At 37.7% G+C, this 70,617-nt stretch overlaps 7 protein-coding genes and 1 long non-coding RNA gene across 25 annotated transcripts; 3 read left to right on the top strand and 5 right to left on the bottom strand.

Annotated features, from left to right (window-relative positions):
- Positions 1-6,633: 6,633 nt before the first annotated feature.
- LOC116189380 (transmembrane 9 superfamily member 2-like) lies at positions 6,634-10,419 on the bottom strand. The gene is made up of 7 exons (XM_031519038.1): positions 10,070-10,419; positions 9,258-9,298; positions 8,587-9,169; positions 8,343-8,480; positions 8,072-8,228; positions 7,496-7,980; positions 6,634-7,104 (listed from the first exon to the last, which is right to left on the bottom strand). Exons 1-7 carry the CDS (start codon positions 10,219-10,221, stop codon positions 6,885-6,887), a joined length of 1,776 nt encoding a protein of 591 aa, XP_031374898.1. The 5' UTR covers positions 10,222-10,419; the 3' UTR covers positions 6,634-6,884.
- A 536-nt stretch (positions 10,420-10,955) lies between these two features.
- LOC116189379 lies at positions 10,956-17,406 on the bottom strand. 2 transcript variants are annotated; one of them, XM_031519037.1, is made up of 9 exons: positions 17,173-17,406; positions 17,019-17,087; positions 15,421-16,536; positions 14,165-15,098; positions 13,176-13,455; positions 12,501-12,608; positions 12,132-12,410; positions 11,798-11,941; positions 10,956-11,711 (listed from the first exon to the last, which is right to left on the bottom strand). In XM_031519037.1, exons 3-9 carry the CDS (start codon positions 16,481-16,483, stop codon positions 11,523-11,525), a joined length of 2,997 nt encoding a protein of 998 aa, XP_031374897.1. In that variant the 5' UTR covers positions 16,484-16,536; positions 17,019-17,087; positions 17,173-17,406; the 3' UTR covers positions 10,956-11,522. The 2 variants fall into 2 exon arrangements, with proteins under 2 accessions (XP_031374897.1, XP_031374895.1); XM_031519035.1 differs by lacking the exon at positions 17,019-17,087 and having other exon boundaries at positions 17,173-17,405.
- Positions 17,407-25,080: 7,674 nt separating this feature from the next.
- Positions 25,081-28,493, bottom strand: LOC116187037 (transcription factor MYB54). The gene is made up of 3 exons (XM_031515616.1): positions 28,034-28,493; positions 26,725-27,204; positions 25,081-25,491 (listed from the first exon to the last, which is right to left on the bottom strand). The coding sequence occupies exons 1-3, from the start codon at positions 28,146-28,148 to the stop codon at positions 25,244-25,246; spliced, it is 843 nt and encodes a 280-aa protein (XP_031371476.1). The 5' UTR covers positions 28,149-28,493; the 3' UTR covers positions 25,081-25,243.
- A 1,991-nt stretch (positions 28,494-30,484) lies between these two features.
- Positions 30,485-38,226, bottom strand: LOC116187408 (pentatricopeptide repeat-containing protein At1g73400, mitochondrial). Of its 16 annotated transcripts, none has more exons than XM_031516082.1 (9): positions 37,993-38,224; positions 36,137-37,901; positions 35,605-35,671; positions 34,616-34,926; positions 34,079-34,171; positions 33,133-33,242; positions 32,275-32,445; positions 31,058-31,406; positions 30,485-30,967 (listed from the first exon to the last, which is right to left on the bottom strand). In XM_031516082.1, the coding sequence occupies exons 1-2, from the start codon at positions 38,148-38,150 to the stop codon at positions 36,239-36,241; spliced, it is 1,821 nt and encodes a 606-aa protein (XP_031371942.1). In that variant the 5' UTR covers positions 38,151-38,224; the 3' UTR covers positions 30,485-30,967; positions 31,058-31,406; positions 32,275-32,445; positions 33,133-33,242; positions 34,079-34,171; positions 34,616-34,926; positions 35,605-35,671; positions 36,137-36,238. The 16 variants fall into 16 exon arrangements, with proteins under 16 accessions (XP_031371942.1, XP_031371947.1, XP_031371949.1 ...); XM_031516087.1 differs by having other exon boundaries at positions 33,133-33,235; XM_031516089.1 differs by having other exon boundaries at positions 33,133-33,183.
- An 838-nt stretch (positions 38,227-39,064) lies between these two features.
- LOC116187515 lies at positions 39,065-40,690 on the top strand. The gene has a single exon (XM_031516259.1). It carries the CDS (start codon positions 39,174-39,176, stop codon positions 39,711-39,713), a length of 540 nt encoding a protein of 179 aa, XP_031372119.1. The 5' UTR covers positions 39,065-39,173; the 3' UTR covers positions 39,714-40,690.
- Positions 40,691-41,514: 824 nt separating this feature from the next.
- Positions 41,515-47,511, top strand: LOC116215902. Its single transcript, XR_004158586.1, has 2 exons — positions 41,515-41,712; positions 44,147-47,511. It is a non-coding gene; the product is annotated as an uncharacterized LOC116215902 (long non-coding RNA).
- A 4,136-nt stretch (positions 47,512-51,647) lies between these two features.
- Positions 51,648-55,250, top strand: LOC116188601 (protein REVEILLE 7-like). Of its 2 annotated transcripts, none has more exons than XM_031518054.1 (7): positions 51,648-52,018; positions 52,275-52,309; positions 53,008-53,097; positions 53,214-53,325; positions 53,443-53,519; positions 53,690-54,067; positions 54,182-55,250. In XM_031518054.1, the coding sequence occupies exons 2-7, from the start codon at positions 52,298-52,300 to the stop codon at positions 54,779-54,781; spliced, it is 1,269 nt and encodes a 422-aa protein (XP_031373914.1). In that variant the 5' UTR covers positions 51,648-52,018; positions 52,275-52,297; the 3' UTR covers positions 54,782-55,250. The 2 variants fall into 2 exon arrangements, with proteins under 2 accessions (XP_031373914.1, XP_031373915.1); XM_031518055.1 differs by having other exon boundaries at positions 51,650-52,018; positions 53,443-53,504.
- An 813-nt stretch (positions 55,251-56,063) lies between these two features.
- LOC116188602 (NAC domain-containing protein 86) lies at positions 56,064-60,456 on the bottom strand. The gene is made up of 3 exons (XM_031518057.1): positions 60,158-60,456; positions 59,316-59,593; positions 56,064-56,695 (listed from the first exon to the last, which is right to left on the bottom strand). Exons 1-3 carry the CDS (start codon positions 60,312-60,314, stop codon positions 56,402-56,404), a joined length of 729 nt encoding a protein of 242 aa, XP_031373917.1. The 5' UTR covers positions 60,315-60,456; the 3' UTR covers positions 56,064-56,401.
- Between the last annotated feature and the right edge of the window lie 10,161 nt (positions 60,457-70,617).

Genomic DNA, 70,617 nt, shown 5'->3' with positions numbered 1-70,617 from the left:
TATTCTCCTAAATCTAACTTGTTATATATAAGTTTAGTGGGTTAATTCTTAAAATAATTTTCGGGCTAAAATAATATTTTGAACTCTTCTTTATATTTTTCGTAATTTTTAACTTGTTACAAATGTTAAGGAGGTTAATTTAAAAATATTTCTGGGGCTTAGATAAATTTGACATATGTATAGCATATAGTTATATGCACTTCCAATGATATTTCTCATTAAAAAAGTGGAAAAAAGTGTGCACTACAAGAAAACAGTCTTTCTCGACACACTAATCCACTGTTTTTATTTCCACATGGAATTACCCTTTTAGCTTTATGTGAGATCATGTTTTCGATATAATCATGTGTATTAATTCACTTTTTATTTTAATTTTGTGAATATAAACTAAGATCACTCGCGATGTTATATATTAGTTTACTGCCAACTTCGTTCATTTTCGATTGTAATGCTCATATGCGAGCATGAAAAAACATTTTTCTCTCTAAAATAATAATGAATTTACACAATATATTATCACTGTACAATGTCGCATTGATATATACTCTTTAAAATACTTCTAATGCGTACCAACCAAGTATTTTGCCCACAAAAAAAAAGCAGAAAATGACTATTATTTTTTTCTTTTGCATATAGAAAATATATATGTGAAAATTTTTTGGCCTAATATATGTGAATTATTGCTCGTATATATAATTAGGTGCTAATTATTCTTGCATATATATTAATTGTCTTGTCTAAATGGGCCCTACATCATTGTTGATGATGAATTCTTCTTCGTGGAGTGTATGTATATATATGATATGATTGTTTTTTCTTTTGATTGATTGACGAAGCAACTAGAGGGGCATCTCATGTTCCCAAGTCATACACGGACAATATCCCCTTCCTGTCGTCTCAATTTCCTCATTTTTGTTTTTTTCTAAGTGTTTTTATTTTTTTTCTTTAATTTCACCCCATTTATATATATACATATATGGGCATGTATTTATATATTGTGATAACGCAACAATTTTCATGTGGACAAAATGAGCTTCTTAGTGTCATTTTGTTGTATATATACACAATTATGAAAGTTGTTATGATCATTTTGGTTCATATTCAAATTTGTCTTCCAGTTGATCAAGTTGCACTCTTTTCTCCGGTTCGCTATTCGGATCATATGTCCCTACAGTATATTGGTTTTCGAGTACACCTTGTTCGAGATAATTATCACGTCGTTGTATATATTGCAATACCTAATTAATTCGGGCATATGTGTCACTACTACCGTAAAATATACACGAACAACTTATCGATTATGATGAATAAAGAGATCGAACCGAGATCATTGCTAGTCAGACTCAACCAAAAGCAAGATCTCGAGACAACGTTAGACATATCACAAACATCAAATCCTTCGTGGTTGGGTACAATAGTACATATATATGCGTACATAAGCAAGAGACATAAACAAATTGGATGAGCAAAAGTTTCCAAAATGATCATTAATCCCTAATAATGGACGTAAAGCCAAGGGAATAAGATCAGACGACAAAGAGTTCCGGCAATGAAAATAATATGCGTAATATTCGTGTCATGGAACTTAATTTAATTTAATTTAATTTCAGAAATAATAATAAAATTGATAAAAGCCTGTCACTTCCTTCGAAAGTAACTATGAAGAAGAAGAAGAAAGAATAAGAGGGGCCCGTCCTACATAATTTTAAAAATCTACTGTTCATCTTCTCTGCAATAAACAGATGACAGTCGAAGGGAGAAGAGACCGTTTTCTCGATGGACGAAAATTCAGATTTGGAAGACTGTAATTTCTTCTGCAGTCGAGTAGTGTTATTTCTTCGGATCCCTTCTATATAACCAGTGCGAGAATCTATATCCATATATAATTATAAAACTTAGGCCAACGCACAAGAAGGCGCCATACAAGAAGCCTATGTTTTGTAGAGAGACTTTTAGTTGACTATCAATGAAAATGCAACAAACGGTGGAATGTTATGGTGTCAGGGTCAATTGCACCGGTAGTCTAAAAAGTTTTATGAATATTTCAAGTTAACATTTTGCTGATGTGGCGAGTTCTATATGTCACTTTTGTTACGTGGAACCAATTATAGTGCACCACGTCATTTAAGATGAAATAAAATTTGAAAAAGTCCAATAAAAATACAAAAAAATAATAAATAAATACAAAAAAGTAAAAATTTAGAAAAAAATATTTTAAAAATAAAAAAATAGAAATTTTTAAAAACGTTTAAAAATAATTCTAAAAATAATTTTTTTATTTAAAATTTAAAATAATTTTAATATTAATTTAAAATTTTATTATTATTATTATTTTTTTTTATGTATTTTTATTGGATTTTTTCAAATTTTATTTTCTGTTAATGGCGTCGGGGGCAATTGACGGAATGTACTTTATTGAAACGGTTTCGAAACTTTTTGTACCAACAAGTTACCAAAAAAATATTTTGGACAAACTTAAAACATTCATGAAACCTTTTGGACCACCGGTACAATTTACTTTACGGTGTCACATCATTAAAGAATTCCAAAAGTCTAACTCTTTAACGTACTACTAATTTATATAAAGTTTTTGAATTTTTTTGTAATTAATTTGTTTGTAATTATTTATATCAATTTTGAAATATGAAAAAAAAACATTTTGAAAATGTATAAGAGATCGTTATATCCATCTTTACATTCTTCCTATTCGATTTTCTACTGTAAAGGTGAGCAAGAAAAAGAGGTGGAGATTTCACGCAAAATATTAGTTGAATTAGTATTTGGTATGATTTCTATTGTTTCACGTGACGGATCATACTTAATATTATCGATATTATATTAATAGGGAGGTCACGCCTTAACATTAAGATGTTCGGATTTTTTTTTATCTTTACTAACATTTCAGACAAAAATTTGATCTTTTAATAATATCATATTTCATTATAAAACTATATTATTGGTAGCCCACACGTTGCGGGGACCAAACATCTAGTTCTTTCATAATTTGATACAAAAGAATCCTTTTGATGTTAATACTTCAATTCAAATGAAGAAATGTGTTCATAATTCTTTTTCCGGTGAGATCGAGGGCATCCTTTTATTCACTAAGACTAATTTAGCTCATATGTTGGGTTAACCCTGATCAGAAGGTAAAAGAATCAATCATCTGCACTGAGAGATTTGCATGAATTATAAAATGGGCATGGATTTTTTGGTCTAAACCCAATCTCTTTGAGCTTATTTTCCTTAATCAATGTTTCGAGTTCTAGTCTTGTAAATGAAGAAAATTCATACCAATATAACTTTACCCATTAGCCGGCCAATCCAACTTGAACTGGATTAATCGTCGATGCCCTTTGAGCTTTGGGACATTAGATTGCATAATAATAATAATAATAATAATAATTATTATTATTATTATTATTATTATTATTATTATTTATTAATAATTAGTCATCAATGTTCGGAACCACTTAAAATCAATTCATATTGATAATTGTCTATACACTTTCTATCACGACTGTTGTAACTCTCTCCTAATATGTAAATCTAGTTCTCCATTTTATGAACTCCAACATGTACATTGTCCTTTTTATGTATGAATATATGCATGCACATTTTTACATGCTAATACAATCTAAAACCTTTGAATAGGAGGTTAAATTGTAAAAATAAATAAATGAAAATATAGATTGATAAATCCATAAATAAATCAATGAAAAGAAGAATAATTAAATGGAGGTGAAAGTATGGATGCAAAATTATCTGGTCGGACAAGGAGCGTGGGTTGCTTCCTCTCCTCTCCCCTTTTTATTTCGTCTTTCTGGATATCTTTTCGTCACTTTTCTCTTTATCTTTTTCTTCCTGATCACTACCTTTTTATTTCTTCTTCCTTTTTTATTTATACAAATTAATGAATTAAAAAAAAGAAATAATGTAAAAAGAAAACTCATATATATATGTATATATTATATAAAATAAATATATCATTGCATGTGACTCCATGACCTCAACAATGGAGGTAGCTGGTGGATCATCTCAACTTTTGAAGACAAATATACCGAACCAAACTAAAGTGCATGTATGACATATGCATGGACGTGAATAGATTTTCTAAAAGCTCCCCCACCACCAATTGAGAATATTAAAGAAAGAATAACTTAAAACCCTTTCTCGACCTTATTTAACTATAAGACTATGTAATACCGTTAACACTTACAAGAGTCGAATTCACAGTCTTCTATGGTAATAGATAATTCATGTACAACAACTGAAAAAATTCTCGTATCCTATCTAGTTAGGGTACTTCTTTCTATCACATGCTTATTATATCTACGGCCTGAATTTAGCGAATGAACCCTAAAGGTGTTGTTTGAGGGACTAAGAAGGTGACTTAAGAACCATTACTTCGGGATGATTAATGCTCTCATTGTGCTTTGAATCTTGTTCATAAGTCATGATCGGTCGGGATGAAAAGATGTATTGGCATGATTTGTTTTGGCTCGATTGGAAGCATTCGAGGCCGAGAGCTAGAAAAAAGAAGATGAAAGTGAACAAAAAGAAATCTTTTGGGGAGGTGAGACAGTAAAAAAGAAAAAGGGGGACAATAATTAAAATAAAAAGCATCTATAAAAGTGGTGGGGAAAGGAAAGGAAGAAGAAGGCTTCCGAGAATCGACATTTCGTGAGAGCGTGGGCTTCTTATGCTGTTTTCTGTCATTGTTTATTTATATTCTTTTTTCCGATATGATCACGCTTTTCTCCCAACTTATTCATGAAATAAGATTAATCTTTGCATGTGATTAGTCAGTTCGTCCCGATCACAAAGTGTCCTCATTAAGTTTTAGGCTCTTACGTGCACTACAAGTAAAGTCCGTTCACTGACAGTACGTCGCATGTTGTAATTGGTGTTTATTTATTTATTTGAGTTAAAAAAAAAAGTCGAATTATCATGAAATGGGAGGAGGAGGAGGAGGAGGAGGAAAGTTAGCCCACAAGCCCTAATCATCAACTGAGATATTGGGTCCCCTCCTGCATTGGCATCTTTTGATATCCATTGCCTCCCTTCAGTAAAGTAGGTTAATTACAGTCCCGTCCCCGTCGTTTGATCTAATTATTTCGTTTCGGGTAAAGAGTACATATTGATTGTCCGCTCATTCAGCTAAGTGATTTATGTGTACAGATAAGAAATAAGGTTCAGTTCAATGACTCTTGCTCTCGACTCTAAACCAAGAGATATTGGATTCAATTCTATGACAGAATGCACACGTACGATTACAACCTTACTGAGAAATGGTTGAAACTAATAATGTTTGGAGATACCGGTCTCCCGCAACCCTAGTGGTACATTGTCGATGACACACGATTGCAAGAATATTTTAATCAAAGGTTAGAGTTTCGCGTCTTACTACGGGGGAGCGGGAAATGCTCAGAGATTTCGAAAATCGCGAGAAAGAAACATACCCTCCTGGTTCCTATATATATATATCTCTGTATATGACAGTGTCGATTATATGTTCTGTGAAATGTGATTGATAATCGGTCGATGACTCGAAGCGTGTGTAGTTCGTGGGAGAACCGAACGAGGGAGGGGGGGCAGCTAGCTAGGAAACAAGGCATGTGAGTGGAGAGAGGTAGCTTTAAGATCCAAAAAGACAAGTTTGGCGCAGTGGAAAGTCAAAGGCATCAGATCTAAATGATCCAAAAGATGAAAAGCTTCTCCACCTTTTGCAAAATCTTTAATAATGCCCAATTGTGAGCAAATTTTAATCATCACCACCCGTTGTAGCCTTCATTTCCGGCAGTAAACATATTTTTTTTTCCTTATTTTTGAACAAAAAAAATCGATAAATTTGCTTTGTTAGAGGGTTGCTTTAGTAATTGGACCCTACATTTTTCATTCGGGTAAACGTGATAATTATTTAATATGTGACTAATCAACTACTTATATAATATGTTGGAGAGGGGGCTTCATAATGTGAAAATTGATTGTGGAAGATTCCAGTAATGCCCATAATTGGGATGGTTTAACTTTTGTAGCTATTGAGACATGGGATGTGGGGTAAAGTGTTTTTTCTATCTAGTGGAAGACAATGCCCGTGGACCCGAGAACCTAATGCCCGGGCCGACGCAGCCATGGAGCTCTCACGAAGTGTATCAACACAACCAAATTGCCAAAAAACCAAACCTATTAGCTCATAATTCTCTCTGTTTTTAATAGATCTTCCCTGTACATATATAATCGATACAAAATGCGAGTCGTCACGCCGTATGATAATAGTCGTCATGGTTCGGCCATGAATCCTGCGCGTCCAAAAGCGGCCCATTAGAGAGCCTCTAGGCTGTATGTGCTCTGGGCCTCTCCCATCATGGTATAATTTTGTTCAAGCCCGGCCCATAATTCGGCCCAGAACGGATAATAATGGACCGGTCGTGGTCTTTTGAAGAGGTAACTAGAGACACCACGAAGTTGAACTTCGGCTTCTCTCTGATCGTTTAATCCGTCAAATGAATCGAAGTCGAAACAACAAAGAAACAATTCACGTCTATAATGGAAGTAACCTCCCATGGCAATATCGAAGTCAAGATCCGCGGATACCTGTATCGGAGTTTCTTGTAAAAGAACGACGAGATATTGAAGTGAGGAAAAAAAATTGTATTAAAGAGATACTGAATGAATAGTTATACAGTCTATCTGCTCTTTGAACAGTCGGGCAACATTCTAACTCGAAAAGCGGCACGTAAAAGTGAAGCCATTGCTTCGGCATTTCTGTTACAGGAGAAGGCACTATGAGGGTACTGTGAAAGCTTCTCTGCACATCATAGATGAATGGAGGGGAAAAAGATGGAACAAATGTATAACTTCCCGTTCTGCTGAATAACTCCTTACTCGCACTTGATGGATCGATATATGTGGCGGACAAATAGAAGGGCAGCACGGAAACCAACTGTTCCTAGCATGAGGAAGAATCCGTAGCAGATGCACGCCATGTAGCCGAAGAAAAACGAGGTCTGCATGAACCCAGACATGTCGGATCGCGCATAGTAGTAGTAGAGGCAATAGGCATAGATAAATAAGCCAGTCGATCCGCCGCAGAGGAAAGACCTGCCAAAAATAAGAGAAATAAAAGGTCATCAACAGCGAATAGATATGCAAAACGGGAATAGTAGCATATTTTTTCAATGGTCCAGGAGAAGTATATATTTGCCGTACTCTATTCTATTTAATTCATTCTATCCGAGTCTCAGGGTGAATCTTTTTTACCAACCAGAACGAGTATATGGCTACAGTATATATGACCAGCAAAAAGACATCTACCTCAGCCACTTCCTACAAGGAGGGGACTAGGTGGAAAAGAAGTTCGATGCTATGACCCAGTTATATAATGATAAGCCATAATAACAAGGGGAATAAATGGGGCCATGGACGAGAATTTCACTTGTGATTAAATCCTAAGATCAGCACAAAAAACCAGCATGATGATATATATACATACCTCCACCACCATTCATGATCCTCAGCAGCAAGCTGGAAGTAAGTCAGAGCCACGGTGATGAAAGCAGTGACTATCAAGAGAATGATGAACACAATGAACAGAATGCTGTATATGGTATAGATCCTGTGACCCCAGACACTGGCAAATATGTAGTAGAGTTCAATGTATATCGCACTGAATGGTAGGAAGCCTGCCATTGCCATTTGAGGAATCGTCCCCCTGTACCATGGCAAAGGTGGAATTTCTCTTGGATATTTAGTGGTGCGGCAAGGTGCTTGGAACTCGGCCTTGCTATTCTTCCCAGCAATCCCTCCCAACACAAGCAAAGGAGATGTGACAAGGGTCCATATCAGAACTATCACTACGATCGTGCCAAAAGGAAGGGCAGCTGTTGCAGTATAAGCAATGGCCACGGTGTTCAAGAAGCAGAATGTCAGAAATAGAGGCCCACAGAAGAGGCATCCCGTCAACAGTAGGTTCCTAACCTGTCAGACCAGAATGTTAAAACTCTAGTCAGTAACTTGAAAAACAGGTAATCCAAAGATAAAATGCCTGATAGATGTCGGTGTGACATACCCAATTTGTTCCTTCTAATTGACAGTAAAAGGAGGTACCAGTATAGCCAGCAATTCCTGATGTGAGTGCATAGATTACAACCAGCGCAGTAAAAAGAGCCCCTCGGTTATAGGGGTAAAACACGCCAACCAATGCCAGTATAAAGATGAATATAGTACTGCAATATATAAGCACCCAGTCACAAAAATGTAAACCACAAAAAATCTGAAGCTTGCGACTTCCTAAAATAGAAGCGATGCTTCAAGAACAACTGGAGAATGTCAGCACTCACAGAGTAAAGAGCTGGGTGCCAGAACCCAGAGCAGCAGCAAACAGAGACTTGTGCTTGGGGTACCTAAATACGTCACCATGGATGTATTTCCATCCGGTCTCCTCTTGATCTTCAGCTGATTCCTCATCATGAGCATACCTTATGACAGAAGACGAGACAGTTAGTCAAGCGAAAGCTAGTTATCAAATTTTATCCTCTTAAGAAATAACAGATCAAATCAAAATAGTAGAGAAGTGGTTCTTACTTGACAAAGTCATTCTTGAGAACACGCATGAGGATTGTGGCGAGAAATCCAGTTAAGAGAAGAACTGTGACACATGAATTTATGATTGAAAACCAATGGATCTCCAAATGATGAGGTAAAGAAGATGACTGGGAGTATTTATCCATCCTCTTCTCAAAAGGAGTAGTTGTTTCCTTCCACTTAACTGTATACAGAAACTCGACATCTACTTCCTTATCCTCCGTAAGATCTACAAGGGCATTTGGATCAGTTCGGGCATTGATCTCGATCACGCGGTCCTTGTTGTAAAAGACATCAAAATGGATATGCTTGTACAGGAAATACTTGTAGTCACTCGGATCCTTGCCATCCTTGTCAACCTTCCCTATGAAACCCCAGATGGGTAAGTCATCATAGTACATCTGAAAGTAATAGTCCTTGATAACTGCAGATCTGAATCGTGCAACTTCTTCCTTGGTCAGCCTTTTCTTGCAAACAGACTCCGACTCCTTGTCCTTTAGAAAGTCCAGTTTGTAGGGAGCACTAACTAAACGATCCCCATTCAGTACTTCACCAAGAGCCTCCTTCTTTTCCTTCATATGACCTGTACGTAGGAATTAGTCAGAAGTTAAATCAAAGTTCATCTTGGAGAAGCCAAAATATTTTCAGATTGACAGAGTGCAGATGCGGACCTGGCATGCAGTATGGAAGATCGAAATAGCGGTATGTTTCACTGCATACAGAAGAGTTAAGCATAATTAGATTACTTCAAATAGCAGGGAGAAAACCAACGAAGCAAGCTCTGCACGAGCATAACAATAGTTACAAACATAACTTTCATCAAGAATTTACATTCTAGTAAGATTAAAATCATATGACACTGTCAGTTTGAAAACTTTGCATTTGGCATCAAACTTCAAAGCCAAGCAACAAATGCAACAATAAATGACCTCCGGCTCATGTACACCATTGAAAGCTCCATGCAGTCACTTTCGCAGAAAGGATGACATTGTTAGCCAGTCAGCAACGAACTAATTTAGGTCGACTAAATTACTGATGTCACTGTCCATTAACCAAACTTGAACCAGAACAAAACAATCCCATGCACTGCAGAACAAGTAATGCATCAGCCTGAAAGCTTCTACATTCATCGCCATGCAACTAGATCTACCTTAAATCGATCCAGACAGAAATGATCCACTCAAAAAACATGAATTTATGCAAAAACCAACACCCTTCTGCTCGAGTTGTCATTAAAAATAGATAGAGGCAAAATTGGGCTCACTAGTTCAGTCCTTTCGACTAATTAATCGCATGAAATTTGCTACCAGAAGCAAAACTATACGTTCCATTTCAGCCTTATCGTGTTGGACTCTCAGTATCCTAGCCAGTGGACTCAGATCCAACTCCAATCCCACCAAATCCACCATCCGTTCTAGCATTTACCACAAACCTACCACCAAAATCCAGATGAAATTAGATTTCAGAGCACTGAGCAGCTCACCTCGGGTTGTGAAACGGCCCGACCTTGTTGGCATAGAGAGGGACTGAATCTCCCTCCTTGTACCGATGATCCGACCCATCGGATCTCGCCGAGCCGGCCAGGCAGAGGGCCGCCACGGCGAACAGCACCGCCACCGCCACGGGCTTCCCCATCGGTCTCCACCACCACAGCACAACACCAGTCAAGATAGATAGAAAGAGAAGGGGGGTTGAGATCTGGAGCTCCCCTCCGGTCTTCGATTGGAGCTTTAATGGAGGAAGACGACGACAGAGAGAGAGAGAGGGACACGTTACGGAGGAGGGAGTGAGAGGGACGGAGCGCCCATCCGAGATGTCTGATGCTTCAACTCACAGAGAGAAGGAGAAGCGAATGCCAGGGGACAAGACAGTGGAAGAACCGCTGACAGGTGGCGGATCCTGGTTGGTCTGTCATTTGTGTCGGGTGACAGATGTCGGATCTCAAGTCAATGCCTGGGGGGATGGTCACGACCTTCCGTTCCGGATCTGGTATTCCCTCTTCAAATGAGTCGATGACCGCCACGTCCACGTCTTTTCAACTTCTTTCAAAAATTGTCCCTGATTTATCAATATTTCCATTTTGAACCCTGAATTTTGGTATTAGTCCATTTAGCACCCTGAAGTTTATTTACACCCTGTCATTTTACATCTGCTCAGTTCGTAATCTAGATGAACCTACAGACGGATACCGGATCGGCGTGGAGCAGAATGAAAGCTTACGAGAAAATCTGGAATGTATGGTGAAAATAATTCACCGCGAAAGTACTCAGTTTTAACATACATCCTCTGAATCTCTCCGTCCAAAATATTCAACATGAAAAGGGAATGAGAACAAGAGAACAGCAAAGCTTGTGCTCGGGAGAAACACGAAAACCAGAACTGACCGATGCTTCCAACTGCATTGTCCCCATCCAAAGTCCCCTTCATCAACTTAGACAAAAGAAAATTGCCGACCCGGATATTCGGGCTGCAAAACCTCGAGAAAACTGGCAAGAATCTTACATGGATTTCGAGGAACAATATTTCAGGGAAACAGCTACTTAACTTAACCCACAAGCTATTACCAGACAATCCTAAAGAAAGAATCATAGCAACATCATGTACAACAAAAATTTAGATTCCACTTCCTGCCCACATTCAGGAAAACGAAGATGAAAAACAAACCGAAGCTCCCTCAAATGATGCATTACATGCAAAAAAGAAAACACGAAAACAGCTCCCGAGAGTGAGTTACAACAATTGTCAGTAGAAGAACACATACCCCAACTACAAATCAAGCATGGATCGGGCAAAGTGATGATGAGGCAACTCCTTCAGACCCAGAAGAACAGGGAACCTGATGGGTTCTTCTGGGCTCTCAATGGTACACCGAAAAAAAAGTGCAACAGAGAGTCGGAATATTACATTGCTCTGTTTCCAGGGATTCTTGCAGTGCCTCAAGAAGAAATAGGCTCGTAAGGAAAAGAGAGCCAGGGGTGCTTCAGTGCCTCTGATGCAGTGGGGCGCTTCTCAGGGGTAACCTCGAGGAGGTGAGAGACGAAGTCCACAAAGCCTTGGTCTCCCATTGGTAATCGGTGCCTTAGGGAGCTCCTCTTCGGGATCAAATACTCCAGTCTGTTGCTTTCCTGAAGAAATGAAAGGGAAACATACTCGCTCGATTCATGAAAAGCTCAAGCTCTCTTTTGGGGGATAGAAGAGAGAGATTTCTCACCAGATTCCGTTCATAAAGCATGTGATTCTTGGTGAAATATTTGTGTGTATCTCGTCCTCTAGCAAGCATGCTTTGATCAATTGGACCAATGACTCCAATCACCCTGGCAAGTAATGTTGCCAGTGAATCATTCTGGAAGAGGACCTACAGCGAGCAAGAATGACCAAATCATTCTCTCAAATCCTTATCTGCGTACATGTAGATGTCTGTATCTACATGTATATTAGTCATATTTCAACATCTGAAATTCTTCCACTTTTCAGCTTCTCAAATTTGAATTCAGATTATGATGACATTTGACTGCAATGTATAGATGGGAATTAGAGAAACCTACATTGCCAGTACAAAGTTCTGCAAGTATGCACCCAAGGGACCATATATCAATCTTCTGATTATATGGAAGCCCGAGAATTACTTCAGGGGCCCGATAAGACCGAGACTGAACATATGAGCAGAGATGGTCCGTCTCAAAACAGCTGCTCCCCAAGTCAATGACTTTGATCTCACACCTACTGTAGCTCTTTACCAATATATTCTCAGGCTTTAGATCACAGTGTATGAGACCAAGCCCATGCAAGAACTGAAGTGCCTCCAAACACTGAATAGTTATCGACTGAAAAGAAAAAAGAAATTTGAAAAGGCGCTTCATTTTATACCAACTAAATACAATGCAATGGCAGCAAGAGAGGGGCACCCAACAGACCTGCAATCTCGGCATTGTGAAATAAACTTCTCCACCAGATTCCCGGTTGAATTTGTGAAACTCGTATAAGTTTGCTTTGAGAAGTTCACACACTATCAACAAATGCTCCTGCAGAATCATAGAAGTATACTTACTGATTAGATAAATAAAAGGCAAAGTATCAGAAAGCTAGGGGGGGGGGGGAAGATAATGGATAAAGCTAAGATAGATATTGTAAAAAGAATTATTGACTATCTCAAAAGAATTCTGACTATTATTCATAATCTGCAGAACGCCATCAGTATCTGTGGAACTCTCTCTCTCTCTCTCTTTCTTTTCTTGCAGAACACGAAAAAGTAAGCTGAAAAGTGCTGGATCGTACTTGACAAGATTTGTTTTTGGACAATGGTACAAAAACCGGTCTTGTATACTGAAGTTGTAGTAAAAAGAAATTCCAACGGATTTTTCATGCAAGAAAACAAACAAGTGGAACCACCCTCCAAAACTTAATAGAGCTGACATGTTGCCCCTGATCAAATGAACACATTAAATACTAAATTGCAAAAAGCTAGGAAAATTTTGAGAAGTGTTCCCCTTCAATGGCTCAAATTAAAACATGCACAAACCTACCACCTACTCCTGAAAAGATTTGCATCATCAAATATATCTGCAAGAAATTACAGTAAATCCACTTACTCGGTAGTAGAAGTAATCGTATAGCCGCAAAATGTGGAATTGATCAGCTGGGTCATGCTTGTTAATATACTTGAGCAGCTTTATCTCATCGAGGCTCTGATCAAAGAAGTCCTTATTGTTTTTTATGATCTTCACACAAACATCCATCCCAGTTTGGAGATCATGGGCTTGCACGGCTTTACTAAATGCAGCAGACCCAAGATACTCGGTCACATGGTACCTTCCAGCAATCACTGAATTTAACATAACGTGGAAGTTCTTGTCCTCTTCAAAGCCAGTCCTGATAGAGAAAGCAAAAGAGCCTCAGGAGTTAGAAGCATGCTAAGCAATGAAAAACACAAAAAGAAACACGACGAAATTTGATTTCATGCCAACTAACAATCTGCTCGTAGAATTGGCCGAGATTGACAGAAGTATTGCCAGTAGTTCTCCACACTAACTTAATGCCATCTAATTATGGAGAATCTGAACAATATCTGCAGTTATTCTGTATGTGTCCTTGAGACATTAAGACAATCAGGAAAAACATAGGGTTTGCATCTTCCAAAATGTTTTATGATCCAGTTTGTATCCTAATGTACTATGCAACAAGGTATTTTCAAGAAGAATAAGCGTAAATTTTTCTCCAAAAACTTGGTCAAAGCAAACAGAATAATCAAACATTTTCCCAAAATCTAGCTTAAATAATCAACAGAAAGTCCACCGCATTAGAAGGGTGACTAAATTATAAACTCATCATCCCACCTGTAAGCATGTAATCCACTTATAAAGATGGCCTTAGTTCGTATTAGTTCTTTCATCATGATCCCAACAGATACTTTCATTACAACTGAATAGTTTCATTGGAGATGCAAGACCAATAATTTCTCAGAGATGTATGGATTATGATTTACTAACAAACAAGAGAGTGGATATCAAAATGGGATGATATATAAAAATATGAGAGAAAAGGCCTCGATGCAAAAGGAGTTTTTCAGTTAAATACGTGCCTATTCTTTCTATGGACAATCTTGAGCTCAAAAGTCTCGAATTCTTCCTCCTGAGCTTTTATCTGTCTCACTTGCTCTTGCACTGCTGCTGTCTCTTCATCCTCAACTGAATCAGCTAGGACTTCTTCTCTTCCATCATCATCACCAACTTCCTCTGCTTCCTTTTCAATAAGTTCTCTCCTGGGGCACCCGAAACTTGCGAGTGAAGAAGGAGAAGAATTTACCGATCTTTCAGCAACAGCACAGTCCTCAACCCCCAAACCTTTACTGCTCGAAGAATCACTGCTTCTACGCCTCCACTTCACGAGTTCATCACCATTATCATTACCTCTCAAGGTGTTTGGATGCTGATTTTCACTGACAATCTCAGGAACATCAGCTGTGATTCCTACTCCTATTGATCGAACTGAGCCTCTTTGATCATCTTCAATACAAAAGTCTTCTATCCTTGGCCTTCCCGGGAGGTTATTTTGGACCTTCCCATCGACTAGCATAATAAGTTCATTTGGCTCTGTAACAAGGCCATGCCACACAGGTTCACTGCATATCAAACTCAACTCTTCTTCACCAATCAGTTGCCCATTATACCGCTCACTGGACAAGGATGACCGGGATTTATCTCCATCTTCATCATTATCGTTAGTTGGATCCCTCTCCTGCGGACCTGGACCACTACCAAGCCCAATTCCTTTCTCATTGTCACTCGGGTAATCAACTTCATGGGCCAAAAACCAGGCTTCATCTTCAATAGGCTGTCTGGTGTACCCAACATCATCATCATCATCATACTCATCAGAGTCCCAGTACTCGTTGGGGTAACCAATGGACTCGCTCAATTCGTCCCCAATAGTTGCAAAACCAGAAATCAAATCGGAGTTGTCCTCTGCAATGCCTTGACTCACCGAGAGCCAATTGCCTCCACCACGTTTTCCACCTGTTAAGTCCATCAGTGTTAAATGATATACCAAGTAAATGATGGGGACTCTCGAAGCTTTGAAAAAAAAAATTCTTTTAGTATTTTCTTCTTAAAAAATAGTTTTAAAAAAAATTGACTTTGGTTGCACTTGACAAAGTTATTTGCAATTCCAGTATATCTTGTAAAGTGTATCTGACATATTTTTCCTTAATTCCCTTGATTTCTTAGGAAAAACAAAAGAAAAAGATAGAAATATTGAATTAAATTTAAGCACATTCACAAATACTGAAGAGTCACCAGAGCAGAAAGAGATCAAAGCATGTTCATAACATAGGCCAACCTGCAGAATTGATATCTTGTCCGACTGGGACATTGAGATACGACCCAATTAGGAAGTTATTTTCAAGACAGGTAAGATCGCTTGCCATTCCATCTCGGTCATATTTTTCCTCCCAATTAACAGTCATCAACTTATCCTCTGACTTGAGTTTCACTGGTGGTAACCTGGGTAAATCTTCCTTTCGAGCCTCGTTCAATGGCGGGAAAGCTAAGGTTCGATTGTTCTCAAAGTCTACTCTCTGCTTAAACTTCTCGAGGTATAGAGCTCTGCCAACTTCATCAACCTGCTCCTTAATCGCCGTCCTTACATCGCTGTTCTCTAATCTTATCTTCCCATCTTTTCTACCGGAACCGTCGTCAGCACTGCTGTGACTGGTCGAGACTTCAGCTACAGAGAATGGTAATATAGTCTTGAAAGAGCGATCTTTAGCATCTTTACGTTGATTTACCTGCATCTTGTCACCGTTTATTTCAGCATTGACTTGATCCATTCTTCTCTCCCCCACCACCATAATTTCTTCACCAGATTTACGATTGACTTTACGATCATCAGGAACGTCAGATGAACAATATAGACGGTGTTCATAAATGGTAACTTCTGGGAAGTTATCACTACAACTAGCCTTGTCAGCGGGGGCACCATTGCTGCAGTTAGTCCGCCATGAAACCCGATCAAGCACTGTCTCTTGCGAGCCTTTTGAGAAGGTGAAGCTTTCTTCATTTGTATCATTAGCTTTCTTCATCTCCCTAACAGGCGCATTCTTCTTCCATCTGTTTTCAGAACCATTTGTTTCAGGCCTGCACTCTATTTCTCTTATTACAAGTTCCGTGGAAGTTTCTGGGCTACTTTGGTGATCCAAAACCTCATTTCTTGCACTATTTTTACCTACTTTTTCTCTACGGATCACAATACCAGGGTCCTTCTCTTCAAGTGTATGCACCTCAAGGAAGCCATTTAAATCGGGACGATTACTGAGCTCGGTGCAAAGAGCAGCCTCCGCTTTGGCTAACTTGTTTTTTCTTAGAAATTCTAAAATCTCATCAAGTGAGCTCCCATCAGCCATTTTTATGCAGTTTGGTCCCGAAAGCAGGCGCTAGAAAACAAAATCGTCCACACCTGAAGAGCACATCGATCAAAAAGAGAGAAAATTCTATTCAATGAAAGCAAGACATTGAATAGAGCCAAACACAAGAATCCCCATGTTCTTGTGCTATTAATACCGAAACAGCAAAACACGACTACTTTGAATTGAAAGCCAGAGAAATGTAGTAGTCTACTCTCAAAAGGGTGCTCTTTCATGCTCCAAAGAGTTCCGAAAAACTAAGTTCCAGAACTCAGAATTGACGAGACTATCACCCATCTCCCACAAGGTAGACATGGATTCAACATTTCAGCACTTTAATTAACAGATTATGAAACGAGAAATGCCTCTTCAACCTGTCAGCAAAATCCTTGCCAAATTCAATCTCAGGATATTCCCAGAATGAACCATAGCTAGCATTGTCAAGCCAACAATATCAAGGAGTTAAACACCAACCCAAATGTTCGTATCCAAAACAATGATTATACTCCATTAATGTAGAGATCCTTCAACGAACCCTAATTTCCGAACACCCAGAGAGGAGAAGACAGAACCCCAGAATCGGCTGTGATTCGAGCATTGCTGACTACAGAGGATTGACCAACGATCAATCAATCAATGGACAAAGAAGGGATGGAATTGAAAACAGGAACGCAAACAGAGAAGCTTACAGATCGAAGTGGGAGGAAGACTGCGACAATGGAAGAGGAAGAGCAGAGGAGAGAGAGACGACAGTCCGGTGGTGAGGCCCATTGCCAATTTGCGAAGCAAAAATGGAAATCTCACGAGGCTGACAACAACATCGACTAATACAAAAATATTACGTTGTCGATTCTCAGACAATAATAAGAAATTCTGAGTTCTGTTTCTCTATCTTTCCTTTTTTTTCTTTTCCCTCCTTATTATCAGCTTTTCTAGGTTTTCTTCAAGAAAAGGAAAAAAAAAAATAGAAGGCATAAAAAATAGAAGAAGAAATTGTCTCTTTCCTTGGGCTTCATTTAGAAGTGGGATGTCCGTCGGATAAATACTTATTTAATTAATTTTTAAGAAGAAATTGTGTTTAATCAATTATTTTAAAATCATGATATGATTAATTTTTACGGTTTGAAACGTGATTTTTTCAAGTAGATTAATATATGTCTATAAAAATTATTTCTTCCTATTATCTATTCAAATATTAATTTTAATTTCAGTAGTTTCAATTGGTTATCTCTCAAAATTGTATTTGCTTTGAAATCGGTACATAATTTTCAGTAATTATACTTCAATAGTTTTACATCAACTACAACACTCTCAAACCAAACCAAGCCTTAATATAATGTCTTATATTTTCATTCAAAAATAAAGCGGGATTTTCAAATTTACAATTTACGTTTGAATAGTCTATTACTTGTATAAATGGAAAAAAAATTAAGCTGGAATTATTCTAATATATCTTTAAAATAATTACCCAACAAATAAAAATGGGGAATTAATAAAAATTTTCAATTGTCGTCATGATTATTAATAAATAAAGAGGAATTCAATCTTTTATTCACAGCAAAAAGAAAACTCCTAGACGAGTAACGGGAGAACTACTGTGCTTTCCTTGCAAGAAAAACATAGGCCCTAACACCAACAATTTCCTTGGACCATCCAACTAAAGCTTCTTTTTTATTAAAAAAAATCAAAATCAAAATACAATGACGTATACATCCTTGTCTAAAATAAGGAAATTCCACTAAAGTTGATAGATTTAAATGATTCGGTGCGTGTTTTACTTAAATAAGGTTTCGAATTCGAGTTTTTGAAAAAAAATATCCATGATTCGAAAAGTTTTTCCCTTAACAGACCGTCTCTGTTCAAATTTGAATTAATTAGAATCGATTGGATTTTTGGATACAAGATGGTGAAATCCGAATTGCATTTTCCATATACTATATTTTTTTTCTTCTCTTGTTATTATTAATTGAAGTTGCACGGGCTAAACTCTTGCGCAGGTATCTTTAGAATCTATTTCGTGGCTTCATACGAAGTGTTTAATTGAGTATGTTTTGATATACTCATCCAATATCATGGTCTTTATTATGTTGTGATCCCCCATAAGACAGATGCATTCTCCTCTAGTTACATTAAGGCAAGATCATGTAGGAGGATTAGAATATGTATCTGAGGACCATGAGGGCGTCGGCTGGCCAACGTTGTTTGATTCTTTTGTTCTTTTGTCAAATAAAATAGTACTGACAAAGTCCATAATTTATGTTCACAGTGCCACATTATTAGTTCATAGTGTCTTGATGCTTAATGTTATCATTATACACTATTTTGAAAAAGGTAAGCAAAATTTGATTGTTGCAATGACAAGCAAAATCAGTGCCACGCTTTGTTATAATAATTAATTAAGATTATGGCCGTAAATTAGGAATTTCTCGTAATTTAAACATTGAGCGCTGACAATTACAACCCGATAGCTTCAATTATGCTTACTTTACCGTTTTATTTATTTATTTATTTTTTACAGATGATTGGCTTAATCGAGTGAGTTTTGTCATTGAGTTTTCATATTGAGAAAATTAACATTCAACTATTCGGGCTCTATAGGTACCTTTCTAAAGACATACTTGCATGTTTGTATATGGACGACACTTTGTTTTTTCCCTTCGGTTATAAGGAAGCTCAAAAGTCTAGTGAATAGAAGCAAGTGAAGAGAATTCGGAGTGTGAGCAAATTTCATTTGAGAGAGTGCGATTGCGACTGCATAAGTGAATTTTTTATTGATTTTTAAGCAAAATTAACTTTTGATGAATTATTTTGAAATCACAGTTTGACCGATTTTAGCAATTGAAAACATGATTCTTACCAATAGGCTAATAAGGCCTTGTTTGGTTTGATAGTGTTATTTTAGAATCACAATTCTAATTTAACTCTACCCACTACAAAACAAAATAACTCATACAAAGTCAAAGAGTGGGCCCCATTTATAACACTTTTTTTTCCACAACAGAACAACATAACTCATACAAAGTCAAAGGGTGAGCTCCATTTATACCACTCTTTTTCAAAATTAAAATCTGATTTTAAAATTCTACTATGAAACCAAACGCAACATAAGTGCTTGTGGGATTATATTCTATTTCAACTATTAATTTTTATTTCAATAGTTTATAAATTGTTTACTTTCAAATACTTTTAATTTATTTTGAAATCAACACTTATTTTTTAACAATTATATTTCAACAATTTCATATCAATAATAACACTCCCAAACCAAGTCTTAATCAACACTGTCCATCCATGGCAGGGATTGATCCTTACAGTCCATTCCATTCATCCCTAGTAAAATTGCACAAATGCAAACACTATTATTATTATTATTTTATTTTTTTCTCTAAAGGATATTTCATTAAGGAAAACAAAAGCGATTAGCGACCCATGTTACATATCATCATCTCTATAAACAAGTGAAATTGGGATAGAGGAGATGGGGACCGGACCACTAACGTTACCAGATGCAGCCCACTGGGCGATGTTGTGGGCGATAAAGTTTTCAGCCTGGGAAATATACAATGCGATCCAAGAATCAAAAAAGAGAAGATCATACAACATATTAATAATGATAGAAGAAGCAGGAGGGCAGTGCTATGGGCCGTAGAGGCTTAAACTATGGACGATGTCCTTGGAGTCTCCTAAAAGAAGCAGGCGACGAAGCTGGAGCGATTGAGCACATCGAATAGCGAAGTAAGCAGCCTCTACTTCCCCTTTTGCAGGATCATTGCAGCTTGTAGAGGATGTCCAAACAAAAAAGGAGTCCTTGTATCCGAGCAGACTGTTAAGAGCCAAGAGGAGTTATTCCCGATTGCCATATCAAAAGTAAATACCAGTTGTGAGTCTGAAAGAGAGTAAAGGATCGGTGCAGCCATGCTATGCTGTATTCCTTCGATCTATTGCGAATGGCTTGAGCAGCTTAGGATGGATCAAGCTGTTCGAGAGATAACCTGGTTGAGTTACTAAGTTGCCACAGGTAATCCAAAGACCCCATGGCTTGAGTGAGAAACCAATGTTTGTCTTCCCTAGGTACATTCAAAGAGCAGTAAAAAGCATGATCCAAGAAAACAATGGATATGTTGTCAAGATCTGCAGTTCTGATGAGGATATCCAGGAGAGCCCAAACAATGGAAGAGAAGGGACAGTGCAAGAAGAGGTGGTCAACGGAGTCCTCAGGAGCATGATAAAAGCAACATAAGGTGTCCTTGATGTGGAATCTGCAGGAAAGGACCTCCTTCGTGGAGAGGCAGTTCAATATTATCTTCCACAGGAGGTGTTTGTTTCTATCATGAATCTTAAGTCTCCATGAAGCCTTCTAACTACTGAAGTGTAGCTGTCGGGAGTGAAAACGAGGGCCTTGATTGACAAGGTTAGTAGAAAGAGTGGAGAACTGACCATTTGGAGATAAGGACTAGATTAGCGTATCAACGGAAAGACAAGGGTTAGGAGTGACAGAGGCAATTGCTCAAGAAGATCTGGGGTGGAAGACATCGGAGAGGAGGGGGAGGTTCCAGACCTTTGTGCCTGGTTAGAAAGGTCATGGACCCATAATGGAGGGTTGGACAAGGGGGAAGATGCATGGCATGGATGAAAGTATTGAGAATTTGGGATTCAGGGGTATTCCCAAATGTTGATGGAGAGTCCATTGTTGACCCTATACAAGGCTTCTTTTCTGATGATATCCTGGGTTTGACAAACACCTTTCCAAAAGGGGGATGAAGTAGAAGGAGGAGCGCACAATAAAAAAAAAAGTTTGTGTTTTAAGTATTTGGCCTTTAACAAATTGATATAAAGGCTTGTTTTGGAGGGTGGTGAGGTTCCAAGAATGTTTGGTAATGAGAGCTTTATTATGATCAAACATGCCAACACACCCTTATCTTTCGAGGCACAAAAGGTATCCAAGATTTAAGATAGATTTTAGGCTTGTCCTCATAAGAAAAACCCCACCAAAAATTAGAGAACATGGAATAGAGTCTAGAGCATGTAGTTTTTGGAACTAAGAAATTGTGTATGTGGGTACAGCTGAGGCTACAAATTTGATGAGCATCCCTTGGGCAGCTTGGGAGAGCGTTTTAGCTTTCCACTCATCGATCTTTTTGGCAACTCAATCAATCGGCTGGAAAGTGGAGGTTTTAGCTTTTTGGATGTGTAGGGGAAGATCCAAATATTTGGAGTTAGAACAACCTCGAAAACATGTGACAAAAATTATTCCTAAGATCAGTGAGAGTGTTACGACTAAAGAACATGGCAAACTTGCGAAAATTATTCCTAAGATCAGTGAGCGTGTTACGACTAAAGAACATGGCAAACTTGCGAAAATTATCCGCTGACACGACTAGTTATGATAAGTTTGAAGAATGCTCAAATCTTTTTTGGAGATTTTGGTCAATAGCCTTAGCAAAAACAAAGAGATCATCCGCGAAGAGCAGATGGGTGAAGGCTGGGCAATCTCTAACTATCAAAATCTCCTGGATGTGACCGAGAGATTCTTCCTTTTGAAAGAAACGTGAGAGAGCTTCGGTGGCAAGAAGAAAGAGGAATGGGGAGAGAGGATCTCCCTGTCGAATGCCCCATGAATGTCTAATAAAGCCATGGAATTTTTCATTGATCAAAATTGAATGAGAACAGTTGAAATGCATCGGGAAATCCATTAGATCCGCGTATCATTGAAGCCGAGGTTTTTCATGTTTTCAAAGAGAATTGGCCATTCCAAATGATGAAAAGCTTTTTCCACGCCTAAATGCAAACCCGGTGGTATACGAAAAAGAAAAACACGGTTGTATTGAAATTACGTACTCGTGACAAATTCCATGGACTCATAATCTGTGGGCCCGATCTCTGGGAAGCCGAGGCCCGTGGAAGTGGACCCGTGGGCCCATCCATCAGGAGGGGCCCAAATCATTGTGATTCAATAATTTTCTTTATGCCCTTTTGGTTAGAGTCAATTATCAATCAAGAGAAAAGTGGTTATTTTACCTCTTGTCGACCATATTAGAGTAAATATATTTTTTAGTGCAAATTGAAATCTCGCATCCCTGCCAGTCAAATAACACGTATTTCTGTCAATCGGCAAACTTCACATGAAATGCAGGGATTCAATAATATCGCATAAAAATTATTTTACGAACTGATGTCCGAGTGATGAGAAGTTTGAATCAATAGATTAAGAAAATTATATGATCCAACGAAAAAAAGATACATGTATTTACAACTTTGGAATTAAAAAAGTTTTTGATCGATTGACGATAAATTAAATGCCAGAAAAAGTGTACGACTATTTCAGTTGCTTTTTGCGAAATTTATATTAAATAACTGAATTGTTGGAACCTGTAGATTGAACTTACCTGGCGGTGGTTAGAAGTCCTGTCAGGGACTTGGATTGGATTTAACAGTCATATATTACGTCACTTGTAGAAATTAACGATATCACGGGCTATTAGTTACATTGATTGATGTTATTTGGCTCAATTTGTCAAAGAATATATTTGATAATAATACGTAAAGAGAAATAAGCAACGTGCGTTTTAATCAATAGGAAGATCTCAATCAATTAGGGTTTGATTAATTAGGGTTTGATCAATTAGGGTTTGATTATGCAGGCTTATTGCACGTTATATATTTGCAAATAATATGAGAGAGGAAGCAATATCACGGCCACTCCACTCGTGTGTAGATATAAAGTTCGACGAAGTTATGTCTTTACAAAACGATTGTGAATTCAAGTGCAACATTATTGTATATGTATGTGCATATCTGTGTAAAAGTTATTAAAGGAGCCTCCCTAATACCGTGTGATGAGAAGTCTCCGTTCGTTTTACGATCATCTACCACATCAATGTTTGAGGCAATTTTGGGAGCCTCTAACGAACCAACCTTTTGTATCACGTATTAATCATATTATATATAAAATATAAATTAGTAAATGCATAACCTTTATCAATAATTAATCCATTAATCGATAATACAATATCTTATATCATAATCTTATACTTCTTATCATCTTATCTTATACTATTATTTAAAATTAATCCATTAATCCATTAATCCGTAATACAATATCTTATATCATAATCTTATACTTATCATCTTATACTATTATTTGAAATTAATCCATTAATCTATAATACAATATCTTATATCATAATCTTATACTTATCATCTTATACTATTATTTGAAATTAATCCATTAATCTATAATACAATATCTTATATCATAATCTTAAACTTCTTATCATCTTACCTTATACTATTATTTAAGTGAAAATCCAATTTTAAACTACTATCTTCTTTTTTACGATATGGTTGAAAGTCGAAAATATTCATTATTCTTATTTTAAATTTAATACGATTTAAAATAAAAGAGAGACGTTAAAGAACACCATTGTTCACTAAAGATTATTCTTCCCACTATCAACCTCTATTTTGCTCTCTTCTCTCAACCTTTTAATCTCATGTTTTATATCATATTATTTTTGTTTATTTTCAAATTATATCTTCAATTCTTACTTTTTATTTTTCTAACTCTTTAACTTTTTCTTCCTCTTCTAAATTATTATTTCAACCATGAGCGTATTAGAAAAAATTATTAATAGTTGAAGCACAGTATACGTGGATTAGGCCATGTTATACACGTTTAAGTTTCTTTTATAAAGCATACATATGATCGAACTTGATTACAACTTTTTTTTTATATACAAAAAAAGTAAGGGCCCGAGCCCTATTGCCATGAAAAGAATAGTTTGAGTGGGACAAGTGAATTGTATTCACTATGCAAGTCTATATGATACCAGAGGAGAGGAGATCCCTAACAATTGGGGATTTTTATACAAGGAGAGGATTAGTTGATAGGGTTAGATTATATATATATATATATATTAGAATTTTATATGTTTTAATCCAGAAGTCTCATTCGTATAGTAATGTCCCTAACTTGCAGCCGAACTTGTCACTGAGTACTAGAGCTCTCATATACCATTAACCGATTTACAACGATATTGTACACGGAATATTTTGATAAGTATCTCTTAATGCACACTTGAAAATTATTTCTGGAATTTGCATACTGGCTCTCTCGCTCTCTCCATCTTTTCTCTTCCTAATAATATAAATGTGAGAGACCTGATATTCCAGACAAATTGGGTCAATCCATACCGGATCCAAGCCTTCGGCTTTCACCACATATTTCTGTTTTCAGATTCGTGTCAGGTCAAACATCGAGTTAATCGGTCCACAAGACTCAAGCCACTGTCAATAGTCCATCAGTTGCTCTGCACAATAAGCAAAACTGATAAACCATTTCTGCTACAAAAGCTGCCCAGTGTGTGTATTGGCGGCAGTCACAATGTGTGGATTGTATTGGTTTAATATATATATATATATTATATTTCACAAGTAGTCATTCCATTGCGTTTTATCCGAGATCGAGAGCAACCAATGGATCGATCTGGAGCATGCCAGAAATCAATTCTTCATCATACGAGGTACTCGGTTTATGCTTTGCAATCTTACAATGTCGCAATATGTATATGGTACGAGCAAATTAAGCAAGCTGCACGCATGTGTAATTGTCCTCTCTCTTTAAATAACTTGTTAATCTCGGTATTGTTCGCAGTGGACTTGACCACATGATTTACCGGAATTACATAGTTAAGGTATGTATAGAACTACCTTAAATATATAGAGAGCTGCTACATGCGGTTATACATATATATCCATGAATCATGAGCTTCCCACTGATAAGAAATCGATGAATGGGACATTGGAAGAATTTCCCCGATGGTGTTGATCGTCATCATCCCTATCGTTATTTTTAGCTGCTTGATCAACCTCTTCCTCCTCCTCTAGGGCCTCGTGAGGTTGACGATAGTCAAGCCTTCTGGTTGGGTCTGTTACCTCACTTCGGGTCGTCGCACCAGAGTCGGAGTTTACATTGAGAAAATCGTAAAACTCAGTCGGCCGATTCTTATCTGCAGATAGTTCAGAAAAAGAAGATCAAATTCATGTTTATTGCAATTAATTAATCCGGTAATTTGCATGAGCCATGCATGAAGAACAACACCTTTAATAATAAATTAATAGCAAGTTAGTAAAACAATAAGAATGATTAAAACTCTCTGCGTCATGTCAAAGAACTCCCCCGAAGATCATATAATATGTGATCAGAATGTAAAAATAATTAAAAGAATTAATTCCTTGATTGAATAAACTAATTATTTGGCGGCGTTCCCTCAATTAGTTAATTTGTTACGTCCACTGTATATTGAAAATTGATTTCACAATGCTTGCAAGTTTCAACCAAATCAGTCAAGTTAGCTAGCTTAGGTGAAAATGATAATAAACATCGAAAATGTACACAAAAGGAGAAGTGAATAATTTATTAGTCATTTTTTTATGTGAGATGACGAGATGTTTTTCTTCTATTGGCTTGAAAAACATTTTGGCTAATCGAGCTTTTAAAAAACTGCCATAGCAAGAAGAAAATAGAAACACGAAAAAAAAAATTTGAATCATAAAAGTTTTCATCACAAATTTATAAATGAAGCTGAAAACTTGATCAAGTCTCTTTTCCTTTTTGAGTGAATATCGAGGTCTCTTTTTTCGATTATCCAAAGTACTTCTTATTACATGATGAGCAAGTCTATTAACCCTAGAATGGAAATCTATTAAAAAAAAAAAAACCTTAGAATGGAAGAACATGTTACGAAATTATGTTTCTAAATTCTAATAACCAAAACTAAAGAGTCAGATTATGTGGATATTGTTCAGAAATTATGTTCAGAAATTTTTTTCAAGCTTGGTTTTCTGAAAATATATTTCGCAGAAAAAAATCGAAAATAAAGTTCTTTTTTAGAACCGGCTCGATCGTCTCCAACACTGCCACATAACACTGCTGATTTCATCTTTGGCTGTTGATCGATGCCGCCTCCATCTATGATCCCACTTACCAATTGATATATTACCAGATTCTGATCACTATTGTCAATTTTAAAACTTCTTCGGAAACAAATTTCTGAAAATCCCTACTAACTAATTAGAAAAAAGCTCTCGTAAGACATTTTAAGAGGAAAAAATTTGAAACAGATCCAAACAATGTCAGTATGTATATCTCTATGGAAGAAGCAAGATATAAATGAAAAAGATACATCTACCCAAAAAAAAAGAGAGAAAATGATACACCATTTCAAGACGATGACAATTACCTTCATGCGTCGACGTTGGCATGAAATTGTTGCTTGGGCAGTTATCAAAGTAGAACTCTTTGGGAAAAATTGGTAGGCTGTTATGCGTGACAAAGGGAACGAATGAAGAAGTGAGGCGGTTTCTGGCCATGCAGCTCATCACCATCTGATCTAGATCCTGCTGCTGATGATAACTATTATAATTACTGGGCACCGCTGAGTTAGACGAGGAGGAGGACTTCCTTTCATTCGTGATTAGTGTGTGGGCGGCTCTCTTCGCATAGAGTCTCGACCTTTCCCTGCTCCTTCGCGCCATTATCACGTGCCAATGGTTCTTCACTGCATTATCAGTTCGACCAGGGAAGAGCCTGGCAATCACGGACCATCGGTTCCCATGGATCCGATGAGAAGCCAAGAGCCGCTCTTCTTCCTCCTCCGTGAAAGGGCTTCTGTTGATCCTCGGGTCTAGTTGATTAAACCACCTTAACCTACAGCTCTTCCCTGGTGAGATAACAACATTATATTAACAATTGATAATTAGCAACAACTAATTATCATTCTAAAAATTCTGATGTCTAAGTTCCAACTGTATTTTAGCTTCGAAGGGCAAATTTTTATGACCTCATCGTCATTGACATATATATTTTTCAGCTACAGCTCTTCCCTGGTGAGATAACAACATTATATTAACAATTGATAATTAGCAACAACTAATTATCATTCTAAACATTCTGACGTCTAAGTTCAAACTGTATTTTAGCTTCGAAGGGCGAATTTTTATGACCTCATCGTCATTGACATATATTTTTTTCAGAACTTGTTTATGATGGCTGTCGGAAGTTTTTTCATATTTTGGATAATAAAATGTCAAGCTTTAGTCTCGCCAATAACCTGGGAACATATTGTAGCCTTACCGAAATTATTGATGAGGAATTACTTAACGAACAATTATCAAGGAATCTCTTGGGAAAAAAATTAAACAGGTATTGTTTAACTTGAAAAGATAAATATATATAAATTAGGTGTCTGAGCAGAAGTTTGTTAAAGTTTTTAAGTCAAATTATCACAAAAAAAATAAATTAGCTGATACAATTTACATATATGTTGTATAATTATTCAATTCTACTTTTATCCCAGAACTTAACTGCATATTAATCCTATCTAAAATTGAGATATATGCAATCAGGTTATTATATGTGTGTGTGTGTGTGTGTGTGTGTGTGTGTATTAAGCCAACACCCCAGGCAGTCTTATAAAATCAGAAAAATTATATAATTTACATACAAAGACACATAAATATATGGAATAACTGCATGTAAGCTAGACATACCTGATCTTCCTTGGAGCTTCTCGGCTATAGCGTTCCAGTTATGAGGTCCATACTGTTCCACCAGCTCCCGGAGCTTCTCGTCTTCCGACGGCCTCCAGTGGCCCCTTGTGCACATCTGCGCTGAGACTGGCTATGGCCTCCCTCTTGCTGTTTGTTTGACAGGTCCTGCAGGAGCCAGAAAAGGCCCGGAACAGAAAAGGGGCAATCCACCCGCAGCTAGCTCCTGCTCGATCAACGCATAATCAAAACCTTTTCGGTATAAGCACCCTTGAACTGCATGTCTAGCATCTGGGGCAGCGACGAAAGATGAGACCCGAGTTAAGCTATGAGATGAAATGAAGAGAAATATGTGTATATATGGGTGAGGAAACCCTAGATTATATGGCTAGGTGAGTTCTTGGAGAGAGAAATGGGTGAATGCAATAAATAAAGAAGACAAGAGAATTGAAGCGACAGATATATAGATGACAATATATAACAGATGAATTGAATATATATGAGGATATATATATATATATTTATATAAAGGAAATGATAAAAAAAAAAGGTTAACTATTTATTTATTATTATTATATTGTTGTGTGATATTGTTGCTAAAATAGATAGATGGTGGAGAAGTGTTTTCCGTTAGGGAGTGGGAGGGTTTGGACAGACCTTTACCAGAGATTGATGCAACGTATTGGCTAACAAACCCCTTTGTAACCCCCTTAGCTATAGCTTATATATGACAAAACCAGATATAATATATATATATATATATATATACACGCACATACACAAACATATTTATACTAACATATGTATGTATATAAGAAATCAATAGATTGATGAGGGTGAGGTTGCTTGTTGGGGTGAATTTTGTTCCCCTCTCAACATCCCTTCCGCAGTTTTCTAACCTACAACCCTCTACCTCTTTATAACGATCCCCTATCTAAATATTAATCAATCAAATCTCGATATCTCTCTCATCGTAATGAATCACTTTTTTCTCCCTATCTCTAATTTCTTAATTATATATATATATATATATATATATTTTCCCTTCATCTTTCAGATCAAATTCAATCAATTCCATATATGTATATAAACATTTTGAACAATTTTTAATTCCACATATGTGTCTATGAACGGTTCGTATTAAACCAACATCATCTCAGTTGAAATGACTTCAATTATACTATATATATATATATATATATATATATATATAAGGGCGAGTCCCCGTAAGTTCGAGCTTCATTTGCCGAAGGAGATATCGACTTATGTTTTGGTTTTGATCGAACGTTTGACCTAAGGAAGAGGAAAATGAATATTAGGGGGCAAATGGGGGTTTATAATTTTAGTTAATATGCTGATTGCTTATTTATATAAATAAATGCGGACGAAAATGGGCTTTTGGTTGGTTACTGTTTGGGAGATGAATTTAGTTTTTTTTTTTTCCGATAATGAGGAGGAATTTAGGTTTCTGATCAAAGTTTCAGACCTAACAAAACAGTTCGTCCGGGAAACCTCAGACCTTTTCGCACGTGGAGGGAAAGACTCTCATAGACTCTTCTTCTTTTGGGAGGAACGCCCCGCACATTCATTCATTCATTCTTCTGTCATCATTTCATCATTAAAGAACAAAGGGGGCACATATGCAGCACGCAATTTCCGTCTTTTGGTTTTATTTTCTCTCTTCTTCTTCTTTTTTTTTTCACTGTAGTCAAACTTCTGGTCTTCTTCTCCAACTAATTACTCACGTGTGAACAAAATCAAGAATTAATGTCAGTCCAAAGAAAGGCCAAGCTATATTCTTCTTCAAAAATAACGGAAAAATAAAAAAACGGACGCTATGTCAATCATCAATCAGCTGTTAGCTAGGACTTTGAAATGCTAGCTGGTTACACACGAAAAAGGGAAACGAGCCGGATTAACCGAGACTACATATGGGTTGTTCAAATTAATTGATGGATCAAGCACAACTAACTCAAGCTTTTATATGTGGACGTTTGCTAACGCGCGGTGACACAAGATTTCTCGCACAAGCAGATTGGGTTCTAAGCACAGGTATCATATCATGCTCGTCCCATGTGTTGGTCCAAGTCTACATATATGCACGTTGTTGGACAATTGACATCTGGTTCCCTCCCCTTTGCTTTACATTCCAACACCCCGCGTTGAACCAATGTTATGATCACAAATGGAAGACGACTCCTTCAAACGTACATAGACACAGTTTGACGATTACACATTAAACATATCAACATTCATAACCAGAAACGGTATATGCACCACGAGATTAACCTGCTATTACGATCCGAAACCGAGATCGTGTAAGATGAGCATATCGAAATCCGATTATTAGTAATAAATAATAATAGTATTTGGATGCGAGGGAGGGAGGGAGGGGGGGAGAATTTGACCGTTGGTGGCCTACCACTGTCTAAGTTGGGGGTGAGGGGAGAGGGGGAGAGAGAGAGAGAGAATTGCTTATTTAGAAAGTTTACAGTTACCAAATTGGAGAATAACATAAGCCCGTCGTGTCGTCTCCATATTTCCTGTCTTTCACCAACAAATGTCTGCAGCAGGGAAAATTGGTTACTGTCAGCTAACTTAACTCAACCGTTTTCCTTTTCCCCTTCCCCTTCCCTTCATCTTTTAACAAATTGGCCCCCCAACCGTTTCTTAACTGTAAACAAACCACACGCCCACTTTTCTCTCTCTCCCCCCTCAAAGACCACATCAAAACATTCCCCATTCCTTGGAATGGCATCGCATCGCGGGCCCATAACCTCTCTCTCTCCCTGATGATCCTCGATCTCCTTCCACCTTTCCATGAAAAAAATGAAAATTCTCGAGCCCTCTGTGCGAGGTTGGCCCTGCACTGGTGGATTTCAGAGTTCAGACGTTGGTAACCCGGCTGAAATTATAATTTGAGTCATCAGAGATACGCTGCATAGAGAATCGGCAGAGTTAATATTGTTGATCATATAATATGACAGATGTATCGGCTGAATAAAGTATGTTGATAAGGAGTTTTACCCGACAGTATACTGCTGTTTTGTGCGCGATACAAAACTCTTCCTGTCCATCGACTGTTCACCAGTTTCACCTACTTCTGTTGTTCAATCACTGGTCTACTGATTTAATCTCCCGATCCGGCATAAGTTAAGGCATCAGCTGGTTCTGCTCGTACAGCGACTTATTAGTCTTCTTCCACTTGCAAGCAAACAAGAATCCACAGAAATTATCATATTTTTATCCTCTATTTTGGCAGTCTGCCCTATCCATAACTTGAAACCCTGAATTAGCACAAAAAATTAGTGTCATAACCGGCAAGTACTTCATGCTTCGTATATGTGTACCTCAAGGCTGGTCACCAAAACACACCCTGCAGCAAAGATATTGGCCATCTGTCACTTCATTAGTCAAATAAATAATTAAAGAGAAAAATTTCAGCTGTATATTATATGACATCAGATCAGCATAAATCATTGAGGGGATTTTGGTTTTCCTTCGGGATCAGGACACAATGTTGTTATGGCACATCTAAATAGAGGAAGACTAGATTTGAAGTAATCCATAACTGTAGTAGCATATGACTAATTAAACATGTCTGACAACGACTGAGAATCCATGGCGAAAATTGCTCGAGCAGAGGGCTGCTGTTCTCTGCTTCAAGCATGAGCAACAGCCTGATCAACACCCTATATACGTCCCTTGTTTCATACCAGTTGATTTGACCCGAGGAGATTTATCAGGGAGAAATGGTTTCTGGGTCTAGAAGTAATCTCAACTTCTTATCTGTAATCTGCCGAAAGCTAAAAAGGCATGGGACGGGCTGTTAGGGATCTACTCACCCAATAAGTCTACCCACCAAGTGACTTTAGCATCCCTTCCAATTTTTTCTTCTCTGTGTGAAATCTGATTAATACAATAAATGCACAAATTTTGAGCTTATCCTATAAATGTAAAAGTCCGTGTTTGAACTCACCCATTTTCTTGGCTCCAACAGCAACAGAAGCTGTATGAAGAGCTACCTTTAAACTTATTATGAGGTACTAATCAGACGGGAAAAGAAAAAAAAAGACGCATATGACCTATTGAGTGCAACTTACTTATGATAATATATGGATATATATTAGGTAACAGAAAAAGATGCAAAAGTCACTATTGTTCATTACTTTAAATATAGATTTGTATACTGACCTTGATGGAAATATAACATCTTCTCAGTATGTCAAAGTAAATATGCTCACCTTTCAGTACATGGCTTCGGGATTAATATAGAATGTCTTTTTCCTTTGCCCCCTTTCTTTTCACTTCTAACAGGACGCAATGCCTTTGTAAACGGTGTTGCATAGTGAGTTGAAGTTGCCACATAGAATTCCTATTGAATTTTGATATCGATGTCCCAAAGAAAAAAGTGCCTGTAGAAATCATGAAAATTTCGATGAATTAATAATATACGGACCTGCCACTGACAAATTGGACATACAGTTGAAGAAATCTTTTTCACAGTAGGAGATCTATCAATAGCACGAAGAACAGGTGCACTAAAATGCCATTTCTTTCGGCTCAAGTGTAGATATTGACGCAATATTCATTAGTCCAACATGATCACAACATCTTGTCGCATTTAAGACTTTCCGATAAAGAAGTGTATATCTTTATAACAACCCTCTCAATTAGCATCATGGAAAAATAATGCGCATACGGTATCTTCAAAATTACTCAAAGGCGTCGGCAGAATCTCAGAACGAAATTCCACTATAATGACGATGCATTCATATCATAATCAACTGCCAATTTCCGAATTATGAGCTCCAATTGCAGGTGCCACGGTGTATTCCACCCAAGCGAGAAATGATTACAAAGCATATACGTGTAGATGAAGGAACATCAGCACTGTCAATCTTCTCGCTGTATCCAATTAATTTACATGAGATGAGTCAAAAGCCAATGATACTCACTAGTGGGGGAAAAGATACTAGCTGCAAGTGATCTAGCGACAGATTAGCCATCACGTATTCAGAAATTACTTGGATTTTACAGCCACTTATTGTCCTTATTTCCCCATCAGATCTGTGAGAAATTTATAACCCGTGACATGTTACCTTAAACTGGTATGCCACTGCATGATGAAGCAACAGCTTCATTTTAGCTTCCTGCATGTTAATAAGCTACTCATAGCAGGGAAATGGCCATCTTTATATTCACCTAAAACCTTGATAGAGAACAGCAAGGGGGTACAAAGGTCAAACATAAAGTAACAAAGTGATGTCGGCATATAGATATGGAATAAACGAATATTTGCAATGAAGGAAAAGCGTAAAGATGTTAACAAATCCACAGTTTGAATGGCTCAACACGTTTTAGGTGTTGGTGTAGAAAAAATAAATTTTAGGAGTGAGTCGGTGGACAAAATGAATGCATGACATTCGGTAGTAACTGGATGAGACTGATACTAGGAAGATTATAAGCTGCTTTTCAGAAAATGTGGGAAATCGTATGGATAACGCAAGTGAAAGTTGAAGATTTATTGAATTGAAGTATGTAAATCCTCTCCTTTAACTGTATAAGTGCAACAATGGGTTAAATAGGACATCTGGAAACATATTAATTTTATCTCATACATGAAAATAACTGCTATGCCGAACGGACGAACATGACATTCCATGTGCAAAATCAGACCTCACAACGAATTGAGAAGCCTATACGACTGCCAACACGAATTGTCCCCTTGAATTCAAGCTAACAATTATGAATAATCATTTCCCAACTTAATTTTTCAACTGAACTGAAATCTGATCTATAGCAAGAAAAGAAGAGATGGCATAATTCTCAGTTGATGATTAAAGAACATAAGAAAAGAAAAAAACTACATTACGTATCCCATTTAATAAAGTTTCCACATATTACTCCAAAAGCGAATGAATAAAGTACAGATATGCTGCTATCTGATAATCCAAAAGAGAGATTACATTTCATACGCCAGCAAATGTACCAGCAAACAGAAAGCGAGAAATAATTGCACAGTTTAATTGAAGGCAAGAGGTATACCGTAGAAGAGATTCTCGATCGGGATCATTGAGAAACTCGAACATTAATCTGATGCAGCCAGCCATTTCATCGAGACAGCTGTCACCGAAGTCGCTGTCAGAACAAAAATTGAAAAAGGCGACAACCGAGTGTTAGCCCCAAGCGTCATACCACCACCTTCAACAAAATACTAGTACGAACAACGAGTCCGCAAACAAATCAGCTCCATCAACTTTGCAAACTCAATTATCAATTGTGGCAACTTCACATAAGAAACAGATTGCAAATGGTTCAAATTTTCAGTAACTTCTTCTCGATCTTAATAGAGAAATTAGCGCCCGATAAATCTCACCACGATTGCATGATGCCGCCATCACTGAAGCAAAACCTAGATCGATGGCAATGTATCATATGCAATTCAGCACAATTTGAACTCCTGTTGGAGTAAATCATCCGCAAATGGAATCTAAAGATTTAACAGGATCAACTCGTTCCAACAAAACAATCGCCAGACGGAGATTTGAACAGATCGCTGGAGAAAGTGAGTCAATAGATTACCGCAACATCTCCGGCCGACATAAACTCGACGCACATTGTGCTGCTCCATGACTGGCGGAGCTTGTCCGTCTATCTGCCGCCATTCGCGCTTCTCCAGAGCTCTCTCGCACACACTCACCCAGGACAAAGCGATGGCTTAAAACGGAAAATTTTTGCCGCGACGTTTCGCTGATTGATTTCGCACACTTTTATGAGTAGGGCTCGTTACTGAGAAGCCCACGGCACTCTCGGGCTGAGGCCGGGCCTGTTTGTCAGAGTGGGCTCATGCCGGGCCGATGTTGGGCCTGCTTCGGGCCGAGGACCAGAATTGCCTGAGACAAAACAGTCAATATAACCATGGGACAATCTATTCTAACTCTCCAGGCAATGTTCATCTAACTAGTGCAATCTAAACGGTGATTCCTGGAATACTCAGCTCATCCGGTAATCATGACGATCATTCCGTAGCAGATCTAAACTCTCTCAGGAGTCGATATCTAAGTCACCAGCGACAGACAGGCCAGCTAGCATTAAGTCGATCCCGAATATGTTAGACGAACCATCAACACGAGTTTAGCATGATAATAACTCCACAAGGTTTCTAAGCCGAAAGGTTGGGGGATATTTGGAATTATCTCACATTCAGTTCACTACCAGAAATCTGTAAATCCGGTTATAGCATGTTAAACCAGAAATAGAATTTGACACGCATCGAATCTTCCGGTAAAAACTAACAATGAGCTCGGCATTCAACTATCCGAATCATGGATCAAATGTCCAATATTGATCGTGCCTCTCGGGTAAAAGAGGAGAGCCGAATGAGGCAGCCTGCAGCAAAACTATGTCCTCTTCGCCTCTTGTAGAGCGTTCTCATTACACAAGAAAAACACTTCTCTTTCCATTCCGAAAAACACAGGAATTCCCTGACTCTAATGTCGCCAAGCGAACTGCATGAGATGAATAAAACAGACTACTTCCAATTATCTGTTAAAGGTGCACTCATACCATACCCTTACTCGAAACACCGGATGTAAAGTTGGCCTTGTCAAGAAATTGTCCGCTCCAACCTCTTCTTGCCTGAAATCCAAAACATCATCAGATGAACGGCTTTGAACTGAAAGTTCCAATGAAAGTTACTGATTCATGCAAGATCAATTCAGGTTTGCTTTCTCATGAAATCTGTTTGCCTAAGATCAGAATGAGTCAATTTCGAATCCAGGTCGCCTAAGGTAATTACAGATACGCGTCAATTCACGTTTCGGGTCTCTGAAGTTTTTATCACTATCACAAACAGAAATTTGGCTAAGATTTGAATTTGAGGGAAGCTTATGACTAATCAACATATGCTCGTTTATTTCTTTAATGAAAACCAAGAGACGACAATAAACTGTCCGTGCCATGAATTCTTTCGACATACCACACAGATGGATTAGTTTAATTCTGCCGGCTGACAATTGAAACTGCATAAGATGTAATAAGTTAGACAATGTTTGTAACAGGTTGTGCAGTCTCGTGAAAAGAGTACGAGCAATGACAGGATACCTTGCCTTTCTGGGAATTCAATAGACAGTCTCAGAATGGGAATGTCTAAAGTGGTTGAGGAGATCTTGTTGTTAATAGCTAGGCTGAGATGAGATCAAGTTCCTACTTCCCTCTCAAACTCGTGCTCTTCCTCTTCTGATTCATTGCGAATCGCCTCGCCATAGCAGGATTATAGAACTTCCTCATATGCTCCGAGAGCCGGTGAATGGCCTGAAGATTGCCTATCACAGAGAGCTCCATCATAAAAGAATCGAATGTCCGGTAAGGCAATTTCATCCCTCTGCTTATAACCTCGTCCAAAAGGAAGCATGCCTCCTCCACCTTATTGCACCCAAAAAGCCCATCAATCATCACACAATAAGTTTCAGGATCTCGTTCACAGCCCCTCTTCTCCATCTCGCCCCAAGCCTCAAATGCCCCCTCGGGTTCATTCATTTTGAAAAACATCTCCATCAGCATATTGAATGTCTGAACACTGGGCATGCAGCCTGATTTGATCATTTTATCATAAAGCCTAAGTGCCTCATCGCTCTTCTTGCTCTCACAGAGGACCTTGAGGAAGCAATTATAAGTGACTATGTCCGGAGGGTACCCATTCTTCGCCATTTCCTCAAGGAATCTATACGCGTCCTCTACTTTACCCGCCGAGCACATTCCTTCTATCACTTCCTTGTACGTTGAAACATCAGGGAGGGTCCCGCTGCTTATCATGTCCCTCAGAAACCTGAACCAATCCTCCTTCCGGTCATTCTGTGCAAGGGCGACAATCATGATCGCATAAGTCCTTGCAGTCGGAGAGGACATAGTGGAGCCCTTATTCTGCATGAACTCAAAGAGCTCCACTGCCTCATCCACCATCCCCGTCTTACAAAAAGTATCAATCGCAGTATTGTATGTAAAATTATCAGGCTTGAGGCCCATGTCGATCATTTCCTCCAGGACTCTCATCCCCCGTGTCGGATTTCTCACCCGACACCACCCGAAGAACAGCACATTGTACGTGTTCGAGTCGGGCTTGACCTTCGCCTTAACTCTCCTCAGCAACTCTTCAGCCTCCTCGACTAAACTACACTTGCACAGAGCATCTAATAGCAAGTTAAAAGCGTTGATCTCGGGCTGAGTTTTCACCCTTATCCTCTTCTTCTTCGCGAACTTCTGAAGATGGGTGAGGTGCTTCTCGGTGTAACTCCTCATCATCCCCAGGAGGGTCTCGACGGGGACCGCCCTCTTCCCACTCCTCTTCACATAATCGAGCACATCGCACACGATCCGGAACTGCTTCGCCTTGTACTTCGTGCTCGACAGTATGTCGATCATCTCGTTGTAGGCTTTAGGCTCATGCTCGTAGAACTCCCGCCGCCCCGCCCAAGTGAAGAACCTGAAGGCCGTCTTCTCCTCGAAGTGGAGCCTCCGGAGCACCTCGAGCACCAGCTCGGTGCTCAAACCGACCTCGGCCCGATCGAGGGCGCTCTCCATGGGATCGTGAGGGCGGGAGTTGTCCATGACAGTCTTGAACAACTTGTCGGCGTCTCCATAGAAACGCTCGCCGGGCACATCCCGACTATCGGAATCGGGCCTTGTTAGGCTCAACTGAACTGTTTCTGAGCAAAACGGCCGACAACGAAATGGGTCAAATCTACTGCTCGAGCTTGCTGGGAAGCCGAGAATTCGACGATTCGAAGACGAGCCGGAAGTTGTGACATGAGAGATTGATCTTAGACTCAGAGTATAGCCGGAATTGCTTCTGCAGATGGGATTGTACCGTCTGCAGATGAATCGGCAGAGTTTCCTCATGGCCATGAGATTGGATTAAACCGTCGTTGCATTACGATAGCAGAGCAGGGGGGAGGAAGAACCTGATGGGTGAGCTGTGCACGGTTCGATACCCTCGTTCGTTGCTTCTTCCTCGACGGCGAGCGACCGGAGTTTTCGCTCCGGCGGAAATGGAGAAGCGGCAGAGGCTTTTGCAGACGGCGGGGGCACTGTTGAGATGTTTCCATGCACCCGGGTACATATAGACCCAGTCTAATGCATGGGGACCCACAAGCCCAGATCTGTGAGCACCCGGAGCATGGAGATTATTAGAATGATGAAGGATGAAATTAAATGGGCCGAGCTTGAGGCCCAGTCTTGTACAACCGAAACCTGCTAAATGGATTGGGGGAGAAAATAGTAATACTAAAAAGTTTCACTCCTTAATGATAATTGTTCCACTGTATAATTCTCTCTTTTTTATTGTATACGTATCATTTAAAGATCGAGTTTTATATAGTTATTTAATTGTGTATTACTCACCCAATATTTTATAGGACTGGAGAGTGCAGTGATGCGTACGATGTTCATTGTTATCAAAATCGGATCGACCGGTTCGATCAGTTGGATCGGGAACCGACATCACGTCCGAATCGATTCACTTGAAAATTCAAATTGCAGATTTGAACCGCTTGACCTATTAAACCGGCCGATTTTGAGCAAAATTCCATTGAATCGATCGATTTTATGGGTTTTTTTATTTAGTGTAAAAATTATTTGGTTGTGTAAGGATTTAAACTAATGATCTCTTATTTCCCATACTAGCGTACTACTAATTAAGCCACCACTACTTTCTTATTCTTTATACTATACTTTTAAATACTTATTAAAATTCAATATTTATTTTGAACTAAAAAATATTAAAAATATAGATATTTTCTTACACTATTATTATATTTTTTTGAAATTATCATACTTCTATTTTAATTTTCATAATTTTTTAATAATATAAATATTTATTTTATTTTAATTAAAAGTGCAATCCGATCTATCTAACCTCTGATTGGACCATAAATTCGTAAATTCATATCCTTTTCAGTTCAACATCCGATCCAATTCCGATAACACCGGAATCTTTACTTCTACTTAGACTAGTGCTTGGTCGTCTCTGCAAGTCAACCTTCTATCTCTTCATCATCTTTCCCAACACTCTTTTATTATCCGCAGGGATCTTTCCATTCATCAGAGTTCTTGAGAGGGAAGATTTTTTTGGGAGATTGGGAGGATGCAGAGCTATTCCAAAACCATCAAGCACTTCAGCCATTCACACTCCCTGGACCTTGGGTACACGGCCCCCCGGAACAGTGCCGACTCGCCACCGTTGTGCCCGGCCGCCAAGACCGAGGCTTTGGGGTGGACCTACGTGTGCCGCGGGTGCTGCAACTTCTCCATCCACGCGTGGTGCGCTGCCCTCCCTCGGGCCATCACCCACACCCCCCCACACTTTCACTCGTGCCACCAACTGAAGCTCCTCCCTGCTCCGGCCCACCCGAGCGGCTTCTTTAAATGCGACGGCTGTGGCCATCATGGGGATGGATTCAGCTATCGCTGCACCACTGCTGGCAGCGACTTTGACCTCCACGTTGTCTGTGCCACCAAGCCGCTCAAGGACACCCACCGCTCCCACCTGCACGAGCTCAGCCTCACCTTCAGCCCTCCCTACAATGATAGAGCCTTCTCCTGCGACTTACGTGGAGCTGCCGGGTCGAACCACTGGCTATACCGGTGTGGCTCGTGCAATTTCACGCCCATTGAGGCTGCGTGACCGGTGTAAACGAGTCGGCTAATTTATCTCCTTCTTGGCCTTGGGCCAGGCAGGGTTTTATGGTTCCAGCAGGAGTAGGGGCAAGTCCGAATATCGTCCTTGGACAGCATGGAACTGGGCTGGGAAGGATAAACTATCCTCAGCCTCCGCCCGCAACGATGTTTCGGGGTCGTCTGATGGCGGCAGCTGCTGAGGGCTTTATGCAAGGCACCGCCCAGCGGGTTGCCCAGTGCTTGCAGCAGAATATGACAGGCAGCGACAGTGGTGCCGGTACCCGTGGCAGCACCGATACAGGTGATACCTTTCCCATCTTTGATATATTGTAAATGGAAGATGGAAAAAAAATTGGTTTGATGCACTTCATCATCAGTTTAAAATTGGCGACCGATGACAATATCTACGACATACTCGAAGCAGAACCTCGCCTCGCCTCGCGCTATAGGACGGCTCACCTCGTGTTGAAGAAGATCCTGTAAGGCCTACCCGCTACTTAATTACATATAGAGATCACGACTATCAACAGTGACAAATCGGCTGAGTCGATCTGATAAATCAGATTAGTGCTACTCATACCGACTGCTCTACGGTCACGCATTCTATGATTTAGATAGATGCAGTGTGAGGGAAGCTGTCTCTAAACCACGGTTATGCTACGACAGATCACAATACTGCCAGTTTTACATATCAAACATTCCATAAAAGTAGAACAGAGTGAAGCATGTAGCATCGTAGTGTACCGCCCTTCATGTTCGTAGATTGCTCAGTTTGTAGTGTTGCCCTTTGTGTTTCTTGTCAACTGCAATGGATTTGATCTTTTCTTGGCTGGAACTATGTGAGTCGCTGCCCCGCCTATACAGTCGGCTGCCCTTTTCTCTTTTAGGCGTTTTGGTTGGCTATGAGCTTTCCCATTCTGACGAGCTCACCGGCATGTACAACTGCTAATTTTTATGTCGGGAAATATTTGGGACTAAGTCATAATCAGCTTACTTTCCTCGCAAGAAAGCTCATAACTAAATCATCATCTATCTAAGAACAAAAATGTCGAAACATATATAACCCCGTACCTTATGTTAATATTACCTTGAAGTTCGAACGAGTAATTTACTTATAGAGAAGTTCCGCAAAATTAAGCGTCTTTCCATCTCGCTGCGAATTAGAAATAGAATCTCATTGAAAATTCAAGACCTTCTTAAGCTTAAGAAGTTAATATTTCACGATAGTCAAATTAAATCTCATATGTTGATCACGATTTTGATTGTTTCCGAGCTCTTGCTATGGAACCGGTTAGAACCTTCTCTATCGAAAGTGGCATTCCGAATTCGAGCAGTGAAATGGACTAGTTTCGTGACATCCCCACGCTGCAGTATTGTTCGATAATGGCCTATCTCCTTAGTATATATTTGGTCTCCGGGATTGATATAATTTTATTAATTTTCTTATAATTTTATTTTCCTCCTTTCTCTCTGTGCGTGTCTGTGACTGTCCACACCGATGGCCGCCTGCTGAAGATTAGGGATGGCAACGGTGCAAGAAGAAAACCGAATCCGCGGATAACCGCACCGCATAACCGCATCAAATGGTTATGATGCGATTATGATTTTTTATTTGAAAAACCGTCGCGCCGCAGTACGGTTATGGTGTTTTACGGAAAAAACCGCGGGTAAAATCCGCACCGCAACCCAAGCCCATAGGTAACCCATTTATTTTAAATTTTAACAAATAATATGATACAACTTGAATAAAAGGAAAATGACAAGACCAGAGAAGTGGACGACAGAATCTTTGAACTTTAGACAAGACTCTTCATTGTCTACCTTCCAGCCGCACTCTCCATCTGCATTTCTTCCTTTCAGTAGTCAATAAAAATCTTTTCCCCCTCCGTCGCTGCCTCTACTCCGTCGTGCAGTCCTCGGTTCCTCCGAGGAGAATGCGGCATACTCTTGATGTTTTTCTCTGCATCGTGATGGCAAATTATGTTTCGGAGCTGCTGCATTATCCGGTAATGCTTCCGCCTCTATCCCGTTGTTGCCTCCCTCTGTGGTTTCATAGAGAGTTGCTCTTCGTCCAAGTTGGCGTGAGCTCGTGTCAAGATCTCTGGTTTTCTTCACTGATTTCAGTTAGCTCTTCTTGCAATGTTTGGGCAGTGCGGTTATGGTTGGCTTTTTTTTAACACCACCGCGGATATGGTGCGATTCCGGTGTGCAGTTATGATTTTCACAATAACCGCATCATAATCGCACCGTTGCCATCCCTAAGGAAGATAATGATATGAGGGAGAGAATGGCGAATCAATTTCACGGCTCACAATATTCTCGAGATACTATTTTCCTTTTATCTTTCATGCATTTTCTTTTTCTAAATTAATTAGTTTTTCGCCCACTATCTCTTTCTCTCTCACTTCATTTAGCAGAAGAAGACGGACACGTGATTTTAATTTTACTACACGGACGTTCACGCCCCAAACCGGATACTACCCACAGATAATTCCCCGCTTTTAAATCTTGTTATGAGAGAAGGAGAGGGAATTGAGGATAAAAATCGCAGTTGATACATAGTTGATAAATCATAATGTGTGTGGGGGCAATTGGCAAGTTACGTCGTTAGGATCCATCTACCATGATATCCTTGTTCATGATAATAGATTCGATATTTTCGAGTATTTTCATTTCAAGTATTCAGTACTTTTACTGCTTATAATTAGTATCAGTGATTATTATTTTCTACTTTCAATTTAAGTATTTAGTACTTTGATTCTAATGTTTAAACTTTTGTACAATGCGTCACAATATAGTAAAAATACCAAATACTTGAACTGAAATTCTAAACGATGAAACTATGTCACTAGTACTCTAACAAGGAGTCAAGTTAGAATCTATAATAGCCATTTAAAGTAAGCTTCTCGAACCTGTACTATGAGGAGTCTCCATTCGTGTGATGTGAGTATGTTACGCAGAATTTTTGAGCAATTTCTCAACTCCTGATTGAGTGTCTTTTCATTTATCTTCTTTAATTTAATAACCCATCAAAAGTAATTAAAAAAAATTAAAGAATGCAAGAGATGAGCATAAGTTTACTATTATTATAGTGATATAAACATGGTTAGTTGCATCAATTGTCTTGTCTTCGAAACTTTACCTCCAATTTTTCTTATTTTTATTGTGCTCTTTTACATATTTTATTTTTGAAAAAAAATACATTTTTAATGTGGACTTGACACCGTTAATTTTGCCTACATATTAATTTATCAGTGGTTACAAATTAAAATTATCTAAAAAGTAAAAGAAAATTGAGCAATTAAAATAAAATAAAATAATTAAACTGTAAAAGAAATAACGCCAAAGGGATGGATGGTCGCCGAGAGGGGGACTAGATCAGAGGCGCTGCAAAATGACACATATATCGTATGTCAAATATGTTATATGGATATATAACTTTTAAAATAAAAGTTGCAAATATGCAACTCCTATTACTACAAAATGTACAAATTGTCTTATTTTTATAATATCGATACGCGAAATATGTATTATTTAATATAACTATTCGTAGGAGAAGTTGCATTGAATTTAGCATTATACCGTATATTATTTCTAAATAAATTTCTATGAAAAATAAATAAAACCTTCTATACAAATATATTACAAATAAATTTAAAAGTTTCCATTATAAAAAGAATAACATATTACAATTACAAATTTATACTATCAATCAATGCTACATCTACTAATATATAATACTACATATAAGTCATAAAAATAATAAGCCATGATTTTATTTATTTATTTATTTACGACAAATAAAAAAAATTACAAGCCTCTGCAGCTTAATTCTAATTTTCAATAAATAGACTTTACCGCACCAAAAACAAATGGAACTAATTATCATAATATAAGCATCGACATTCACCTAAAGCATTTTCGAGGCCAAAGTAATTCAATACCTAGCAAGAATTAGTTTTGCCTTGATAAGTCATGACAGGTAACCTCATGAGATAAATTTGGGCTCCTTCTTGCCAATAGATTAATAGCCTCGAGGTTGAACGAGGCCCTACTCAGTGCGAAGTCGTATCTTCTCGAAGACAAGGATCTAATAAAATCCAATCCGATCCAATTGGAATATCTTAAAGAAAGATCCGCCTCTCATTTTCCAGTCCCTTCCCCTTTTATTTCCTTTTTCTTTCCCAATTTTTAATTTCAATTTTTTGACTTGCATTGCAAGAACAAGAGGGGACATGTGGCGGGTGCCGAATACTTGGCTCCTAATCCAACTAACAGCCACTCTCACCCCCGGCAAACCGAAACCCTAAACCAGCTTGTGGCCTGAGATTTTTTGGCGGAATTTTTGTTTTATTTTATTATTTCCTTATTTCTGTCTGGTGGATCCCATGGTCCTTTCTTCATTCTTTTTTTTTTTGGGGGGGGGGGGTGGGCCCACAGGTCAGGTACTGCAAGATCCATCTAGGCTGTCCCCATTGCGCATTTTATCACAACATCTCATGATTGTTCCGGAAAAGGTCGCCCACATGAAACCCATATCTCCCTATCCCAATTGCAAGGGAAATCCCCCCTTAAATCGGCATGTAAGAACTAATTCACGCCAAATTTGACTAGCTCTCTCGTATGCGTTACGCGAGTGTGCCACTGCTCGTGCTTTTATCCAATTTCGATTTTATGCAAAATTTGTTTGAGTTACCGGAATTATGCTATATTTTTTTAGATGTGATTGGTAGTTATAATTAATTAAGCAAAGGTGGATAGTATTTTTTTTTATGGAAGAAAACGGCAGAATTTTCAAGAATTTTGGTTCTTTTGCTTCATAAAAATGGGAGAATGAACAAGAATAGGGTCTTATATAGGAAAAATAAAAACGATTATAATGTGAGACTTTCGCTTAAATAATAATATACAATAGAGTTTTTAAAATTCAAATCCTCCTCCTCCTCCTTGTTTTTCACTATAGATATTCCTCGTGGTGGACTTGTGTCTTGATAGTGATAAGGTAATTCATATCGGATCGGATCGAACCCGCCACCCGTCGACCCATAGAGAACCAAAGAGAATCCCCAGACCCCCCGTAGCACAGTCCAATACCGATGGGCAGCATACGCAATAGAGAAAACTCGACGGAACCTATCATTAGAGAAAGGCCCCGTCGAGCCCTTTTGGGAAAGGGGTCGACGAGCCCTTATTCACCATGTGTACATGTGGGATTAAGTTGGAACAACAATTTATTGAAACTCGGAGCTAGTCACACCATAAATCTAAATTTAGAATTACTTTTTAATTATCAAAGAGATTCATAGTCCTCAAATAAATTAATGATATAAAATTACGTATGATTCATTGTCTCTAATATGATATTTTTAATTGGAAGGAAATAATTGAAAATTAATCTTAATTCTACTCAATGAAGAGATAAAAAGTGATAGTATTTGGTAAAATTTTATCTTCTTAATCCAATAGGATTAGCTTGATCGTTAAGGAATGCAATGTCCTTGAAATGACCCAAGTTTTAAGTCATATGAGATCATATAAGAGAATACCTCCTCATTGGACCACTTTCACGACTTGTGTGATCAAACTTACCTGACTTGTGAGCTTTTTTTGGAAGTTCACATGAGTCGTGGATATTATTTTGACGAAACTTGAACACTTTTCGTTATAAAAAAATATTACTCTTTTCTTTTTATTCAGTTAAAAAAAAATCATGGATCTCATTTTAAAAAATTGAATTGAAATGAAATTTTTATATAAAAAATACAGTCATACAAATTATTATATTGAAGAGAATCAAACCAGAACTTTTTAGATTTGGTGTGTATGGCTGTCCCCGTATCTCCCTTCCCTGTCCTTTTTCATCTAGACATGACGAAATTCCCACTTTTATTAGGTTAAAATAAATTTTTTTTGGATAGCAGGATAAGAGAAGATAGATCCGCAGTCAAGTCATCGAGATATATTTTGTGGACTTGGATTGGGCCCCACTTTGGGGCGGCTCCTTGCTTTGAGTGGAAGCAAACCTCCCTCCACCGCCAATTTCATTCTTAATACACAAAATTATCCCAAAATTCAATTCTTTTCAATTCAGATATATATATTCGACCAAAAAAGATAAAGTGTATATGTGCGTTTAAATTAAATATTAAGAAAAAGACATCGCTCAATCTTTGATTGGCTCTACAAGTAACATGTTGTTGGATGTTTTTAGTTCGGTATATTACTCATTGGATACGAAGTCAATGAAATAGATACGAAGTCACCAAATAGAGTAAGCACAAATACAATGTAGCAGCATTTCAAAGTTCCAATTATAACTCTCTACTATCACACGTAGACCCCGGCTAAACTGGGGGAGGGTCCTCAAGTCATATTCCATGTAGAACTTAGCCATCTGGTGTCGATATTCATAAGAGACATCAATACCAGAGCAAAGCAGAGGGAGTCTTGAACCATACTCAAGCGTCGGGAGCCCTTCATAGAATTGCCATGACATGTAGAATCACAGCCTAGGCTAGGAAGGATTGTTAACCAATCCGGCAAGTCGAAAAGACACCAAGTTGCCAACCAATACGACGGCGCTGAGGAAAGTAGTCAACCAACTGGCAGAGTCAAACCAAGAACCACTAAGTCACTTTTGTAAGTTCAAACCAATGACCACATCAAAAAGCCTAAGGAGCCAATCCCGAGCAGTCAAACTAAATAACTTAACAATCTCAGTTCGCTCAGACCAGCGACTGAGCTTGGGAAAACGCTAGGTTGCCAAACAAACTAGCCTCTGCCACTATACTTTTACAACTAGACAAACAATACAACCGGATAGGCTCGAGGAGCCCCGAGCAAACACATGAGACAAAAAATGGTCCAGTCGTCAGAGAAAAAGGCATCATAGTGGACCAATTTTACCTAAGGGAGGCAATTCCTTAACGTAAAGGGGTGGATGGGCACTGGGTGGAGCGGTAAGTCGAAGACTAAGAAACCGCCCCATTTTATTACCGACACCGCAGAAGAAAATAGAGTGTCATTCGCACCGCTCGGAAACTAAGCTACCGGAGAGGGATCGGGCGCGACCTCAACGGGAAGGAGAAGTTGCCACCACACGCAACCATCGGAGACCGAGAGGAGGGGGGACGGCCCCTGCGACCATTGAGACGCCGTGCGCACTATCTCCATTGTAGGCAGACCTGTACGCTGACCCAATGATCTGATTCGATGATCCGACCCGATCCCATCGACCCCATCAGGAACCCAGAATCGAGTAGTCGTAATGAGCAAGACCCGCCCATAGCTAGTCGGATTAACTTAGTTTCGACTAGATCTAAGCTAGGTTCCACCATGTTTGGTCTAAACAAGCATGATCCATCCATGTCTAGAGTGAAAGAGTGCGAGTCGACCATCGAGAAGGGGGTGGCACTGATCAAATCGCAGGGGCAAACCACTAGAAGGGAAGGGTGGAGGTTACAAAGCATGGTGGGCCATTTGTGTGTGTGTGTGTGGGGGGGGGGGGATGACTCTCAACAGCTAGAGAAGACCAAGAGAAGACGTCGGAAGCTGGGCGGAGACGGGAGCCACACACTAAGAACCGATGATCGGAGAAAAAAGAAAACGACAATGAAAGGAGACCATGAGGGAAGGGATGGGAGAAGAAACATGAAAAGGGGGGAAAGAGAGAAAGCCGCCGGATGCGTCGATGGCGATTGCTGCTGCTCGGTTTTAGGGTTTGGTCAAGAGAGTAAAGAGAAAAGTAGGAGGAAAAGAAAGCTTTCGCCGTGTCAGAATTATTAAATATTATATTTATTCATAAATATTATGTGTATGCACATGAAAATTTGGTTAAAAATGACCGAGTTCAAGGAAATTTTGCATTAATTTAGTAATTCTTAGGAGAAACTCGGTTGGTTTTTTTCACTAATGATCTATTTTGTTTTACGGTTTTAGAGTTATAGGATTTTGTGATTTTTTTTTTTAGATCTAAGAAATTAGAGGGAAAAGGAGAGGAAGAAATGCCTATAGTGCTACGGTGCCCCTACATTCATGCTTGATGTTATATCGAGAATATCGGACGATGAGGTCCACATGTGGTTCTAAAGTCGACATGGAAAGAGAATCACCCATCTAAACGTAATGGATAAGCTTTGAGAGAAAAAGACATTTGTCTTATCGAATCTTTATCTGCAAAGAACATGACATCAAACAAATGTTCTGGCATGTATAGTACCAACCAATGCGAACTAGACCAAAAAACTACGACCGCAGATAACACATTTTTCCCCCTCCGACATGATATATCTATTTTGGCAATGTATTTATCTCTGTTGGTGTGACATAATAATTATCGACTCTACGATATTGTGAGGCGGTCTATAAAAGTGCAAACATACGCATATGGATTGATTTTCAATTATTCAAAACTTATTTTTATCAAATAAAGTTACAAATTCGAGTATTTTAAATAGAAAAAATTAACACTGGTGAAATTTATTCTTTAATAAGGTCTCGTTTGATTTGTAAGTTTGATTTTAGAATTATGATTTTAATTTGAACTCAACACACTACACAACAAAAATACACGTTTTCCAAGTTAAATTTATAATCTCATCTCATTTGTCATTTTTCACAATCAAAATCAAAATTAAAATCAAACTTACTTTAATTCTAAAATCAAATACACCATAAATTAACTTAAATCGATTGAATTAACCGGACATATTAACTTTGAAATATTATGATTTATACGGAAAGGGAGACCCACAAAAACAGCCCTGCTGGGACCATCACTCTCTCTCTCTCTCTCTAAAATCTACCTATAATCTTGAGTATTTTTTTTTATTTCTTTTTAACGTGAGACAGTCAATGCGCCACCTGGCCACAGGCCCGTGTCCCTGTCTTGTCTGTACTTGTTTTTATGTGGTCGTAGATATTTTCCGATTTTTCCTTCTTCCTCCCTCCACTTTTTTTCCCCCTAGTTTTTATATCTTATATGTTCCCACGATAATAATTAGAAAAAATACCGTACGACACAGCATTTTGCTATTTTGTCAAAATTTATCACGACTTTTAAAATTTGCCGTATAATAGAACATTAACATCCCGTTTGATTTTAGGATCGATTTTTAAAATTTTAATTCTACTTATTATACAATAAAAGTCAACAACACAATTATTATTTTTTTTCTTTTCTTCTATTTTTTAACCATTCAATTCAATTTTTAATATTAAATTATCTCAATTATTTATTACTTTTTCACATTTTTTCTAACAATTTAACAACACAGTCTCTACAACTCAATTAAAATCAAATTTTAATTCTACTTAATTCTAAGACTAAACACACTGTGAATTTTCGTGTCAGATCTTAGAATGCTGATTTTTCAATCTAAACAGGTTTTGATGATGTAGCATGCACGTTGCGCATCATGCAATGGAAATATGACTCTCACGTGTACACTATGTCAGCAAAATCATTAATTTTGAATTGAAAAATCGCGACGTGTTAGGGTTAACACAAAAATTAAACATCGAATTATATGGTATAATTTTTAAAAGTAGTGAAATTAAAATAATTACTATTGCGAAAAGTTGTGTCGTGCGATGTACTTTATATCCTAATAATTAAATTAAATTCCCAAGCACAAAATATTTAGTCAATTCACAGTTGATGGATTTACTCGGCGGAAGAATGGGAAAGTACTTTTCCACCGAAAATGTTTGCAAGATGCTCCTCCGAATGCGACTCAAGTGTAACTGCCCCTACTTTTTTCATTAATTGCAAAATTGCCATTTGTGACGCATTCGGCTCTGCCGAATTCAGACGGTGCGGCACATCTCTGGAGGAATTTGTAGTCGGATCAAATCGAACTCTTGATGAAAATTAATTTCAATCAATATAATTAAATTGAAAATATTTCATAAAATCACCGAAAAGAAAAAATACCTACTACAAACTCACATATTCTTATCTCCATAATAATTTCTTTGCACAAATAGAGTGCGTTGATGCTCTTTAATTTCATTAATTTATTTTGGTCAATTCTCTCCGAGAGAGTCTGTCCACGGTCTTTTATATGTCAATCAATCAATGTATTCATTAATCAAATTAACTAATCATATAAATGCATCTTAAATTAAGCTTCGATTTCTGGTCATTTTCATTGATTGGCATTAGGCAGGCAATTTAGGACATGTATTTAGTACAGTGAAGGCGACTGCAGTAATGTTACATTATGCCCTAATATGGATCAGAACACCTTATTATCGTTAATGATTTAGCCCAAGAAAGCAATATTTGTCATCTTTCTTTTATTGCTCCAAAAACTAACTTCGAGATTATGGTAAGGTATTATTCGGGTCCCCTCACGTGGTTTTCTAAATATATGTATGTTGCAGGGGTTTTGTGAAATTGAGGTTTCCTATTTGTAAATTATTCAGTGATGCAAGTAGCGATGGAATAGCTCGAGAGATAGCTATAGTCGTTACTGCTTATTCTTTGTCACACATCCTCTACTTGTAGCTCAGCTGAAACGATCGACTATACAATTAGTTTAGATAAATTTGCTGCATACGGGGTTGAGTTGACTGATGACATTTTTCGATCAGATTCTAGTATGATATCGACAATGATTGATAGGTTGCGCTTAGACAAAAAAAAAATGTAGAAATTATTCTAGCTCCTATCCGAGTGAAAACGGATAAGAGGTCTCAAGTTCTAAGAATTATTGTGATTTAAATCTTATTTTGTCCATTACTTTATTCTATAACTAAATCGACGCGGTTCTTTTTTTTCCGAAATAGTTGCATCTAAAAAATAATTTTACTAAAATAAAGAAGAAAGATGGGAAAAATGGAAATAAAATAGTCAAAAAGTTTACTTCAAGTTCAAAGCAAAAAAAGAATTATAGATTAAATAAATCCCAAAAAACAGGCCATTGGCACAAAGAGAAGAATGGTAAACGTGACTCAGCCTCACTTTTTGCACTTTACGGTTGCCGGATTTGGTGAAACTCTTGCCATCAAAGCAGTTAGGTCTGGCTTGAACGCAACAAGTGGCTGTCATGGCGAGTACTAAGATTCCCCCACTCGCGCGTGGAGTCCCTCGGCCCCACCACCGACCTGCCAGCCGCACACAAGTCATAATTAACATAATTCAGAATATAAATATCTCTAGAAAATATATTCACTTGTTATCTACTCGTCCCTAGTATCTTCTACAAATAAATAAATTGAAAAACAAAAAAGAAATAGAAAAACAGAAAAAGTACAAGATGCAAAATGGTTAGTTTGCAAGCTGTGTCTTATATGTCAAACACACGATGTAAATGTCAAAATTCAAGAAAGCATCTCATTGTTATAGCTAAATCGACTGTTGCACGAAAATGATTTCATTGTACAGGATAAAAATATTTGCACTTAAAAATAAATAAAATTATGTTATGAATTATAATTTAACTTCATTTACTTTTTTCTTAATTCGACAATACAATCATTACTTTTTATTTTTTTAATATTATAATAATTTTTTTCATAATAATTATTACAATTAATTTTTAATATTAAATTTCATTAACTATTCATTTCATCAGTTTAACAATAGAATCATTACTTTTTTTATTTAATTTAATAATAAATTTTTACGTATACTTTTTTTATAATTATCATTATAATCCACTTAAATAAATAATATATATATATATATATATATAAATATTTGAAATGGAGTGACATAAATACTTCAGTCTATTACTAAACGCATCAAAATGTGACAAAAATAAGATGGGATGAAAGAGTGGTAAAAATAAAAAATAAAAAATAAAAAAGGGCAAAAAACCGGGGAGGAAACAGGAGGGCACCACGTGTCAGAGGTGTCGGGGCGTTCACAGCCACAAGATCCTCACAGCTTCCCGAATGCTCCATGGGGAAGGGAAGGGCCATTTTCAAAGAATCGAGCTGGGAAATTTCGTCTGACGTGGCAGCGTCTCCTTTTATTCCCGAAATCCTCTCCGTCCCCAATCTCTCTACCCCTTCCCTTCCCCTCTGCAAATTTCCTCCCCTTCCATCATCTCTGCTCTGCGCCCTTCTCCCCCTCCCCCTCGACTCCTCTCCTTCTGCTTCCATAGTCTCTGTTGCTGTCTCTCGAGCTCCCAATTGCCTCTGCTGGGGTCGTGTCTGAAGATTTCTTCCTTACTGTATTTTCCGGTGGGTTTGGAGTGGAATCGCTTCCTCTGCAGGAAGATTTTGGCGGAGGAAAGCTCTCCTTTTGCTCCCTTCAATCCGTCTCTCCGGTGAAATCGGCTTCTGGGTTACTCGATTCTTACGGTGAGTTGATGATTTGTTGCTTCCATTGCTGAAGGAACTGATGGTTGATGGTTCCGATTTCAAGAAACGGAATTTTCCCAGCTCTGTGTTCAAGCTTTTCCATTGCTGAATTTTCCAATTTCAGCATATGTATATGTGTATATGCGTTGTGGTGGAAGATTATGTAGGGAAAATATTGTTCTTAATTATTAGTGTGATTAATAGGATGGTTGTGCTCTTTGCTAATTTGAGCTCGGTTGGGTCTGTCTTGCTGCAGGGAAAATTTTTGATTTACCAGAAATGGCTGCTCAGGTACTACTTTTTATCTCGAGGTCTTGTGTTTTCCCGATTCGGGATTGCTTGATGCTTGGTGCTTTTGGTATTGCCGTGTAATCCGATTGATGTTTCTCAACTACGCATTTTAACTGGGTGAATTATACTATATCATATTAGTAAATGTCAGCCTGGGATTTGGCTGGACTGGAAAACCTTTCGTTAATCTGTCTCTGTATTACTGTATTGGTCGTTCTGTTGGTTGATAATCCACATTTTCTATAATTGGCAAGGAAAGGTTGTATCAAACCCGAGATGGTAGGATTGCGGACCTGGACCTCATTATAATTAACAGCCTGTAGCTATTAGTGAAACACCTTCCTTCCTTTAAAACACATTGATTTTACACCTTGAGGGGTAGATCTGGAGAGCGAAATGAAATAACTATTCGATTCTGCTATTACACCTTTTGGCAGTTCTTTCACTTATCGTGGTCTTTTAGCCTTTTACAGTCGGGTTTTTTCGGTTCTGTATACTACTGATCTGGACATGCCCTTCTTCATCTACCCGATTAGAGTACCACATCTTCCCTTCGACAACTCCTACTATTGATCTTATATTCACGTTTTTGTGATTGATTAGATGTTCAATTTTCTTTTCATTCTGCATAGTCTGAGTTCGCTACCTGACTTTGTTGGAGGACAATGTTTAAAACTCTTCTCTTGATATGGGAACAGGACCAGAATGAAGGCACAACAACTTCAACTGCTTCCAACATGGACCAAACCAGAGAGATTTATTCATTTGAAAACGACATTGCACCTAAGGTTGATTTCTTGCTCCAGCTTCCAGTCCATTCACCATCAATTATTTTACCAGACGTCTTTGACATTCTTCAATTGTTATTCTCCCTCACTTTAGTAGTTGTTTTTCCTGGCATTAGGTGAGGAAGCCCTACACCATAACCAAACAGCGAGAAAAATGGACAGATGAAGAGCATCAGAGGTTTCTTGAGGCTCTAAAACTGTATGGCCGTGGCTGGCATCAGATAGAAGGTAATTTCCCATTCTCATTCTTCAGTTATAAATTAGAGATTGATTGATTTGATTATTTTTGTCTTCGTGCATGAAACTACGTAATAATGTCAGTGGATTCAACAATCTTTCATGCAGAACACGTGGGCACCAAGACTGCAGTTCAGATTCGAAGCCATGCCCAGAAGTTCTTCTCAAAGGTCGAGCCTCGAAAAGTGATCCTTCCTGCTTGTAAATAAAATCTTTGTCTGAGTGCAATATCATGAAATCTTGTAATGTCCGAAAACCTGATGGTATGCAAAATTCTCTCATGACTGAAAGCGGGAGAGTGTTTTCAGTTAGATGTTAATATTAACTTCCTATTTTTCCCCCTAATGATCTTCAGGTGGCTCGTGGTGTAAATGGGAATTCTGATGGTTCTGTTGTGCCTATCGAGATCCCTCCTCCTCGGCCTAAGAGGAAGCCTGTCCATCCATACCCACGAAAATCTGTTGATGCCAAGGGAACTTCGAATTCTTATCAGCCAGAGAGGTCCCCTTCACCGAACTTCTCGAGCATGGAGAAAGAGTCTGGCTCTCCTACTTCTGTTTTATCCGCTATCTTTTCGGAAGGGCATCAAAGTGGATCCCGTTCACCAACCTCGTGTACTACCGAACTGCCCTCTGTCAGTTTAGCAGCGGCAGGTAAGGTGAGCAATGCGAGTGAGGAAGGAGAATCGGGGAAAGGGTGTTCGACTTCAACACCAAGGAAACTGCCTTCGATGGTAAGTCAGTCTCTTCTTTTATTTTGGAACCGTGCATCAATTTTCATCAATAGAGATCACTGTAATACTCTTTTATTACTAACGATCTGTGTCTTGGATTTCGTTGGTTTTCAGAGTTGTGATTCGAAATCAAGGAACTCTTCATCGCCTGATGGAGTCGGAGGCACAAATGCTCCTTTTACAGCAATTAAGCTCTTCGGGAGCACTGTTATGGTTGCGGAAGTTGAGAAACAATCGCCTGGAGATACTAACAAAGGTCAAGAAAACTCGACCACCGAGGATGTTAACAAGCTCGATGAATCTTCACATTCAAATGAAAATCAAGATACGCAATTGTCTCTTGGGAAGATCTATAACGGCCCCAACCCTTTTAGCTCTAGGCAATTTTCTCCTGATGGTTCCCTTCAGTTGTGGCCGCTATATCAATGTCCGCCCTTTATTTACTTTGCTCCGGGTAACCGGCCTCCAGAGTCGAGGCCCACAAACGAGAAGGAGAAATCTTGTTCAGGGTCTGACAGTACGATCTCCACGAATGAAGGGGAGGCTGGGGAGCGAAATGCGGATATAGTCGACTCTAAATGCGAAAAGAAACTGTGCGAGGCAAGAAGAGGGTTCGTGCCGTACAAGAGGTGTGCGGCGGAGATCGAGGTGAAATTGGGTGAAACCTCTGCCCCCGAAGAGCGGCAGCCGCAGAGAGCCCGGGTCTGTTCATAGCATCAAAGGACTTGTTCCCTCTCGGTTCGGCAAGATATTCGCCACCGAAGTCATAACAACAGACTATTCATTAGGTAGTACGAGGGCAAGAGAAGGGTTAATACTGATTTTCTGGTGAGAAGATGAAGCTGCAGCTGAAGCTGGAGCTCCCACTTTTATAAGGTGAAGCTGACGAGTGATATAGAATTCACCAAGCGTGAAGTATGGTGAAATAGCCGCCGCCGCCTCCTCCTCCTCCTCCTCACAGGACAAAGATTCTTTGTTTTTTTTTTTTTTTGTCCCCCTCATTTTCTTGAGGGTTTTAGTTTTTATTTATACAGTTCAATTTAATTGTTGTAACTTGTAATGCTCCTCCCTCGAGCTGTTCTTCTGACTTGGTTTTCTATTTCTAATTTTTGGGTAAATTTCCCTTTCTTTTTGGGCGACTTTCCTGCCTTTTCTTTTCAATTTCCAGACTATATTGTCTTAATTATTTTTTCTTTCCTTTTTTTACGGAATAAAAGTCCGTTCAAATTATATATTATTTGGATGTGTGATCTGGTATACGAACGATAGTTGCTTCTTTTGTGATGACCATAAAAATTCTTCTGCCCATGTGGTAAATGTTGTGGAGGCCCGTGGACCCTTTCGATCCGCGCTTGCGGTCTAATGTATCTGAGAGACTCGTGAACTATCCGATATTTAGACCGAATCATGTCCCTATCCTCGGAGCAGATAACAGCTTTGTTGGGTGGTGGGGATTGGATGTTATTCAATCGTGTTGATTAACTATACATGATGGCAAGGATACATATCTCTATTCAGAGAAATCACGAACCGTACGAATCATCTTAGAGTATTTACTAGTTATACTTGCGTTACAACTAGAGCAGTCGTGGTACAATTGACACCACTGAATTTTGTTTGAATCGGTCTTCCTCTTACTTACAATTGATTTATACCGACAAAAGACTCGTAATAGCTCTGTCCACCGTGCCGATCGTAAGTTAAATCTGGAGTTAGAAAAAGACCAATTAGGATTTAAAGATCTGATCCACGCGTGAAGACTTTTTGATGGCACTAAAGAGCATAAAATGTCCTATGGGCCCTCATTTCTTTCCGAAAGTTATATCCAAAGGCCCATAAATGCCCAGTCTTTTCTCTAGAAGTTTGGGTACTTGGATGCAATTTAACATAAATAAAGGCAACTTGAAGAATTTCATGTACCTACTAATTGGTAAAAGCTACATAAGTCCTTTTTTTTAAAAAAAAAAATTTCACAAAATAATTAAACACCTGAAAATGACCACAGGAAATAAAAGGGTCAATAGCCAATACCCAGAAAGTCAACACCCACCAACCCATAGTGTCTTGAGTTGCCCCATTACAACATCCACCAAACCCAAACTAATAAGAAAAACTAAAAATAAAAGGAAAAAAATAATTAAAGTATGAAGAAATAGTGTAATGTCAGGTAATTAATTAGCAATGATGATTTTTCCATAACCAAAATATTGAATTTTAAAACCCCCTTTTGAATCTATATATATAATTCCTTATTATAGGAAAATATATCCCCCTTCTCTTTTTTCTTCTTGTGATTATTGACCACCAATTGCCTCCCTTGACCGATTAGAGAGATTAAAATGTCACCCGAGTGACTTCTTCTCCACCCATGGAAGGGTTAGAGGGGTACCAAGCATCGTCATCTGTTATGAACTGCATCCATGAGTCGTCCTTGTCTTCCTCGTCAATGCAAGAGGACGACGCGATCTGGACATCGGGCGAGGCCGTCATCAATTCATACTCGTTTAGAAGTCCCTGCTGTGGGCTCTCGGCCATCATAAACGATGATACGCTGCACTGCCCTTGTTGTTCTTCGATCTCGGAGCATATCCCATTTTTCTTGAACACACGGCACAATGCATATGAATCCTGCACAGGTACAAGGCCAAAGGCGATTCCATCATGACAGGGTTTACGCGAGAAAATTACATACGAAAAGTTCTTGATTAGACTCGATTTTTATAAATAAAATTTAGTAAAACCCGGCAAACATTATCTTGACTTTGTACGTTTATTTACAAAAGTAAGATAAAATAAGGACTGGAGGGAAAAGGTTGCGGGTTAATCTAGGAGATTTGAAAGAGTTTATGCATGATATGTAGTTATACTAATGATGATGATATCAAAAGAAGATGATGACATCAAAAGATGATATAATTATTCAACTTGAAGTCAAAAAGTGAGATTAGTCAGACAAGAAAGCAATGGGCAAGAGAAATTCAAGATTATGAATTTGAGGCATACAAGGTTATGGTAATGGCAAAAAAAAAAAAAAAAGAAAGTATGTAATGACACAAAGTAAAAAATTGTCTCGTCGGAATGTTACAAAATGCTGGCCGTATGAGAGAGGCTTGAGACCTCGTAGTACTTCATTAAACGGCATACTATATATTACAACCCCGAGCGTGATATATCCCTCACCCCACATATTACAATTGTATGTAGATGTTTGCCCAAATTTAATGATGTGAAATTGGAAAATCCCTCAGCTCCCACATCGTTGGAGCTCAATTAGGGTATGTATTTGAAGCATATATATCATAATGGCAAAAACCTAATTAATGAAACACAAAAATATGTGTGTGTGTAAGAAAGAGATATTCAGTTTTTTTTCCTTTTTTGATGAATTGTAATTCAAGTTTTGGATCGTGCAAGTAAGCTATCAACCAAGCTATATATATATATTTATATATTTATATATATAGCATATATATATATATATGTATGAGAGTTCTCTTTTACGTATCTATGGAGAATGATATGGGTATTTTTGGTCATTGGGGAATAAAGTGAAAAGCGCCCGACACCCTCTCACACGAAAGTGATGTGGACAGCACTTTATTTAACAACCCTAAGGAAAAATAAAGAGGGAAGGGACTAATCGGCAGAATCTACAAATTCAACAGAAATATTAATTAAGCAAACAAGTAATTTATTTATTAATTAAATCTAACCTATATATAATTAAGGAGAGGAAGAGGATAGTACTTTTGTCTCATTAGAGAGAAGAGACAAAGTGAAAGTACTATGTAGATTTTGTCTCGAGACATCTTGACCAATGATGCATGCAAGAAAAGAATATGTATATGTATATATCTTCTTTTTTAAAAATTTCCCAATATATATATATATATGTTATAATATTTAGATGTGTATATGATAAGAAATCGAACATTCCATAAAGAAAAGTAAAGTGGAAGTCTTTATTTCCCCAAGTGACAGAAAAATAGCAAAAGCCCTAACTTTCCATGCATGCATCTCATGCACTTCTCACGTTAATTTCCGAATCCATCGAAATATCATTCCCACTTCCTACATAGCAAAGTTTGTAATTAGCTAGGACAACTCTTTGTTCGCATTATTAATCGGATCGTGAAAGCTCTTGGGATCATGCGATCAAATAATCATTAGTTTAGTTGCTTCTTATCATAGGCCCATTAAGTTCTTAGCCGTGATTGATTTTACTATACTAAGTTGATTAACTAGGTTATATTGCACTTTTGTTTATGGCAAAGTTTCTTCTTCTTTTTTCCCGAATTGATCAAAAAATGATTCTTCCTACATCTTTGTAGGTAAATGATTTCGGCTTGGGAGCACAAAGAACCAGAGAAGCTTTAGGTAGAGCTAACTTTATTTTCTTTTGCTGTAAAGAGAAGTGGATTGAAAGCTATTATATTTACTTCTTTTCCTAGCTGGGGTTTAATTTGAAGCTAAATATATATAAACATAAATATATAACGTGCTTTTTGGTTAAATGTGTGGAAATTGTTGATGGATAACAAGTCAAGTCCGTAAAACAAGGTCTCTAACTTGACACTTATTTGGTGGAAAAATGTACTATACTTTGTACTTTCTAAAATTCGAACAATTCATTTGAAAATTAAGGCAACAAACTCAATATGTTGTGACCCTCATCTCATTGTTCAAACTTCTAGTCGACAAATCTTTTGGAACTATATCGGCAAATAATTTGTGGAACTATTGATCTGGAGTAAGATCACGAGAGTTCAACAGTGCATGAACAGTTGAACCCAGAAAGAAACCTTAGGGAAATAATGGACAATGATGATCTTGATGAGGCTTTAAGATAAAATATTAGGTATCTAAATAGTCGTGGTTGATTTTATTTTATTTTTATTTGGTAGTATAATTTTTCTGTGGAGTATAACAAAGAGAAGAAAATTATATAATATATACATACATCATACATGAATGAGGGAGATTATGTGGATGTCAAGAGTAAATTTCTATCTGGAAAAGATCATTTTTTTAAATCAGAACCTTCAAACAGAATTAACTTGATCTTGGAAGAAAATGTACGAGGCACGTCAATTGATCCGCATTACATGTAATGCATTTAATTTCACACTGAATTGAATGTTTAATTATAATCTCTTCGTCGAATGTATTTGTCGGCATTTAGGGATTGAACATTGTATCTGTGAATCAATAATCAATAGCACAATCAATAAATTCAATGCGTACATACCTGAATTCCGGAGGTGTCCTCACACTCCTTGTCGTCGAGGCGGTATTCATGCATCACCCAGTCAGTCCTTATCCCTTGCGGAGCTCGGCCTCGGTAGTATACCAGAGTCTTCTTCATTCCAATGGCTCGGTTTTGACATGTCACCCTCCTGTCCTTACCGGTCGACTTCCAGTAGCCTGCACGCGTAGCTCTGTTTGTTCTGAAACCGTTTGGGTATTTCCGGTCCCGGGGTCCGAAGAAGTACCACTCTGGGTCCCTACTCGGCAGGAAGGATTTATCTGCCAGTAAACAATGGTTCGATATAAATAGAAGACACAAATAGAAAGCAGGGCTGATGGGTTCATGGGAAAACTTCTTCAGCAACATACACTCACTGGTAATTTTTATGCGACCACGACACAGTTCATAATACACATCTGCCTACTGTGTGGGCTGAAAAATTAAAATGATTCAGAAAAATGAACAGGTTGACATGAGCGGATACAAGGCACGGCTATAAGATATATTACAAGGTATGGAGGTTGCGATATAAGACATACAGTGATCGCGACTGATGAACTGCAAATTATAAAACCTGAACAAACTCAGGCAATGTAGACGAGCAGTGGCATAAACTATTGAAGTGTATTTTTTGCGGTACAAACTAGGGAGCACTGCTTCCCGACCCAAAGTTTAGTAGAGACTATAAATCATATAGCCCAAATGAGGACATGAGGTGACTCAAAGTGCAATGGGAAACGGGGAGACATTGGACATCAACTCAAGAACTGAGCAGTTGATTAATCCGACATGGAGACGTAATACAAAACTCAAAGAAAAGAAAAGAGGTGTCGAGTATATACCTGCTAATTCCCAGGGTTCGCACTTGTAAAGATCGACCTCGGGGATGATATCGAGTTCGATCTCTTGGCCGTTGATTTTCCGCTTGAGGTAGTAGTTCACGAGCTCCTCATCGGTTGGATGGAACCTGAAACCCGGCGGTAACCCTACTGGCGCCATGGATGGATGAATGATCTTTCTTTTCAGGATGATGTGAAGTGATGATGATCACTTCTTCTTTCTTTTTCCAAGTTTCTCTCTCTCAATCTCTCCTTCTTTCTGCCCTGATGAAGGGATCCTTTTCTCTTATCACACCCAATCACGAGATGATATTTATAAAAGGATTCCAAGACATACGCCCGACCCCTTCAATTCTCTCTCTCTCTCTCTCTTTTTCCTTTTGAGATTCTCAGCAGACAGACGTTCCTCTCAAGCCCTTTCTTGTTCTTTGCTCTTCTCTCTCTCTCTTTCTCTCTCTCTCTCTCTCTCTCTCTCTCTCTCTCTCTCTCTCTCTCTCTCTCTCTAGTTTAATAATCTCTGTTCAGATCCTCGAACAAGATACATGCATATATATAGATAGTGTGTAAATTCACTTGTCAATTCTTAATATAAGTACTTCATGAACGTAATCAATATATGTACCAACACGTGATCATACGGTACATTTTTGAGAAATTATTTGAATAGTTCTATATCATGTGTCATTGTGGCATTATAGGAGCCTTATTATCCCAAATGAGTCGATTAGCAAGAGCCGGCAAATTCATCAGTTTTGACTCTTCTTGTTACATATATATAAATATATATACATTTTGAGAAATTCTTAAAATTGATTCTTTTTTAAGGCGACGAGACGAGAAAAATCAATAATTTTTTTTTTCAATTATACGAATTCATGCCTTATTGTTCATGTGATTATGGACCTATATATTCGTCTGTCTACTGCAATATTGTTATTCTATTGGCATTTTCTCGTGTTAGTGGCCAGGTAGGATCTAAACAAAAGTTCGGGCATATGATCGAGAGGGGACCAATGATCTATCCTGATTCGGGGAAAACCGACGTTTCTATGTCTACAATAAAAAAAAGCGTGCCACATGTCATCTATCAATTTGTATATAATAAGTAAAAAAAATGAGACATTTCCCAAGCTAAAGTTGTGCTGCCAGATGACAAGTAATGAGTGGATGCACTTCCTCATTAATTTTACCTTATAAATTTTTTTCGGTGGAAATTAAAAACAAAGCTTAAGAGACGGGCGAGGTAATGAGACCCAATGACATCGTTAGGAAGAGGCACTTCTAGGTTGATAACGGATGCGGATAAAAATGCGACCCAAAAGCAAAATGCATGGAGTTTCTCACCAACCAATCTACACATGAGTTGCTTTTACGACATGTGTAATTAATCAGAAAAATAGTCCAATCCGGATTAATTAATCCCTAAATTGCCTCCGCAAAAGGGGAAATATGTGGGGCAACATGATCAGCCCTTGTTACACCCTAAAACCCTACTACCCTAATAACTTATTTCTTTTTCAATTTTCGACCAAAATAATGGTAATTATGCATGAGAGTTGTTAGCCAAATAACGTATATTAGTGCATGGGGATAGCAGTTGATCTCTCTCTTCGCTCTTCTAGAGATAGAAAATTTCTCTTACTGTCTTCTCTGGCAGGAAAGGTTCCTTCTCGATCGTACGCTTTACGCGATCGATTCTGCGCAAAATTTCTGCCAGAAATCATCAAGCAGTCGACTGAATTTCTCAGTCTCGATCTTGCAAAAGCTTGATTTGAGAATAATTCTGAGTATGATGGATGTGAAGACTGGTGCGATGGAGGTTGCGATTAGTACAAATCAGGGGGAGATAGTGAGTGGAGCTCCAGCTAATGCACTTGGCGTAGAGGCGGGCCTGAGAATCATTCTTCCATGGTCATGGTGGTGGCGTAGGATGATTCTTGGAAGTAGAAACGTTTTGGTGATGCAGGGCAGAGACTAAGTTACCATGAGCCACTGATCATTAAAGGAAGGAAAGTTGTTAAACCACCGAAGGATGTCTTTGAGGCTGGGACTTCTCGATGGACGAATGCACTTGTGGGACAGCTAGTTGGTTGTGGCATTGATAAGACAGTGGGTGATTGGAGTGAAGAATTGGATTGAGGCATCAGTTATCTAAAGGGGAGATCTTCTAAAGCTTCTCTTCTTAGGCTTGCTTAGAATGCCTACAAGTACATCTATTTCATATGGACGGTTCGCAACTTAAAGACTTTGAAGATGAAAGCCTATCCATTCAAAATGTCTGGGAGTTGGTAAAAGCATCTGTTAAGGATGGACTCTTGGGTTGTAGTGAACTCCTTAAGAAGAATAGGCATAATCTGCAGAATGATATTTTGTTGAGATGGGGCATCAGCTAATTGTTCTGTTGGTTGCTTCTTTTCTTTATAGGGAGTTTGATGTTATGTGACTGGGCTTGTATGCCTTGGTAGTGTTTGTTGTTTGAGTTTTGGATGAATGACTTTCCTTGTACTGATTTGAGTTTCATGTGATTTGTACTCTGATTTGGTATATATGGAGAGCTTGTTGGATTTCATCAAAATATATATATATATATATATATATATATATTAGTGCATGCATATATCTAGATAATAACCCTTCCAGCATTCCACTAAAAAAAGAACATTTCCTATGCATTACCTGCATATTGCACACATATTAATTACAAATTATTGGAATTCAGATTCACTCATAAATAGAAATTAAAAGAGAATCTGAGAAATCATAAAAAATGGAACTCTGCTATATATTCAGGGAATGATTTAATTCACCCAAAATAAATAAATAAATGGATTCATACGAAACAATTCATATCTCAATCTGTGGTCAATGTGTAAGAGATCTCATCAATAATTATATATGTACTGGAGAAAATGCAATTTATGGTGTAATCACATTTCGAATGGGTTGCGACCAACGCGGTTTTCAGTCTATAGAATTAAAAAGCATGAACCTATAGAGAATATCAAATAGAATGAACCAATAAAATATTTTTCTTTTGGTGATTTCACCTTTTTTTTTTTTCGGTGATTGAATGATATATATTTTAGGTAAAGAAACACAGACAGAGGCAGACTGTTCAACTCAGTCCAAAGTTAGAAATGATGACGTCAGGATAATATGATTGGATGACCAAATGCGGACAAAAATTAAGATAGGGTATGGGCCGGCTAGTATACTTATTAGAAAAGACCAAATCTTGATGGAGAAGAGAACCTGAGCCCACACAAGGGATTTTTTGTTTTTTTTTTCGCTTAGGTGACCAAAGTCCTCAACTTAATAATTAATCACTATTTAGGTATCAATTTTCTTTGCCAATGAGGTTCTTTCAATATATTTTAAGGTAATCACAAGTAAAATATGTCTTGTTGTGTTAGAATGCAGTGTGCCATCTGCATTGTATCTTATAAAAGATAACATTTTAATTTTCAATTAGGGAGGTATGTGAATTTAGTATAAGGAAAATAAAAATCCTAATAAATCTTAATAAAGAGTTACGGGTAATTTCATCGCATAAATTGAATAAAAATCTAATGATTATTAAACGAAAATGAATGTGTATCACTATATAATATCTTTTTTTTGGAAGATAAATCTTTACAAATATATAATTAGTAATAGAACAGAATGTTCCCCTTTTTCTCTTTCATTTAATCAACTTTCTTTTCTCTTTTTCTTTATATCCCTTACTTTCTACGCAATAATTACTCAGCAAATAATGTATAATTTTCCCTCCCCTCATATAATATTCTGCTTTAAGCCCACTTTCATTTCTGACCTTCCTCCTATCACCTCTTTCCTCTCTTTATTTATCTCTTTTCTCGGTGTGAATTTTTTTTTCATTTTTACAGGGCATGATCTCAAGGTAAAATTAAAAAGCAGAGAGATCTATTGATGAACTCCCCTGATGAGTCTTGCCTTTCTCAGAATATGCGATTAAAGAAAGAAAAGAAAAGAAAAGCCCTAGCTTGCTCCAACACGATGGATCATCACAGCATCATGATGATTGATTATGGAGGATGATCTTTGGTGTGGGTGATGGGCACTTACAATATATATATATATATATATATATCTTTGTGGCTTTACTCAGCTGGGTTTGTCAGAGGGGGCAGTGTCAGTGTGTGTGCTTTAGTGGCTTCATTAGGAAGGTTGATGATCGCATTGGTGAGGTCCTAATAAAGGGGAAAGACAAAACTCGTGCCCTCAAAACAAGAAATCTTGCATCATATCAGAAAAGTGTATAAGTCCCGATAACATACTAAATCTTTTCTAGTATGGTCGCATATTATAATGTATTGCGATTGGCTGTCGGTTTAGGAATGCTTTAGGTTCGATGGCTTCAAGGCGTGATTAAAGCCATACGGCGGTGATTCCCGTATCCCGACGAGTATAAAAGCAATAGGCATGTGAGTGTCTTGTCTTTCCTATTAACAGTAGAAATTTCTTTCTGGCGTGTGAGCATATATTTGGAGAATAGTTAGATCATCCAGTCAGACCTTCGCAACTTGAAACTAGATCCTTTAATAGGCAGTCCAGTTCGTAATTAATGATTTTGTTTCAACAATACCATATAAGTATAAATATAGATATAGACAATATAGTATTCAATTCATATCAATACATCAAGTACATATATAATCATTTGATGACATAATTCGTTGACTCAAAACTAAGAGTTCATGTAGTCGGTTTGATCCACACTAGCTAGTTGAACCCACCATGCTCCTTTTAGCTTTCCTTATCACTAAGGTCATGCGCTTCCCTTATATTCGATGACAGTTATACGATATTTTTACAGACCGGGTTTTTGGACCCAAGGTCCCATGGGCCGAGAAAGCCTAATAGGCCTGTAAGCAGTGCGGCTCAGTTGGCCCGAATAAGAGATGTGACTTACTTGAGAGCTAAGTATGTGGAAGATATATTTTCCTATTTAATCTATCCTTAAATATCAATATACTGAGGATCTCTAAAAATAAGGTAATAAATATGTCTACGATTCGTTATAAATACTCAGGCATGACGTCAATTTAGAGTTTACGTCCTAATTGCTCCCAGACTGACTTGAGAGGGAAATTGGGACACCACCCCGACCTCCCATTTTGCAGGTGGTTCGAGGCATATGAGTAGAGTTCATCGGCTATTCGAGAAGATCAATATCAATAATGACTCACGTGGATTGCACGTGACTAATTGCTGATTTTTCAGGTCAGTAATATATATACATTTGTACTGTTTTGGGCTCGATCGAGCAGTTAAACTAGGACGGTTGCCTGGAAATTTTGCAAGAATTTAAACGAACATTTATTAGATCGTGCGCAGCGCAGGTACGAGTTATCTTGTTAGGTGAATTAGATATCGTCTTATCTCTAACTTTAGTCCGTTTATGGACAAAATTTCACATTACGGTAACTACTACAAAAAAAAAAGAAAAAAAAAAAGAGATGGATCACAAATTTAATCCCAAGCAAAGTTCAATTTCGCATGATCACACTTAGACAAACCGAAACAAAAGCGTGATACACATAAGTAACCGCCATAATCAGCTCTTAAGATATGTGTAAAATTGGTTAAGCAGCTACCAATGCAAGCTGTTTCGAAACCTTAATCATGGAGGTAAGATATTAGAACATCATCAGATATCCAGGCTTCGATATACAGCTAATGGCATCGGACATCGGATGCAAAATGCGATTGCGTGACTTATCGTGCAGCAAAAAATAAAATGACGAGAATACTGTCAATTACAAGTCTCTGAAAACAATCACGTTTCATGGTGAAGCCCATATATAACCACAGCTTCAACGACTCGACTCAAACTATCCTAGCCGACATATACATCACACTTTAATTTAGAACCAGAAAATGCAGTGCACTCTACTAGACTATTAACATGGGGAATAATTTCCACCCGCCAGTTAGATAACTTGGAATCTAACTCACAACTACTCCACTTCTTGGACATGATATCAAACGCAGCCATGATGCCGTCCATTAAAGCAGTAATCAACTTAGAAGCACCGCCTAACATAACAACACGTCTCGTTGATACAGTCGACCGAAGAATGAAACTGCGGACGATCTCATTCTTTAGCCACGACAAGTCATCGACAGTTTCCAACAGCCACAGCCAAAACCTGTCCGTGCAGTAGAATGCCCTATTTGAGGCAAAATAAAGTCCTCATCGTCCTTGCAACTTGAGTAAACGCGAAGTCTAGGATTCCTCTTTCAAGATATCGATCGTCTATATTCTTTATGATATTGTCATAATTAGCATAGTGGCTTCTTGCAAGCCCATGCAATTTCCCTCCTCTAGCAGTGCATGCTTCGATCCACCACTCTTGAGGCATTGGCACAACTAGTTCCTTCCACTTATTATGCTCTCCCTGCCCTTCTTTGCCGCCTGGTTACAGATCGAAAATATAGCAACTCCTAGGTGAAATTAGAAACCTCTGTATCCCAAGAACCTTGTACTGTCCAACCGATCTATTGCGGACTAAGGCCCGCTCAAATGATAGCAACGATATCTTGATATTGCAAAGGCCATTGTACTGAGTTCTGTTTGGTTGAAATGCAGGTAGCCTTGTATATGATCCCGTAATTGGATTGCAGACAAGCAGTTGATAATGACGTCCTTCCACATAGAGAGATAAACTTTTCCGACCCAATTCACCATCATTCATGCCTCTCAATTCACAAGAACAAGAGCATAACCAGCTAAAAGGAAAGCCGAAACAATTTCAAATTCAGCAACACATGCCCAAAAACTCTCCACCTGCCAATTTCAAATTCATATTTTGACTTATTAATTCCGAGTATCATTGAGAGCTCTCTTTTAATTCGTGCAATAAAATACTTTTATAGACAATTTCTCCGCTCGCGATGAATCGACACTTTGAATTCATACAACGGATAAGAAGACATAAAATTTTACAAATAATTAAGTCCATTAACTATCATGCGCTATATAAAGTAAATTTAATGTACCATTGTTGTTATGTTTTAGTAATTTCTACTGATAACACAACCTTTCCCCACAAGTAAACCTATCAGGAAACAATGGTACAATAAATTAATTAGAAATACAATAAAATTCAAAGAGTTATATGTGCACATAATCTATACAAATTGTCGGAAATACAAAAAAATTTATATACGTTGAGATTTGTGTTCCCACTTCAAATAATATTCATAATTTCAATTTTAAAAAATTTAAAGTAAACACAGAAATACAAACACTTGCAAAACTTGCTAATCACAGGACCCCATCATTAATAATACATATTTCATGATCCTCATCAGCAACAATACATATTTCATGATCCTCATCATCAATAGTACATTTGTTAATATAATTTATAAAAATGTCAACTAAAAATTTTTAGTCATCATTCCACTACATTTCTAAAATATATTTCACATTACACTCAAACAATATTTCTCATGAAAAACTAACTAAAATATAAAAGGTTGAGGCTATTTCCACCCCCATTTTGACTAGTATTCCCTGTTTGTTATTTTTTGTACGAAACTACCCCTAATACCATATTTATGGCTCTAATAAATATGATTGAACCCCTTAATCACTCTCTCAAATCCCCCAAATCACTCTCCCAAATCATCTTTTTCTTTGTTAATTTGGGCACAGATTTTCCCATTTGTAAACTCCTATATTTTGTTGATAAAAAATTGCTAAATTATTAACACTATTATATCTTAAATCGTAATATAATAGATTAAAAAAATCTTAAAGATTTCAAATCACCTATATCTAGATCTAGACTAATGTTTTAAAAAATTTCAATGCCAAAATAAAAGAAGGAGCCAAACATCTTTGACAGACATGGAGTAGATAATATAATCAGTATTATTGATAAACTAATCTCATTCATTAGAAGATCCTTTTAAGATTAAACAGCTAATCCTTGCATGGGTTTTTTTATGAAATTTATAAGTCATAGAATTACAAAATATTTCGAAACTTATGATAGGATTATGAAAGCTTGTGGGGCGGGATGAAGTTTAGGACGTGCACATTTATTTATTTAGTTTTTTTTCTACTTTTTTACAATTTTTTATTTATTTTAAATTTAATATCTGTGTTCATACTAATTTTCTATGGTAAAGTTTTTTAATAATTCTATATTAGATATGAGTTGCCTTTACTTTAATAATAGACTTAAATATTCACGCCATTTGGTCATGCTTCCAATTCAAACTTTTCTTTTTTATTTGGTTTCATAATCTTTTAATTTATGGATGGAGGCATAATGAGTGCACAGTAAGTTAGTCAAATTATGTATCATTGCATCTAAAATAAGTTTAACTTAATATAAAAAATTTGTCATTTTATATTTTTTTATATATTTTCAGGTCATATTGTAAGGCAATTAAAATAAACCAGGGTATTAAGGGTTATATACATACGATTATCTGCAGTAAATCACCAATGATAGTAAATTGAGAAAGGAAATGATAGATTTGGGAGAATGATTTGTGTTTTCATATTTATGGTTTTAGGGTAATTTGGTACAACAAGTAACAAATGAAGTGTATCAGCCAATTAAGGGTGAAAATAGCACCAACCAACATAAAAATGCAAGGATCCTCGCAATACGCTGCCAACAGCACTAGTCATTTAATAAACTAAAACTCTTGTTCCCTGCATGTAAAATAGCGCAGGACCCCTGGCCCCTTCTTCCTTTTTTTTTTTGTCATTTTTGGCTTTTTGTTTCCAAATTTTCATCACTTTCCACAAACTTTGATTTTCTTTTTTATTTTGTCCACTTTTTTATCTAAACAAAAGGGAATAAAAAGTTAAATAAAAAACACTAATAAAAGACACTAATAATGATTGGAAATGGGAAGTGACTGAATTGTAAATTGAGATGAGAAGTAAAAAGATTGAGACTGGATGCATAAAATAGATAGTTTTCAATAAAATAGATAGTTTTCAAATCAAAATAGTTGATGTTCTCTAATGTCACGTCAGAAGTTTTAATATATATCAGAATTTTGCAAATAAATTCCTTACATGATTACTAATCATATGTATGAGATCTATATTATTGTGGAACTTGTTTTTAATTAAAATAATTGCGTAGAATCCATGAACATAAATGTTTTTGGAATGTAAATTTTTTGAAAGTTGGATCAAAATTATTATCTTTAAATATTAGCTAGATGACCTTTTTTTGATTCATGGTGTTAATTGCCGCAAGGCAATCTTCCAACTACTAATAATGATAATAATAATAATAATAATAATGATTGAAAAATATTAACAATCCATAAAAAAATCATAAATAAAAAAATATTAAAAAATAATATATTATTATAGTAAGCAATTTCCCCATAGAGTTTATGATCATATAAATCGACGACAATAATAAGGCTACTGCACACAGATTGTCCTTCATGGTGGACTTAACACTATCAATGAATTAAGGGTCAATCTCGAGATGATCACCATTAAGCAGAGAATATGCCAGAATAGAAAAAACACAGAGACCCAACATGAAAAGCAAAGAATGAGCCATACATGCACCTGTAAGAGACGTCGGTTTCCAACACAGACTCACCCCGATCAATGATCGGTCGCCGTCGAACCCAGATGAGCCCTCCCTCGTCTCCACGGACTAAATTTCAGTGAAACAAGAGCGTGCAATTCAGGCTGGTGATCAGAGGAGCGAGGATGGAGGAAGGGTGGCGACAAAGGTGAGATTTTTGAGCCAGACAAGGAGAGAGGCGGTGGTTGGCCCAAAAAGAGAGAGAAAGAGGCGGTGGACTTAATGGACTCAAAGCCCATTCTAAGCAATCAGCCCAAATGGGTTTTTTTTTATTACTATTTTTTAAAAAATTATTAACCGGTATATAAAAAGGGAGTGGCATCACGTCTTCCTAAGAATACTAGGTTACTCACCCGCGTTGTGCGGCGAATGAGAACAATTTTACTTCAATTGTATGGTTTATCATAATAGTTTGTATGATAACTAATATAAAGCATAACTTGAATTAATGCAAAAATTATTTATGTGTAAAAATTTCAAGTTCTCCATTGATAGTAGATGATTTAAATTTTCCAAAAGGTTGTATTAATTAACTTTCATATGATATAAAAGCAAACATTTCTCCAAACTAATCTTAATTTGAACTTTTAATATTTAGAAAATCATCATCGCAATATAATAGGCCATAAGTGGGCCAACAATTTTAAATGGATGAACTTTACTTGCAAAAGATATTCAAAATTTATTAAAAGCATCTCATGGTCATAACTATATCCAAGCGAGAATCGTTCTTAGTCAATAGGCTAACATAAATGCATAATCTTGCATTTCAGTGAAAAAGATAAGGACATTTCAAACACACAAATAAAAAGAAACTACTTAAATTGGTAATAAATTTAAATAGACTTTTTGGTTTTA

This window comes from Punica granatum, chromosome 8 (assembly GCF_007655135.1).
Source record: "Punica granatum isolate Tunisia-2019 chromosome 8, ASM765513v2, whole genome shotgun sequence".
Taxonomy (NCBI): Eukaryota; Viridiplantae; Streptophyta; class Magnoliopsida; order Myrtales; family Lythraceae; genus Punica; species Punica granatum.
This window is presented reverse-complemented; position numbering and strand designations above follow the sequence as displayed.

Bases quoted from the DNA above. Each gene is read 5' to 3' on its own strand.
- LOC116187408 (XM_031516090.1), bottom strand. From the start codon at position 38,150: ATGTACCCGGGTGCATGGAAACATCTCAACAGTGCCCCCGCCGTCTGC. The intron at 37,902-37,992 runs GTTCTTCCTCCC...ATTCATCTGCAG, and splicing joins GTGCACAGCTCACCCATCAG to ACGGTACAATCCCATCTGCA.
- LOC116187037 (XM_031515616.1), bottom strand. From the start codon at position 28,148: ATGTGCACAAGGGGCCACTGGAGGCCGTCGGAAGACGAGAAGCTCCGG. The intron at 27,205-28,033 runs GTATGTCTAGCT...TTATCTCACCAG, and splicing joins GAAGCTCCAAGGAAGATCAG to GGAAGAGCTGTAGGTTAAGG. The intron at 25,492-26,724 runs GTAATTGTCATC...AACTATCTGCAG, and splicing joins GCCAACGTCGACGCATGAAG to ATAAGAATCGGCCGACTGAG.
- LOC116188601 (XM_031518054.1), top strand. The intron at 53,098-53,213 runs GTTGATTTCTTG...TCCTGGCATTAG, and splicing joins AAAACGACATTGCACCTAAG to GTGAGGAAGCCCTACACCAT. The intron at 54,068-54,181 runs GTAAGTCAGTCT...GTTGGTTTTCAG, and splicing joins CAAGGAAACTGCCTTCGATG to AGTTGTGATTCGAAATCAAG.
- LOC116189380 (XM_031519038.1), bottom strand. From the start codon at position 10,221: ATGGGGAAGCCCGTGGCGGTGGCGGTGCTGTTCGCCGTGGCGGCCCTC. The intron at 9,170-9,257 runs GTCCGCATCTGC...TCCTACGTACAG, and splicing joins TCTTCCATACTGCATGCCAG to GTCATATGAAGGAAAAGAAG. The intron at 7,105-7,495 runs GTATGTATATAT...TATTTTTGGCAG, and splicing joins GATCATGAATGGTGGTGGAG to GTCTTTCCTCTGCGGCGGAT.
- LOC116189379 (XM_031519037.1), bottom strand. From the start codon at position 16,483: ATGGCTGATGGGAGCTCACTTGATGAGATTTTAGAATTTCTAAGAAAA. The intron at 13,456-14,164 runs GCACGTATTTAA...TTTCTCTATCAG, and splicing joins ATTGTCCATAGAAAGAATAG to GACTGGCTTTGAAGAGGACA. The intron at 11,712-11,797 runs GTGAGAAATCTC...TCATTTCTTCAG, and splicing joins TGCTTTATGAACGGAATCTG to GAAAGCAACAGACTGGAGTA.
- LOC116188602 (XM_031518057.1), bottom strand. From the start codon at position 60,314: ATGGCGCCAGTAGGGTTACCGCCGGGTTTCAGGTTCCATCCAACCGAT. The intron at 59,594-60,157 runs GTATATACTCGA...GTTTACTGGCAG, and splicing joins CGAACCCTGGGAATTAGCAG to ATAAATCCTTCCTGCCGAGT. The intron at 56,696-59,315 runs GTATGTACGCAT...GTACCTGTGCAG, and splicing joins AGGACACCTCCGGAATTCAG to GATTCATATGCATTGTGCCG.
- LOC116187515 (XM_031516259.1), top strand. From the start codon at position 39,174: ATGCAGAGCTATTCCAAAACCATCAAGCACTTCAGCCATTCACACTCC.